This window comes from Cydia pomonella, unplaced genomic scaffold (genome assembly GCF_033807575.1).
Source record: "Cydia pomonella isolate Wapato2018A unplaced genomic scaffold, ilCydPomo1 PGA_scaffold_46, whole genome shotgun sequence".
Classification (NCBI taxonomy): Eukaryota; Metazoa; Arthropoda; class Insecta; order Lepidoptera; family Tortricidae; genus Cydia; species Cydia pomonella.
This window is the reverse complement of record NW_026907879.1, coordinates 1652-72273: the sequence shown is the minus strand read 5'-3', so window position 1 is coordinate 72273 and position 70622 is coordinate 1652. Positions and strand designations below refer to the sequence as shown.

Genomic DNA, 70622 nt, shown 5'->3' with positions numbered 1-70622 from the left:
TTCTCCGATAAGTCTGTATTTCAGTTAATACCTTTCAAACTTAGGTTACTTTTCAGAGACACGCTAACTTTAGACTGCCATCCAACGACTAGGTTTGGTAAAACAAGTACAGTTGCTATTTTTCCAATACCAATACACATGAATTATATATTTTAAGAAAGATAAAAAATCCAACCTCTGTTTTATGTAAGATTCAACCATGTAAAAAAGAAAAATAAAAAAATGGGGACAAAAAACACCTTGACAGGTCGCGTATTTTTTGCCTGTTTTTTTACAAATTTTACCAAATATTACATAGCATTATGCAAAACTGAGACCGGCTTTTACGTGCAATTATATTCTAAGTAATTCAGCATTATATAAGCTTTCAACCCATATATATGAAAAGGAATCTGTACCTATAGTCTTTTATCAGTCAAAACCTTTTTGACAGAACTTATGACCTAAGTATACAAATTAGTAATATTATAAATATATCTAATTGCTCTAGGTAAGTATAAAATGGAGATGCCTCTTTAACTTTGCTCAACCCGTTACCATGAAGATGTCGTCTCTTTGACGTCCCCAATCCAAGTGTGCGAGTCTGTACTCGACTCTCTTTAGCTTCCGCTTACCCCTGCCACTTGCTAACTCAAGTATTGCCAGGGAAGTCATTAAACATTACCCATCACCCTGATATTAAACTTAGGTATTTTAAGAATGTTGCCAAGTAAAATTCATATTTGCATACACTATTCGGTGCAATTACTAAAAAATCATGACATTCGGCCATCCTACTTCGTGCATGACTCCGGCGCACGAAACTCAATCAAAGGTCGTTTTTTATTCAGCATGAAATTCATTTGTAACAAATTCCTTTTTCAGTCTTCTAATAATTACAATCAATAACATTAAATGTATAAACTTTATTTTAGATCTATATATTTGAGATCCCGTATATCATGACATTCGGTCTTCAGTTGTCCCTTGTTTATATTTACTGTCAGTTGCATATGTTTTCCAGTTGCAGTTTATTAGAATTTGAGTTTGTAAGTTTGTTCTTGATCTAATATCAACTTATTAGAGCTTGATATTCTTCTTTTGTCTACTAATACATGTACGCAATATTTCGATGATTATTTTCTTAGTGAAAAATCCTATTATTCGATGTTAGTCTCACAAATGCTTAATACGTTTTTTTTTTTATACAACGATATTATAACTTTGTACAACGAATAGATTTAATTAATTTGATTTGATCGTTTAGTTTAAATTTTAATATTATGAACAAATAAATCAGATTTTTGTTCCTCTGCGGGATGTTACTTATTTATTAATTAACGCTGTTACCATCCCCACTGTGTTATAGGATCAATATAAAAGGTTCTGTACTAAGATATTCTGAATGTGAATCCATATTGGTATGTGTTCCAGCATAGATACCTAAATAACCAGATTAAAACAATTATCAAAATTAACAAATTAAATCTTTAACAATGTTTTCATAATTTATAGTTTATGATTTCTGATTGTAACACTATTCTCAGTTTGTACGTTATAGGTTCAAAAGCTATCGGTGTTACTTAATACTCTTTTTTATGTGATTAGCGTACAACCTTGCTAAGCTGTTGCCGAATAGCCTCATACCCGACAGAAACACTTGATACAGGTGTTAGTAGCAAAAACAGAATTTATCATGCACAACTTTACATTTTTATTTTTGCAAATTATAGAACATAATTGCATGTTCTCCAATGTTGCATTATTTTCTACTTTTTAAGTCTATTTGACAACAAATATATCTAATAATTTACCTTTTTGTTTTGAAGTTTTATTTTATTTCATTTATTATAACAAAAATAAATCAACTGGTAGGGTTAGCAACGCACACCTTTTCGATATCATATCATACCGATACCTATCATTCGTTACAGCAATCTTCTAAAATGACAGATTTATCAAATCAATGCAAGCATTCCAAAAATGAGATTTTTTTCACACTCTTTCAATATCACAGCAATCATCCAAGTATAGCAGATTTTTCAAAACAATACAATCTTTTTTGATGGAACCAATCTTAATGGCGCAATTTATTTCTGTTTTCATGCATACTTAATTGATTTAAGCATCTAGAATAAGCAATTATAATATTGAACTCTATTGGCAACATTAAAATTCAAACTTAAATAATTTTATATGACATGATTATTTTGACATATCTACATAATGTTAAGTAATACATTTCAGTGTATAAATTGACAAATATAGGTGTTCCATTGAATAAATTTACACAGTGACACGAAATTCACTTTTTGAAAAGATAAAGTGAATTATACAGAAACTTGATAAAAACGGAAATATTAAAAGCCAGCTGATACCTAACAATTTTAATTTATCCTGATATATATCTATACGATCGTAACTTTAAAAACGAGAGAGATGATTTGAAGTTAATGGTATTTTACTGATGTATATGTTACCCTATTTAACCCTCTCTAGATATGTTAAAACAGTTGTTAACAACTACTAATGCTATCCCATCACTTGGATAAGCTGTTCTCTAGACACTGCTTTAAAATCGATTAACAAAAGTATCTTTAGACACTGCTGCTCCGAAGCAAAGTATCTTTAAACACTGGCATAAATACGACTAAACGCACAAAGCGTATTTAAAAGTAAATCAGTTGCTGGTATCACACATAACGAACGTTATTATTTCATGTCTCTTATCAAAATCTAGGTAAAACAATTCAAAATATAAAATTTCTTTACTATACTACTGTACATAAACTTTATTATTTCGAGGACTACATATTTAATATTATTATTTATTTAGAGGTTATCCTAAATTCCTTCACAGACTCAACCATTTCTAAAATCTCGCATCCTTACTGTTTTATAACGTAGTCTGTATATAACCCTAAATATTCTCCCCATAGACTCCAAACAACTAAAAAAAACAAAAAGATTTTTTTTTAAAACCATTAGGAGATTCTTAAAACAACCAGAACTTTAAACTATGACCTTAAATAAAATCATTGTTTAATGTTTCTATAATAATATATTCCACTATAAGTTTGCTCTCAACTAGAACCTCGCGATTTGCAAAATTTAGTTACTATTAGTTAAACGTAGCATAATACAAGTTTACATTTTAAAATACTTGTTCATCGCTGACCGAATTTGCAGCTTTCCGCTTCAACGCGTCTCCTTGTCAAACAGACAACACATTTGATTAACTGAGCCCTGGAGATTACATAATATCGTAAAGCCAGATCTGACAGATTTTCGTGGCCACAAAAATGATTCCGATCTGACCCTTGTTCTTGACAAAATATGTTTCGAAAAAAAAATGCACCAAACTTTCAATTAAAGGGCAATAGTACATTATTGCAGTGGTCGGGAAAGGGCAATTCGTGGATGAGTTTCGATTTCCAAACATGCAAGGAAATAAGGTAAAATAATCATAATTTAAGCATCAACCAGCACTCAAATCGAACCTTCACATTAAAAACGTCAAAAACAATTTCCCTCTTTAATTATTATTTTTTTTTTAATTTAAAGGCACAACTATACTGCCATTCAGTACCATTCAATATCAGCTGCATCCTTGATATGCATGAGATCGCATGAGATCCTTAATAAAAATAAAAGATATAGTCTTTGATTTTATTAATTTTTGATTTTTTGATTTGATTTATTCAAGTAACCACAAAATGTAACAATACAGGGCTAGCCTAAGACATTACATTTCTTATAATTAAGGTCATTATAATTATATATGTTAAAAAATACTAATAAAAATAAGCTACACGTCATGTCATAAAATACATTAAACATTTAAATAATTAAATCAGGTCAGTAACTCGCATATTTTTAAACAATCTTTCTCAATAACCGTCCAGCCGTCCGCAAACAAATCGCAGGAGTGTTGCACAGCAGCGAGCTTATTGAGCGTGTGCAACGCTCGACAAACGGGCGAGTTGCGCCGCGAGACCGTGCGGGCGGGAGGGACCGCGAAGAGGCGCAGGCGGTCAGCACGAAACCGGGCACGCCCGTCTGGGACAAATAGTCGACATGCCTCGCCAACTAACTCAGGACAGTCCAGACGACCGCGCAGGATACGAAGCACTGTTACCAGCTGGTCGAACAGTCTGCGCGTCGCTAGTGCATTGTATCCTAGCGCACCCTGCAAGTAAGCCGTCGGATACATGAACGGATAGTACCCGTACATTTTCTTGAAGAGAGTACGCAGAAAACATTTTTGAACCTTCTCAAGCATAAGCATGTAGGTCGTCTCGTATGGGCTCCATACGCACGAGCTTGCTTCCAGTTTGGATCGTACCAGAGCAGAGTATAAAACTTTGAAGACACCAACATGCCTAAAGTCCTTGCAGTTACGTGTAACAAACCCCAAGCGTTTAAACCCTTCTGCAACCAGAGAGCGTATATGGTCATGAAATTAAGCAGTATTCGCACGATTTTACACGACAGTCTTATACGACTCTATCCTATAACTTGAAAAGACGCTGACCGGGTCGTGAAGACGCAGCCCGCGGCTACATTAATTAATTGTATGGTTGCGTTTTTCTTAGTCGATACATTTTTTTTGGTAAAAAAAAAACAATACAGTAATAACTTCCCGTCCGCTAAAAACCGACAACAATAGTTTGATTTTTTTTTTATTTGAGTTTGAACATAATGAAGATCTTCCCGTCCTATTTTTGCTACAATAAGGTGAACATTTCCGAGCATATTGGAGAAAATACATTTTTATTCCCAAATAATTGACACAGCAGGTATTTAACGATACCTTAATACTATTACCGCAAGAGGGTCAATCAAGCGCTTTCACTTGATACCAAACTCGATCGCACCTTGCCACAAACGAGATTACCATTAAATACATCAAAACCAGAGTCAACGCGTATAGCCCTCTCAATTTTATAGTTTATAGTTATCTGATAATCCTGCTAGCTTGACTATAATCTTATCAAATTTTACAAGGACCATAAATAACCTTATATACTAAAGCTATTGCGGAACAGGTTAAAGAAACAATATCCCACCCGCTGACAGATAATTGTTTCCCTAAGCTTCCATGCTGCAACTTGAAAATCTTCTAAATTCTAATTAGAAACAACCGCACGTAATATAAGAAAAAAATGAACATCAAATTGGCACTCATTTTGACTTCTAAGCTTGCAACAAAAATAATAATAAAGTTAATGAAGTACGTTGATTTAGCGTACAACAATAATGTTTAAATATTCAAACTTCATAGTTCATTAAAATAGATTTTAATTATCGCTCATTTATGACATATATACTGATTTAATTGACTCAATGACTTATTACCAATTTCGTTTTTGTGAAAAATTCTAAATCTAACAGTTTTCTGCCATCAATCAATCAACATTAGCTTTAAGAATAGATTTAATTTAATATTCAGGTCCGAAATTATTACATTCATTTCATTTTATGGTAAAAATATATAAATTAAGCCTCCTGTTACCGAACCAACAACATTGAAATCATTGTGTAAGAATAATAAATATTCTAGTGTGGATATATTCGGAGCTTCTGCTATCCTATTTATTTTCCTTCCTTTCTTTACTTAAATATAAATTATCATTCTCTCACACTATATTAATTCAGAAATTAATTATTTCTAGGTACATACCTAGATGTTATTTATAGTAAATAATTAGCACATATCCTTCCACAAATCTAAATTCGCTCTCAGTAGGAAACCTGTAGTTTATCAAAATAGCTCCTATCATTCATTCCAATTTCTAATTTTTATACTGACAAAAATCCCATTACACCAACTTATTACTGACGCAGTACCTACTGAATAAATTTTATAAAAGTTAGTAGCCAATACCAGGGGGGTGTCACTACGCAGTTTAGGTATATTTGGCCGGCGCGCCTCCCGGGCAGGCGTATAGCAGCGGGCTGCCGCTCGGCTCGCACGATCACGATAGTCGTGTCACGTGGCGCTCGCGCAAATTTGAAAATACACAATGGATTCGAAACCTAAATCTCGATCTAATCCGTATAAAAGATATTGTTCTGTTTACTGATGTCTGAATAAACGGAAGAACAAGGAAGCAGATATATTTTTTTTTTTATTCTGGACGATATTGAAAGTTAAGTCATTTTGATGAATTTAAACTTTAAACCATAACATAAATACTCATTAATCAAATTCGATAACATTTTGATTCGTTTTGTTTGCATAAACTAAAGCGCTTTAGACCAAATTAAAATGAATTATGCATTCCTAAGCTTAGACTAGGGAAATAAATACCTACTTCTAAGAATTTTTCAATAGCCTGGGTAAGGTCTATTAAGCACCTACTAAATTATTCCTTATGAATAACTTATAGGTACATATATCAACAACAATGTATCACAAAATGTTAAACAAAAAGGTACCTTGTCAAGTAGGTTGATGATTGATATAGTGTAAGAGCTAGTGACCTTTTCGCGAATCGTACTTTCTTTTCAACAATTTCGACATTCACACAATAAAACATATTTTTCACCACACCCGCTCGTAAAGGCTGATTTTACCCTTTAAAAACTGTGAGTAAAGTTGCATTTTATCCTCTAGAGAGTTAAAGTAATTAGATTATGATATGTTTTTCACGCGTTAATTAGCTTGTTGGATAGTCTAATAATACTTAAACGATTATTTTGAATAATAAATATTACATATAATTAATATTTATTACATGTAATGAGAATTGTTGCAATGAAAACAGATTGTAGTTTCCTCGCATAGGTTAAATAGTTATTTATTATACAAGGGGGCAAAGTTGTTGTTTAACTTCTTGTGATTATATTGAGACCCGAGGCAGCGAAAGTTTTCAAAATTGATCCACGAGCGTAGCGAGTGGTTCAAATAGTGGAATTTTGAGCGTGCGAGGTCCTTGAAGCTCGAGAGGTTGAACAAATTATGCCGCCGAGTGCCTTCTCAGGAAATAAATGACTACGTTCAAAAATTAGGGATTGCATTTACACACAATTTTAAGCACTATTTACACGGAAATCCTCGAAGTGAAATATTTCAATTACTGCAAGAGATTCATTTACTTAGGTAATTGCCATGTTCGTGTTTCCCTGCGGACTATTTTTTAAGATTGTATATTTTCGACTCTGAGATTTAATAATCGAACTTTTAAATTGGGGATAAATCAATTAAATAATACTTCAAAGTAAACACAATAATTAAAAGATAATGTTGTAATAAACACATTTGATTTTTGTACCTATTTGTATTTTATTTCGTTAGAAGTTAAACGCCCATCGGTCCAATAAACTAACTTAACATAATTAAGTTGCCAGCTCTTACACTATGATTATGGCGCGTCGTCTTGGAAGCAAGCGTAAAAGCGGCGGCGCCCGATCGGTTCCCATTTCTTCTTTAGTTCCCGGAGTCCTTACTTAGTAAGAGTTAAAATAAACATCCATAATTTATTGAATATTGGTTGCCCAGAAACAATATTAGGAACTGACCGACATATATTTCCGTGAGATGAGAATCAGACATACTATCTTAAAATTTTAAAATTTTATGTTTACAGAATCAACGTTTGTAATTCCCACATACTTAATTATTTACCTTAAAAATAATCAGTAGGTACAGGTACAAAAACTTGTCAAGTGACAACCCTGTGCCGGCACTCACAGCTGGGTCATAAAACTGCGGCGCGCAAAGAAGATTCACGGTTCGTGCGCGGTTATAAGTTTCAATTTTGCTTGCAGGCGGCGAGTATAGGTATAATTTTATACCTAAATCTGACTTTTGTGAAGGAGTGGATTTTCTGTAAGGTAGTACTATTAGTTATTCTGTGCCAATACCAATCAAGAATCCTCATTTCTTATATGGCCACCAAAATACTAAAGTAAACATACCTAATAATATACTATATATTGTGTACCCTTATATTTATGAATGGCTTACGTTTTCAACTTAAAAAAAAAGTGGACATGTACATCACTACTTCCTTTATATACACTATTTAAAAAAACAAAACAAGAAATGAAAGAACTTTTTTTTTAATGATTAAGTTCAAACACTCTCATTTGTAAAACCAAGCGAATCGAATAAATTCATAAAAAACCTAACAGGGGAAAACTAATCATACAATTACAAAATTTTGAAAACATACAGATTTAATTCAGTCTTAAAGTTTATTCTACTTTTGGGTCCTCTCGTCAGCAAATTCACTCTCGGATCCAAAGCATTCTAATGCATTTAAACCTCCATGATGGAAAAAAAGACACGATACTGAACACTTAGTTTATTGCACAATTCTCAATCACCCTGACTCCTCACGCCTTTTTTTTTCAGCTGTCAAAACAGAAACCAACTTCCTCAGATCTTTCCAACCATATAGTAGTGGACCAAAGAACCCCATAGTTGACGTGGAACCAACAATGGAACGTAAACCAAAAATCATGTAAAACATGACAACATTTAATTATAACAAGAGTTATCGAAGCTGCTTAAGTCTGACGTTTCATTAATTTCTGTCCGTTTTAAAAGAAATACTGCCATACAGTCCAATTTTTTTTTTACCAAATGTTTTTTATTCATTAAAATTAGAAGGTATGTTGCAAAAACAAAACACCTTTTTCATGTCTTTAAAATCTCCTACACTCAGTGCTAAATAGACTCAAAATGCCTTTTATTACAAAAAGGCATAACAAGAATTGTCAGAATATTAATAAAAAATCTGTTAAGTTGTCGCGATTACGGCATAAATCCGTCGAACTCTCGCGATATCTATACTTTTTTTTTACCACTGTAACCATTTTATCATGATCTGCAGTAAACAATAAACATCAGCCGGTCGGAACCTTACGACATAAGGTATATTTTTGTATTATTATTATTTTACTTTTAGGTCCCGCAGGTATGCTGAACTTCATTAACGTACGCGCGCTATACACGTATATGTATTACTTGTGCCAAACATATCCCGACATTCTCAAATTCATCCGACATAGGTCCGTACTAAACAAAAGTCTACTTCATCAGAATGCTTAGGTAGTACAAATGACGCAATCTCATGTCGTAAATAAAAAAAAATTGCTTCAATGACGTCTGGCCGTCATTCAAAACATCAATGAAGTTAGCACGTCATACAAATAACACCATGCAATAAAATGACGCCAACGCGTCATACAAATGACAAATCTATGTCACACCAATGACAAATCCATGTCACACAAGTGTCAAATCCATGACACACCAATGTCAAATCCATGACATACCAATGTCAAATCCATGACACACAAATGACAAATCCATGTCACACAAGTGTCAAATCCATGACACACCAATGTCAAATCCATGACATACAAATGACAAATCCATGTCACACAAGTGTCAAATCCATGACACACCAATGTCAAATCCATGACATACCAATGACAAATCCATGTCACACAAGTGTCAAATACATGACACACCAGTGACAAATCCATGTCACACAAGTGTCAAATCCATGACACACCAATGTCAAATCCATGACATACCAATGACAAATCCATGTCACACAAGTGTCAAATCCATGACACACCAATGACAAATCCATGTCACACAAATGTCAAATCCATGACACACCAATGACAAATCCATGTCACACAAGTGTCAAATCCATGACACACCAATGACAAATCCATGTCACACAAATGTCAAATCCATGACACACCAATGTCAAATCCATGACACAAATGACAAATCCATGTCACACAAGTGTCAAATCCATGACACACAAATGACAAATGCTCATATTAACGTCGAGCAAAAGTATCGAAGCTCCTATGCTACTGTTAACATACCTATGTCACATTTATTTCGTAAATGCACATAAGCATTACTACTACAATACTTCCTCATTTAACTTATAATGATTATTTAATATCATATTTATACTTTTGCATATGGCATAAAAACAAAAATGCAAAGTAAGATTTAAATTAGAGCAATAAAGTTCCGTTCTCACTAAAAGTTTCTGCACAGAAACTCTAAATAGTTAATCAACTTCAATGAACAGGGCTTATTATGTCCCAATTTAACGCGATATGCTAGATATGTCTTATATTTTATGAAATGAATAAGACACAATTCAATAGTAAATCCACACATCATACTGTTATCATAAAAACATAAAAATATCAAAATAATAGGCATTTCAAATACTCATCAATTTGGAGGTACATATAAAACAATAATCGGTGCTAAATCGGAGTTTTTCGGTAGGTGGCGCTGTAACCGATCGGTACGAATATAACGGTGTCCTATCGAAATACGACGAATTTTAATTTAAATAGGTGCTAAAAGACATAATAATAGTTATCATAGTGAGTTTATTGCGTGATAATTAATTAGTGACGTTATCCATAAGGAAAAAAAACAGTGTAAACAGTGCTAAAGACTAAACAACCGACCGTCGAAACATAACCTCGCCATATTTGTTTGCTTAACATCTTTCGCCCCAATATGACGATGGAATGCTTAAAGTGCAGCTTACTAAAAAAAACAGAGGAGCTATTAAAATGTTCAGCATGCCAATACTGCTTTCATTACTACTGCGTGGGCATATCCGACACAGACTTTAAGAAAATGCTACCTATGAATAAGCCCAAATGGAAGTGCGGCTCATGTAAACAACCGGCTAAAAAACCAGCTAGCCCCGTCGTGATCAACAAGCCACAGGCTGATACAAGCCCCGAGCTAAACCTGCCGTCTACATCTATAGTCAACATTGACACAGACGCCCTTATGAAATATTTCGATGGTAAGTTTGCCACCCTAAACGCTAATCTGACGGCAATGCGGGCTGATTTTGATAGCAAATTATCGGAACTTACCTTAACAGTTAACTCGTGGGATGGCCGTATCAAGACTCTTGAGTCCAAGGTTGACTCCTTCTCCAACGAGATACACGGACTACGGGCCGCGAACGAACAACTCCACAGTGAGGTCTCCACATTACAAAAACACTATGAGGATACGGAGCAAAAATCAAGGCTATGTAATATCGAACTACAAAACGTACCGGAGAAAAAAAGTGAAAACCTAATGCATATCGCCGTTGCCCTAGGTAAAGTTTTGGGCACAACACTAACAAACAATCACATCAAAGATGTCCACCGTGTCCCCCACAATAAAGAAATGGACCGGCCTAAGAATATTATAATTCAATTAACCACACGCCGCCTGCGTGACGACCTTGTGGCCGCTGCAAGGGTACGCCGTGGACTGACTGCCGGGCAACTTTTCGAGGCCGCCGGCTGCAGCAGCGATGCTTCGTCAGCAGCTGAGACGGTGGCGGGCGCATCTCCCATATATATTAACGAACATTTAACCTTAAAAAACAAAATGCTTTACGCCAAGGCCCGTGAAATAAGGAAAAACAAAAACTACAGGTGGATTTGGGTTAAAAATGCAACAATACTTATGCGTAAGACTGATGATTCTCGTATACTCGCAATTAAAAGCGAATCAGATCTTGATCGTTTGTGACGTGTCTATTTACATTCACCTGTGTTTGTTGTTTTGCCCAGAAGCTTCCTAATTAATGTTAGTTACGATAGATTTAAGTATAGCATAAATATTACCACACTGGCCGCTACTATATACTGTAATAATGAACCATGCATACCAAAAATGTTACATAGATTGAATTTAATACTACCTATGGATTATTGCTATCTAAATATGTATAAATATACTTTCAATGTTCACTACGCACAAATAACTTATACCTATCGTACCCTATCTATGTTATGTCATTTTGAGGGTCCCAGCTACGCGAAAACCACCGCGCACTTATTATCAGAAATGACTTTGTTTTACAAATTATATATATATATTTATAATGAATTATTATACAAGTGAATTATCATTCTACTACCAAAATTGCGGTGGATTGCGTTCTAAGCTGGTTGACCTACGACTCAACGTACTAAACTCCTCATATGATGTAATTTTGTTAACCGAGACATGGTTAAAATCTGGCATACTAGACGCCGAGGTACTAGGTAGTGATTACGTTGTTCACCGGCGGGACCGCGACCTCTATACCCACCGTAAAAAGGACGGTGGTGGGGTACTTATTGGAGTGCGGAAATCCATACAGGCGACCCGATACGCGAATTGGGAATCAAAAGGCGCCGAAGATCTCTTTTTAGTGATACCTACCGCTAACTTTAAATTGATTATATGTGTTGTTTATATCCCTCCCGCTTCACATAAAGATATATACTTTGAACATTTAAAAAAACTAGAAAGAATATGCGATTTAGAGCCTAATAGTAAAATGTGCATAGTGGGGGACTATAATTTACCTGATTTAACATGGGTTGACGCCCAGGGGTCGGCTAGGGCTCAGCTACTGTCTACCCCTAGCGAAGCCGCTAAATACTTGCTTGATACAAGTAATCTCCTAGGCTTGCTACAATACAATTATTTCACCAACCAGAATAATAGAACACTAGACCTGCTTTTTTCAAATATGGCTTGCCACGTCTCCACTCCCGATGTAGTTTTAAGTAATATTGATATACACCATCCACCCTTTCAATTCAATATTAGTCTGGCACTTGCTCCCACACTGCCCTCAACAAACGTTCCAAAATATAACTTTTACAAAGCTAATTACCAGAAAATCATTAACGAAATAAATACCATAAACTGGTCGGCTGAATTAAATGCATTACAAACAAATGCCGCTGTCACTAAATTTTATAACATAATTAATAAAATAATTGAAAGTAATGTCCCTCTCTGTAAAAATAAAAACCTGGCTTATCCCAAATGGTTTTCCCATGCACTCATTAAAACACTTAAACGAAAGGAAAAGGTTTGGCTAAAGTGGAAGACGTACCAGTGTCTTAGGGATTATAGAGAATTCTCTCTGTTAAGGACACGCTGCAAAAATATGATGACAACCTGCTTCCGTAATTATACCGATAACACTGAAAACGCGATGAAGACTAATATTAAATCATTTTGGGCATATATCTCATCCTTAAAAAAATCTAAATCAAACTACCCGCACACTATGTCTTTGGACAATATATCTGCCAGCACCCCAAATAATATATGCGAATTATTTTCGACGTTTTTCAGTTCAGTATTCGAAACTAAAAGTAAATATAATATATCCGATTTCGACGACCTCCCATGTTCACCGGAGGCTAATATTATCCCCGACATACACATACGTGGCTCAGATATTAAGCGCAAGCTTCGACAACTGGACGCCAACAAAGGCCCGGGCCCTGATAAAATTAGCCCTCATTTTCTCAAACATACATCCCCAGCAATAATACACCCACTTGTGATCTTATTCAATAAATGCCTTATAGAGGGAATATTTCCAGAATGCTGGAAAATATCCTATGTAACTCCTATTCATAAATCCGGATCTAAATCCCAAATAAAGAACTATAGGCCGATCTCTATACAATCTTGTATCTCCAAACTGCTAGAGTCCCTAATTCATGATGTGATCTACCCACTGGTTCAAAATAACATTATACCACAACAACATGGCTTTATGAAACAAAAATCCACAGTCACGAATCTTCTTGTGTATACGAACTTTCTTTTTACCTCCATGGACAAGCGGGCTCAGGTTGACGTGGTCTACACGGACTTCCGTAAAGCTTTTGACAAGGTCGATCATGTCTTGTTACTGCGTAAGCTAGCATATAATGGCATCAAGGGTAACCTGCTAAGGTGGTTCGCTTCGTACCTGGATAATCGCACACAAAAAATAACCATAAACGGCTTTGAATCTCGAGCATCCCTTGTGCCATCTGGTGTAATCCAAGGATCTATACTAGGACCGTTGCTATATTCTTTGTTTATTAACGACATTAATAAATGCTTTTTGAACTGCAACTTTGCTTTGTTTGCAGACGATTTAAAAATTTACAAGGCTGTGAATGACCAAAGCGACTGCAAACTTATTCAGGATGATCTTAACCGCTTCCACGCCTACTGTCTAACCAACAAACTGTATTTAGCCTACGATAAGTGCGTACATATAACTTTTACAAAAAACAAATATAAAATATTAACAAGTTACAACATAGGAGGAGAACTTGTTCAAAGAGTAAACCATGTTAAGGATCTGGGGGTTACACTAGATGAAAAGCTTACTCTCGATCAACACGTCCATAAAATTACAACCAAAGCATATCAAATGCTGGGGTTCGTTCTTAGGGCAGCCAAACCTCTAAGAAAAAGCTCGTCTTACTTGTTGTTATATAATTCCTTGGTCCGTCCCTACCTTGAATATGCATCACAAGTTTGGAATCCCCATTACACAATCTACAAAAACGCGATTGAAGCTGTTCAAAAACGATTCCTGAGAGCTCTTCATTATAGAATGGCCCATGCCCCATTATCATACGGCAAGCTCCTTGAACGGTACAAACTTAAGAGTCTGACTAGCAGACGGAACGCCCAAGACGCTATTGCCTTATTCAATATATGTAGGGGTCATTATAACGGCCCCGAACTGCTAGAACATATTGGTTTCCGTGCTCCAAGCTATAGAACACGAACTGCATCCCTGTTCGCGGTGCCTGCTGCGTCGAGTAACGCCGGAGTCCGTGCCCCGCTTCGCAGAATGTGTCAAATGTACAATAACGACCTAGTCTCGGTTGACATTTTTAACAATAGTCGTGCAAATTTCAAACTTAAAGTAAATTTACTGTTATGAAGCATTACGTACTTCCGAAGTTCATATTAATTTAAGTAGGAACTTTTGGCCCAATATAAACTTAGTCTTATATTTAACATTGTATATGTGTAGTCCCTCGTTTTGCTTTTTAATGTTATATATGTTTGAATCTTGTCAGCACTGTAACTACTAATATTATCGTCAGTGTAATAATATTAGTTTAGTACCTATTTTACTAACATTTAATACCTCAATCCGAAGGCAATGCCACTTATAAATTATTAGTTTATAAATCCTAGTGGGAATTGTCTCAGGATGTAGGTTGCACTTATAATGTAAAAACCAATATCCTCTTTTCTGTATCATCTGCCTATGTCTGTTTTTTTCCCCAATAAAGAAAATAAAATAAAATAAAATAAATAGCCATTAAATCGATGGCTACAAGACTATCACTTCATTGCAATATCTTTAATCTCCCGCTTTAATAGTACAATAATTTTCATTGTAGGTAAAGCCTTGTTTGTAATCGACTGAAATAATTGTAAATACCATTCAAATAACATTGACAATTATAGTTATATTCCAAATACTTTCGCAATAAACATGCAGCTACGTCAACTTAATACTGTCAGACATTTATCTCCAATTAAATTCATGTATATAATATAGTCCTTACTCATCAATCTATATGATTAACTATAATTATTTTGCCGTTTGAAAACCGTAAGTACCCTCATCAATACAAAACTAAATTCCATAGGCACTCTTACAATGAACTGATGTAAAATCTTTCTTCGTCAGTGATGATAAAACTAGCACTCATGGATTATTAAACTACCTCTTTGTTTTCATTATATTGATAATTTAAAACACTAAGCAAAAATGTAACGAAAGGTTAAGCTTCATGGATTATAAAACTACCTCTTTTTTAGCATTATATTGATAATTTGTAACATCATTACAAATCAATATATTTAAATCAACAATGTAACGAAAGTTTAAGCTCCTTAGATTCAAAAACTGCATTAGAAACACATACCTGTCAATTAGGTACCTACTATTATTGAAAAAAGATAACTTACGTTTTTATTCAACCGATCGAATCTAAAAATCCTATTGTGGGTTAGTGGCACGTTAACACTTCTGAAATATTATAAATATATCTAATTGCTCTAGGTAAGTATAAAATGGAGATGCCTCTTTAACTTTGCTCAACCCGTTACCATCAAGATGTCGTCTCTTTGACGTCCCCAATCCAAGTGTGCGAGTCTGTACTCGACTCTCTTTAGCTTCCGCTTACCCCTGCCACTTGCTAACTCAAGTATTGCCAGGGAAGTCATTAAACATTACCCATCACCCTGATATTAAACTTAGGTATTTTAAGAATGTTGCCAAGTAAAATTCATATTTGCATACACTATTCGGTGCAATTACTAAAAAATCATGACAGTAATTTAAAAATGGTACAGTCGAGTTTATAAATACGTATACATATTTTTACCTTATTGCAATGGATTAAGGTGAAGAAATGTATATGTATATTTTTAGAACTCGGCTGTACCAAATGTGTGCGAAAATTATTATCACATATTTTTCCATGAAAAAATAGTTATTGTATCGTTCATCGTTCTCTATTCTGAATTGTTGTGTGGGTAATCATAAAGATATGTATTAGAGGGTAGAGAAAATAAAGTTCAGTTGTTATCGAATACGCTTTTCATTCACATCATGGTGACAGCGGTGCCGTATTTTATTAGATATTAAGGGCATTTTGGGCAAGTAAACAAGTGTCGTGTAGTTTAGAAGTGTGTGCTAGTGATAAATTGTGTTTGTGTAAACAATGGAGCATGCGCGGCCTCCACCAGAGTTGTGCCTGGAGGGTGGCCCTGCCGCGCGCGCCGAGGCATGGCGCCGGTGGTATACACAATTCCAAGTATTCCTGAAGGCTTCAGGTGTCTATAAGGAGACAAGTGATGTGCAAGCCAGTTTGCTGGTAAACCTAATAGGGTCGGAAGGTTATAATGTGTATTTGACCTTCAGATTCACAAAAGATGAGAACCGCGATGACTTGCAAACCTTAGTAGACAAATTTAACGATCACTTTGGGACCAAACAGAATGAAACGATGGCACGATTCAAGTTTTTCTCTAGGAACCAGGAAAGTGGTGAATCTATAGACGAGTACGTAACGGCACTGAAAATACTTGCCCAGCAGTGCGAGTTCAAGGACCTCGAGGAGAGCCTAATGCGTGATCGCATAGTGTGCGGTGTTGCCAGTAGCAAAGTACGCGACCGCTTGCTTAGGGCGGAGGATCTAACTTTGGAAAAGGCGGTAAAGATAACTCAGGCGAATGAGATGTCAAGTGAAGAAAAGCGCCAAATCGAAGGCTCTAAGGTTGCCGTGGCAGCGTCATCGTCGGCAGTGGATGTACTGTATGGAACCTCTGGACAGTTTGCTGGGGGTGGCCGCGGCAGGCGCCGTTGGCGGGGACGCGGCGGCCGGCGCGGTGGTGGCGCGACGGCGCGCGACGGCGCCGCCGCCGGCCCGAGCGCGCCGGATCGCTCCTGCGCTGCCTGCGCGAGTACCTATTGCGACGGAGGTCAGCGGTGTCCAGCGAGAGGTGCAAAGTGTTTATTGTGCGGTGGTGCAGGTCATTTTAAGGTAAAGTGCCCATTTAGAAAACCAAACAAAGTGTATCAAATTGAAGAAGAGGACGGCTACAGTGACGACGACGAACTGTACTTCATCGATGGGGTCGATGTGGACTCTGATTATCGCAAAGACCGCAAAAAATGGTATGAAACTTTACTAGTTAGTGATAATCGTAGGGCCGAGACTTTTAAGCTTGATACTGGCTCGGATTTAAACGTTTTATCAATGAAAAATTTCAAAAAATTGGGTCTTGACAGTAGTACTCTTATAACACCTGATAATATTAGGGCCGAATCATATTGCGGAAATTATGTACCTATGATCGGTTCGTGTATTATTAATTGGTTATATAAAGAACGTTTATATCCGTTGCGGTTTGTTATATCTCGAGACGATAGAAAGAGTGTTTTGGGCAAATATGCTTGTGAGGACTTAGGCCTGGTCAAACGCATATATTCACTTACCTTAGATCATTATGAGGATCTCTTTCATGGCTTGGGTAAATTGCCGGGTGAGTATACTATTAGTATCGAGGAAGGAGCGCAACCGTCAGTCTGTCCGGTTCGCAAGATACCTATGGGCGTGCGCGACAAATTACAGGGTGAATTAGATCGCATGGTTAAAATGGGGGTCATTAGAAAAGTGTCCCACCCCACACCGTGGGTCAATGCGATTGTAGTGGCCGCGAAAAAAGATGGCAGTATACGCGTGTGCCTCGACCCGCGGCCGCTAAATCGCGTTGTGCGCCGCGCTCGCTACCCCCTCCCCGCGCTCGGTGAAATAGCCACAAAGCTACAGGGAGCGCGATATTTTAGCAAACTTGATGCTCGTTCAGGTTTTTGGATGGTACAAATAGACGATGCCAGTGCCGACCTATGTACATTTGGGACACCGTTCGGTAGGTACCAATTCTTACGCCTCCCATATGGTATAAACTGTGCGTCTGAGGTATTCCATTCTAAGGTTCGTCAAATTTTGGAAGATCTGGAGGGAGTAGAGTCCTTCGTCGATGATATTATAGTCTGGGGACGTACCTTAGAGGAACACGATGCAAGACTAAAGTCGTTGCTAGACAGATCGCGCGAGGTAGGCATTAAATTTAATAAACAGAAGTGCGAATTTAGAGTACAAAAGATTACTTATCTAGGTCACACGTTTAGTCATGAGGGTATGCGCGTTGATTCTGAGAAGGTTAAGGCTATCGAGAAGATGCCTTCTCCACACGACCGAGCGTCTCTGGAAAGGTTTTTAGGTATGGTGAATTACTTATCGAAATTCATACCTAACTACTCGGAAGTGGCGTCACCTTTACGAGCCCTGTTAAAAAAAGACACGGAATGGTGCTGGGAGCCCGAGCACGAGGCAGCCGCCGGACAGCTGCGGGCATTGGTGAGCGGCGCGCCTGTGCTGGCCCTGTACGCACCGCGCGCTCCAGTGCTGGTCTCGGTAGATGCTAGTCAGCACGCGTTGGGCGCTGTGATCCTTCAAGCGGGTCGGCCCGTTGAGTTTGCCTCTGCCACGCTAACAGATGCACAGACCAGGTATGCACAAATTGAAAAGGAGCTTCTTGCCATTGTCTTCGGACTGGAGCGTTTCCATCAATACGTGTACGCTCATGGTGACGTCACAATCGAAACGGATCACAAACCACTGGAGGCATTGTTTTCAAAACCTTTAGATGCTGTGCCAGCGCGTTTGCAGAGGATGATGCTTCGCATACAGGGTTATGATTTCAAGGTCGTGTATAAGCCAGGTAAATATATGTTTGTCGCAGATACATTGTCTCGAGCGCCCCTCCCGGATAACATCAGTGACAAAGTATCCGAAGAAATAAACGACCAGTCATGTTTCTTATTGGAAAATGTCAGATTCAGTGACGGTAAGTTACGTACTATCAGACAAGTGACTACAGACGATGATGAGTGTCAGTTAATAATTAAATATATACAGTCAGGTTGGCCGCACAGTAAATATGAAGTCAACGAAAAAGTGCGAGGACACTGGTCGTTGCGAAATAGTTTCGAATATGTGGATGGTATAATTTTCAAGGACAATTTAGTTTACATCCCCAAGGCGTTGAGGGCAGAAATGATAAGTCGCGTGCACGACGGACACATGGGCATCGATCGTTGTAAGCGGCACGCGCGTGACGTCATGTTCTGGCCGGGAATGAGTCGAGACGTGGAGCGTCGCGTGCGCCGCTGTGGGGCATGCGCCGCGCGCGCGCCGAGGGCCCAGCGGGAACCCATGCTGCCGCATGACATACCTGATTTACCGTGGATAAAAGTAGGTTCAGATATTTTTCAATATGGCTCTAAATATTTTCTTATACTGGTTGATTACTTTTCTAATTTTATCGAAGTAAGTCAAATCAAAAACATAGGAAGTAGGGCAGTCATAGAAGCCATGAAAGATCAGTTCGCAAGACACGGCATTCCTTGGGTATTAGTTACAGATAACGGACCTGCTTACGCATCCAAAGAGTTCGCGGATTTTAAAAAAGAATGGGAGTTCGATCATATTACGACATCTCCCCATTATGCTCAATCGAACGGTCGTAGCGAAAAAAGCGTGAGAACTATTAAGGACATTCTCATAAAATCTATAAATTCTGGTACTGACTTTTACTTAGGACTTTTAAACTTCCGAACCACACCCCGCGACAATTTAAGTTCGCCATCTCAGTTACTAATGGGACGCACGCTCAATACAAGATTACCGTCTCACGAGAGCAAACTTCGGCCGAGCCGAGATAACAGCCGTGACTACGAGAATATGGTACGTAACCAACAAACTAGTAAGCAACACTACGACCAACGAGCACGTGCGCTGCCGGAACTACAGCCGGGTGACCGGGTGCTGGTGGTGGACAGGCAACGCAGGAGACAAGCCCGTGTCGAGTCTCGAGCAAATCAACCTCGTTCCTACTTCGTGACTGATCGTTCCGACAGGCGGATCAGACGAAACAGGCGCCATTTAATAAAACTTGAGCGATGTTCACCCGTGGATGACAGCAACGTTGCTGACAAATTACCGAGTGACGACGAAGCCTGGTCGAGTGCCGACAGCGACAGCCTGCCGTCGCCTGACGGAGCTGGTGCTGCTCCTTGTCCTGCGCCTAACTCGCAACCACATACGGAAAAATCTCGCGAACCTAGACAGGCGGCGATTAAGGCACGCATTAATATGAAAAACTATATCTAACTCTTAATTTTTCCAGGCCAATGAAAAAGTTACCCTTACAGTTATTGTCAATTAAAATAATTAATTAAGCTCATATAATCCTCATAATAATAATAATTAAAAAAAAAAAGGAGATCATTCTCCTTACTTACCTAAATACTCAATGTTAAGCTACGTTTACGTGCATGCAAATGTGTATTTTACTGAGTTAAGAATGGTTATTTACTTATTTGTAGTACTCGTATGCGTGTGCTTCTGTTGATAGATTAGATTACGTGCATGTTTATCTAAAATAGTAATAATAACTATCGCATTGTCACTGTGTCAACTGGCACAATTACAATATGATCAATAGGTACTACGCGAAGCATCTTGTTTATTACTTTGTTAAGATATATAGTAATAACTGATATATACTTGCAGTAGCACAAATGTATTTATTCGTAACGATTAGGCTGTTACGTCATTAATATATACAATTATTACTCCAATAATTATATCTTTTATATACCAATATAATAGTACTTCAACTTTATACTTATGTAAAGTTAGCTTCTATATCCATTGCAATTATAATAATGTAGCTTAAGCTTATGCTACTTATGTATTTATGACTTATTTTCGTAACGGGAAAGATGTTGTGTGGGTAATCATAAAGATATGTATTAGAGGGTAGAGAAAATAAAGTTCAGTTGTTATCGAATACGCTTTTCATTCACATCATGAATTAGATTTTCCATTCCTTGGTTTAGAATATTGTAAAAGCAACATTAAAACCCACAACCGAATACAGAACCTCCTTCTGGGAGAACAAGTCGGTTAAAAATACATTCGACGCTCGCTGACTAAGATTTCCTATAATTTTAAATTTAATGTTTCGTGTAAAAACCTCAAGTTTTTAAAACAATTGATGGCGCTTTATGTGTTGTTTATTTTGTTATACACGGTGTAACATGAGGAAACCGAAAGATTTTTTGAAAGAAGACCTTCGTGATGGCAAGCCTTTCATAGTAATATCGAAACTCACTGCATGCGAATACGTAGTGCGGTCTCTGTCACACTTACCTACGGCGGCTAGGGGTGACAGAGAGCACACTACGTATTCGCGTGCATCCAGTATTTGATTTTACTATAGATCCAACATCGCTTGAACACATTCCCAATATTTCTTCAATTTTCTATAAGATGCGGTGTCAAGCGATTTCGAACCCAACCGACCCATATAATACATAAATACATTAAGTGTTATAAAAACCCAAAACATAGTTATTTACATATATATAAACATATATACATTGGTGCTGGTACATACATATTTATATTCGGAAGCAGTTATTCGGCATAAATATACACTGTGTAACACCAGGATCCAGAAAGATTTTAACCGCGCATTACTGTGCCGCGCACTGGACCCCAACATCTTAGTTTAGGTACTAACATCGTCCGAAATAAATGATTTTTATTTTATTTATTTTTATTATTTATTACTGAGGCCAAAAGAAGGAAAACATGTTATATGAGTTGAAGTAAATTTCGGCAAAAAAAAATTTTTTTATTGTATTTGTAGATAAAAAGTAAATGTTATGGTAAAACTGGCGCTGAAAATTAATTTTTACGATTATTTTTTTTGGAAAATATAGTTTTTGCAAACGTTGTCACTTTCTGACATCTATCAATAAGGATATTTAGACTACGCCCCATAATGTTATCAGCGCCATAAAAAAAGCGTTTTCCACTAAGTTACAATAAGATGTTTTTTTTTATTGGTATTAACTCTGAAACTGGGCGAAATCCAGAAAAGTTTATATGACATTTTAGTCTCTAAATGTAAACAGGAATACACTATTAAAATCTTTCGGTTTCCTCATGTTACACCGTGTATAACAAAATAAACAACACATAAAGCGCCATCAATTGTTTTAAAAACTTGAGGTTTTTACACGAAACATTAAATTTAAAATTATAGGAAATCTTAGTCAGCGAGCGTCGAATGTATTTTTAACCGACTTGTTCTCCCAGAAGGAGGTTCTGTATTCGGTTGTGGGTTTTAATGTTGCTTTTACAATATTCTAAACCAAGGAATGGAAAATCTAATTCAGAATAGAGAACGATGAACGATACAATAACTATTTTTTCATGGAAAAATATGTGATAATAATTTTCGCACACATTTGGTACAGCCGAGTTCTAAAAATATACATATACATTTCTTCACCTTAATCCATTGCAATAAGGTAAAAATATGTATACGTATTTATAAACTCGACTGTACCATTTTTAAATTACTGTCATGATTTTTTAGTAATTGCACCGAATAGTGTATGCAAATATGAATTTTACTTGGCAACATTCTTAAAATACCTAAGTTTAATATCAGGGTGATGGGTAATGTTTAATGACTTCCCTGGCAATACTTGAGTTAGCAAGTGGCAGGGGTAAGCGGAAGCTAAAGAGAGTCGAGTACAGACTCGCACACTTGGATTGGGGACGTCAAAGAGACGACATCTTGATGGTAACGGGTTGAGCAAAGTTAAAGAGGCATCTCCATTTTATACTTACCTAGAGCAATTAGATATATTTATAATATTTCAGAAGTGTTAACGTGCCACTAACCCACAATAGGATTTTTAGATTCGATCGGTTGAATAAAAACGTAAGTTATCTTTTTTCAATAATAGTAGGTACCTAATTGACAGGTATGTGTTTCTAATGCAGTTTTTGAATCTAAGGAGCTTAAACTTTCGTTACATTGTTGATTTAAATATATTGATTTGTAATGATGTTACAAATTATCAATATAATGCTAAAAAAGAGGTAGTTTTATAATCCATGAAGCTTAACCTTTCGTTACATTTTTGCTTAGTGTTTTAAATTATCAATATAATGAAAAAAAAGAGGTAGTTTAATAATCCATGAGTGCTAGTTTTATCATCACTGACGAAGAAAGATTTTACATCAGTTCATTGTAAGAGTGCCTATGGAATTTAGTTTTGTATTGATGAGGGTACTTACGGTTTTCAAACGGCAAAATAATTATAGTTAATCATATAGATTGATGAGTAAGGACTATATTATATACATGTATTTAATTGGAGATAAATGTCTGACAGTATTAAGTTGACGTAGCTGCATGTTTATTGCGAAAGTATTTGGAATATAACTATAATTGTCAATGTTATTTGAATGGTATTTACAATTATTTCAGTCGATTACAAACAAGGCTTTACCTACAATGAAAATTATTGTACTATTAAAGCGGGAGATTAAAGATTAAAGATATAGGTTAGGTTAGGTTAGGTTAGGTTAGGTTTTTTTTTTTGAAAGGTTTGATAGTGTCAGTTGAAGACACAGGGCCCTCGCTAATGATACGGGCGACCCTGTGTCCGTGGTGACATATGCGAAAAGCTGGTTTGTTTTATGCGATGCCGGGTCCGGCATCACCATCAGTCAGAAGCGATGATGATGCTCGAGTTGAAGACCCGGCTTTATTGTTGTGATTTACATGGACCCATGGTCCCCGCGTCAAAAACGGGCGGCCATGGTTCCTGGTTGAATTTTGTGAAGAGTTAGGTTAGCAATGTTTGAGATTAGAGAATAGTTGTTTATAATTGGTTTGAAGTATGGTTAGTAGTTGATTTTTGTTTGTTTGGTTTGGTTTGCGTGGAATATTTTGGTTTAGTTTGGTTGTTGATTTTTGATTGTTGAAATTGGTTGTGGTTGGAGGGACCGCAGTAGAGATAGATGGATAAAGGCACTCAACGGACGCTGCTGCCCGTCCGCCGGTTTTCCCTTAGTCGCCTTTTACGACACCCACGGGACGAGATGGGGTGGTGCTATTCTAACGCCGGCACCACACGGCGGGTTAGGTTAGGTTAGGTTAGGTTTTTTTATAAGGTTTTAAGTGTCAGTTGTAGACACAGGGCCCTCGCTAAGGATACGGGCGACCCTGTGCCCGAGGTGACATTTGCGATAGGGCTTTTATGTTCCATGCGATGCCGGGTCCGGCATCACCATCAGTCGGAACAATGGTGATGCTCGAGTTGAAGACCCGGCGTTGTTGGCATGATCTAAGATGGACCCATGGTCCCCGCATTGGGTACGGGCGGCCATGGGCCCCGGTTGAGTTTTGTGATGTTATTTTTGTTTGTTTTAAGTTAGGAGATTTTTAAGAAGGGGGTTGATTAGAGATATTTAGTTAAAGTTTGTTTAATAGATTAAAGATAGATGTTTGGTTTTTCGATGGGGGTTTTAAAAGTTGACAAGGGTTTGGTTTGGTTTGTGGTTTTGGTTGGTGTTACGAGTAGGGACCGCAGTAGGTGTTGTTTAAAATTCTCGACGGACGCTGCTGCCCATCCGTCGGTGTTCCCTTAGTCGGCTTTTACGACACCCACGGGACGAGATGGGGTGGTGCTATTCTAACGCCGGCACCACACGGCGAGTTGAAGATGATGGGTTTGATTTTTTGATGGGGGTTTAAATTGGGGTTTTAAGTTGTATTACGCGAATAGGGACCGCAGTAGGTGTTGGTAATACTATTCAACGGACGCTGCTGCCCATCCGTCGCTTATCCCTTAGTCGCCTTTTACGACACCCACGGGACGAGATGGGGTGGTGCTATTCTAACGCCGGCACCACACGGCGGGGTTAGGTTTTTTTTTTTTTTTTTTTTTAAAGGTTTTCCAGTGTCTGGTGAAGACACAGGGCCCTCGCTATTGATACGGGCGACCCTGTGCCCGCGGTGACATATGCGAGTGTTTCTTGTGATATAGCGATATCAGATTTGGCATCTCTTATCAGAGATAATAGATGCTCATTGTAGAAATCTGACTTTTGTGAGTGCTTGAGCTTTGAGCATAAGGTCCCCGCTAGGATACGGGCGGCCTTATGCCCAGAGTTGTTTATTTATATGCTGTAGTGACAATTGTTTTTACATTATTTAGTGGCTCGGAATGTTACATAAAATAGGATGAATTTTATTACAATTACTAATGGGAATTGATATTTTTATGTGAATTTATTAGATGAAATGAAAATTATGTAAAGTCGCTTATTATTTGTGCAGATTTAATTGTATTTAATTCGGCTTTCGATGTTTGTTTTTGCTGAAGTTATTAAAGGGCATTTGTGATCTATTGCTGTATGGTTGATTAAGTGCTTTGTGTTGTATTTTGTGTTGTGGTTGTGGCAGTTATAGCATTTTGGAGATTCACTTTTGTTCGGGCAATTTTTGAATGTGTGAGTTTGATCTGCACAATGGGAACACGGTTTTATTGTGGCCCTGCAGTGGACACGAGTGTGTCCATACTGCAGGCAGCTGAGACACTGCTTGAACGGGGAGTGCTCTGTAGCGTGTACACGCTGGTGTTCTACGTTGACCCTGCCCAGTGCCATAATGGCTCCCCATGTAGCAGGTGAGCACTTGAAAACCGCGTTGTAGAGGTTTCCGTTGCGGTTACTTGTGACGAAACACAACTCGAGCCTTGAGTCATCGCTGAGGGTTTCTTTCACCGATGGGTTCTGAGAGGATATTATGTCGACAAGTTCGTCCCTGAGGGTATCCCTGTATATCCCCTTCAGAATAACCATCGGTGAAAGTGTCCTAGCTGGCTCGGCCTTGATGCTAGAGGTGGTCAGCCTATGAAGTGTCTCGTCACGCTGTTGTTCAGTTTCGAATTCTAAGCGGATTTTGGAGTTTGTGAGTGGTTTAACTTTTGTTGGTGCGAAGTTCTTGTTTTTAAATGATATTTTATTTCTTAATGTGCCCAAGGCCTCAGCTGTTGTGGTTGCGGGCTCCACCGTCGCTACTAGAGCGGGGTGGTTTTTTGGTTTATTTGTCGCAGGTGTCTTTAATTTCTCGCTGTAAGTGGGGCGACTTAGCTCGACGGGGCTGCCCGACTCAACTCCGCCGAGCGCATTTTTAACTAATTCGTTGAGGGCCTTCTGCTCCTCACGAATCAGGTTGAGCTCAGCCTGAACCGTCTCCACGACGTCTCTCGCGCGCTCCTGCAGACCGTCATCAGGGTCTGTTTGTACCCCTTTCGACGACTGGTCTGTAGGGGTGGGTGTTTGAAGCAGAATGCCACGGATTTGCGCACGCATTTGATTGGCATAACTCGCATAAATGCTCGTGACATTCTGCGCCGCTGTCTTAATCTGCCGTTTATTGTCAATTGTTATACTACGGTGGGTTTTTGTTGTTTCGAGGTTTTCTAGGATGATTTTCGACTCTTGTTCAAGATCGCCGGCTAGCTCGTCGAGCAACTCAAGCACCGGATGGATGCTAGTGTCATGCACTGGCGACGGTGGTCGTGCTAGCTGGACAGGCGTGCCCAGTTGTGAGGTGTAGAGTTGGTCGAGGTCGTCAAGGTTGAAATTTAAGCTTTCAGTACTCATTTTTTTGTTTTTAGTTGAAATTCTAACTTAAAATTTTTATTTTATCTAATATAAATTATACTCTTGTTATTAAGTTTACTATTATATGATTAAAAGAGAAAAAGTAATACTATAACACGATTTTACACAAAATATAAGCAATGATTTTAAAATCTAAAATGGAAAAATTGAGATTACTCGCGTCCGAGAAGTCGGTAAGACGGAGCAAGCAATGGTGAAGATGGAGTTTATCAAGGTCTATCAAAGACAGAAAACAGAAAAAGTATCGATTGGACCAAAAATTAGATATGAATTTTAAAGTAAAAATTTTAGTGACCTAAAACTGTATTTTTGAAAATTTTCTAAGAAAAAGGTACATGACATGTCGAAAACTGAATAATATAAGAAAGGGAAAATTTATTAGAAACGAAAGACACAAAAAAGAGAAAGATCGGAGTGATAGGTGAGAAGATATGAATTTTTGAAATTTGAAAATTTTTGAAGATTCAGCAGAAAAGAGGAAAATGGGAATATCTCCGGAACCTGAAGGGTCCCGGAGGTCGGGATAGGTGCAAAGGAAGGGGAAAAATTGGGAGATCTTATGTTCCGAAAATGATGTGAATGCGGGTATATATAGGTAGTTTGCGAAAGCTTCGGCGGGGTTAGGTTAGGTTGGGGTGCAAGCGTGCACGAAGGGATGACGCTACCGGTGGGGGAGGAGGCTGTCCGGGTCAAGACCCATGTTAAATATCTGGGCCTTGTTCTGGACAGGAAATGGGACTTCGTTGAGCACTTCACTAGGCTCATCCCCCGCCTGGTAGGCGCTACGTCGGCGCTGGGGCGTCTGTTACCTAACGTGGGGGGGCCGAATGCCCCATGCAGGCGATTGTACACGGGGGTCGTACGCAGTATGGCGCTATATGGAGCGCCAATCTGGGCGGAAAGGCTGACGGAGAGAACTCGGGCCCTACTCCGTCGGCCGCAAAGAGTTATGGCACAGCGCGCCGCTAGAGCCTACTGCACGACCTCTCATGCTGCGGCGTGCCTCCTGGCCAGCACCCCGCCGTGGGAGCTAGATGCTCGGGTGCTGTCTGAGAGGCACCAGATGAGGACTGAGGCGAGGGATAGGGGGGAATTGCCGGACCCGGAAGAGATGGAAAGGGCGGCGCGTAGGGCCCTAGACAGGCTCCGGGAAAGGTGGAAGGACGCGCTGGAGGAGAGCCCCTATGGTACGTGTACCATAGGTGCTATCCTCCCTAACATGGAGGAATGGTTGGGCCGGAAGCACGGGGCCCTAACATTTAGGCTGGCGCAGGTAATGTCCGGACACGGCTGTTTCGGGCATTACCTGCACAAAATTGGGCGGGAATTGGGGCCCCAGTGCCACGAATGCGGAGCAGATGACGACACGGCCCAGCATACCCTTCAAGAATGCTGTCGCTGGAATAGAGAGAGGGCGGACTTGGGTGTGGTCCTCGGGACCGACGACTTTTCGCTGCACAGCATTGTAGCTGCTATGCTGTGCAGCGACAGCAACTGGCGAGCAATGGCCACCTTCTGCGAGAATGTCATCTCGCAGAAGGAGGCCGCCGAACGAGAGCGCGAAGACAGCGCTGATGCGCCACCGCAACGGCGCAGGCGGAGAGGGGGGAGACACAGGCGATATATCATCGCTAACAGCTAGTCCCTCCCCTCCTTAGAGCCAGTGGGTTGGGGGCCCACGCGGGTCGGCTCTACTCGGCTGGGAAGAGAGTCAAGCGTCCTGACTCTCTTCCTCATGGGTGCGGGTGCCCGACTGGTCGGTCGGGCTGCCGGGGGGCGTCGCGGATGGAATGCCACAAGCGATCCCATGACGCCCCCCTAACGGCGACGCGGGTGACGCCGCAGGGGATGTTAGTGGGTATTCTCCTCCCCTCCCTCTGATTAGCAGAGGGAGTTGTGGGGGAGCGAGTCCCACATACCACCCCCCAATGGGCTTCCCCAGCCCGGGGGTGAGATGCGTAAAGGCATTTACCCCTGCGTCAACAAAAAAAAAAAAAAAAAAAAAAAAAAAAAGGTTGGGGTGCAAGGGCTGGTAGACCTCCTCGTGGTGCACCCTGGGAGGGGGAGGATAGACGCTCAGTTGCGCGCTTTCTGTCCTTCCTCTGCTAACTACCAGTCGCAGTCGTGGTCGCAGTTGAGCTTGCTCCTGCGTTGGCTTCAGTGCCGTGTTTCGTGGTCAGCTGCTCCGACCATACCTCAGTCTCACCTGAGGTGGCAGCGGACGCAGTCGTCGTCCAGTGGTCAATACCATTGGGCTGTGGTGGTCATGCGATGTCGTGCGAACATCGTCAAAACCGCAAACTTGGCCCGTTGGTGCCAGGAGCGGGGGCCGCCTTCCTTGAGGGTGGGGGCTGCGAGGAAGAAAACCTCTATAAAAAATTACCCATGGTGAGGGCAACGGTTGACTTAGGTCAGCTGTTGGCCAACTCGTAACCCGGCCCGCGGGGCCGGCACGAGGGTCGCTGGCGTTAGACAGGGACCGCGAGGATGGAAAACCTCTATAAAAACCACCTAGGGCGGCGGGTGCTGCTAGCTTCGGGGAGAAGTTAGTGGTGCAGACTACGGTCACCGTCGGCCGAGCCGTTATCCCGGGGTGGGTGCTGGTCATGTTATAGGCCTGCCCTTGGGACCGGAGACCTTGCCTTAATCGGCCGGGTCAAGGGGAGTAAACCCCAATAAAAAATCCATAACTCTTGGCGCGTTGGAATTCCGCGTCATGATGCTCTTCGGAGCGGCTGGAGTGAGTATCAGTCATGAGAATCCAAACCTGTGATACCGCCCGACCTCACAGGATTAAAAGGGCCACCTAGGCATCGAGGATCTCTGCCTTCCGTGGAAATTTATTTCTCCTCAACTCGTGGGACTTATTATGGTATTGAACAATTCAAAAAAACAAACACAAGAAACACCCAAACCTAACCTGACCCTTGCTAACGAAAAACGGACAAAGAATGTCGCTTCTGATTTGGAATCGATGATGAGTATGGCGACGAAAGTCGCAAAAGTGACGGTGGAACGTCTAGACGCGGAAAAGGTCTCCGCAACAGACTCGGACGGGAGTCTCATTTCTGCCCGTTCCATGCGCTCGACCCGGTCAATGCGCTCGACCCGGTCTCGATCACGCTCACACTCCCCAATGAGTGAGAGCCGCTTCTGGAGCCCTGGAAGCAAGAGACGGCGCCTTTCGAATGAAAGGTCACGATCTAGGTCGCCGAATGTTGACGATGGTCAAAGTACCTCGGCAATTGTGGCACCTACACGCAGAGGAAGAGGCCGGCGCCCTACCACGGGAGAATACGTTGGCTATGCAAAGGCTATTGAAGAGGTCAATAAGGCGAAACGTGAACAGCTGCGGCTTCGCGACGAAGAAGAGGCGGAAGACTTTTGTCGGTCTTTTAGAACCCGCCAAGTGAGACTGTCGGAAACGTCCACCGACGAGGATGTGAACCTCAACGATCGCGTCCGTAACAGCCTGGAAGCCATCGAGATGGTGGCCAAAAAGTCCAGTCATCTCAAGGGTACCTTTCAAAAAACCCTGAAGGACTCGGCCAAGGTCATGAAGGAGGTCTTTGAGATACTGAGGACACACTCGGTATCCGACGAAACCCGGCAATTAGAGGCAGAGAACAAGCGCCTCAAAGCGGAACTGGTAGATGTCCGCTCTGAGCTCCGGAAAATTCGCGAGGACATGCAACGCTTTGAAATGTTGCATCGGAGCTCGCTTCCCACAGAGGAAATGGACGTGGTTCAATCTGCGCCGTCGGGACCTCATCCATCGGCGCCACCCAAAAAGAAGGCTAAGCCTAACGAACCTGCGGCTCTAGACATAGAGAGTATTGTCCGGGCTGTTACAACACAAGTAGGTAGCATGATTAATGCTCGATTTGAAGGTTTGGAGAAGGAAGGCAGACTATTGCCAGCCCAAAATCTCCGTCCACCACTAGCAAGCGACAAGAGGAAAGACTCGGCTTCTAATGTCGTCCAGAAGCCCGCGACGTCTGTGGCCCCTGTCACCGGCAAAAAGGGGCCACCAAACTATACAGAAGAGCCGCAAAAGATCAGCGGCAAAGGCAAGGGCAAGGGTAAGAAAAGCGCTGCCCCACAGCCCAATGTCAGCCAGAGCACAGCGACCCTTCGGCCCCAGCCAGCGTCTCCAGGCCCCTCAACAGAGGAAGGATGGCAAAAGGTGGGCCCCAAGGGCAAAAAGAAAAAGAAGGCGGCCAATGCTGTTTCCAAAACACAACCCAAACGGAAACAGCAACCAAAGAAGGCACGCAAACTGATACCCCCGCGTTCTTCAGCGGTGGTTCTGACACTGCTCCCAGAGGCAGTAGACAAGGGGATGACGTATGCGAATGTCCTTTCGGAGGCCAAGAAGAGGGTCGATTTGGCTGAACTCGGCATCACAGCACTGCGGATCAAGCGCGCAATCACTGGGGGCACAGTTCTAGAGGTCCCGGGAGCTACCAGTGGTGACAAGGCCGACCAATTGGCCAGAGCGCTGGCGGAAAAGCTGGGTCCAGAAGCTGTTCGGGTATCAAGACCTGTCAAATGCGCAGAGCTCCGGCTGACAGAGTTGGACGACTCAATATCGCCCGAGGTGGTAGTAGCTGCAATCGCCAGTGTCGGCGAGTGCGCGGCAGAACTGGTAAAGACCGGTGAGGTTCGTCGAGGCTTGAGAAGACTTGGCACAATGTGGGTGCGCTGCCCAGTTACGGCAGCCAAGAAAATCACTCAGGCTGGTCGCCTTGAACTTGGTTGGGGCCTCTCGGCTAAAGTTAGCCTTCTTGAAGAAAGACCCATGAGGTGCTTCCGCTGCCTGCAGATGGGGCACCCTGGGGCCCAATGCACAGCATCTGTAGACTACAGTAACCACTGCCACAACTGCGGTCAATCGGGACATAAGAGGTCAGCCTGCTCTGGATCACCTCAATGTATCCTGTGTCATGCTGCCGGAAAACCTGCGGACCATAAAATCGGGTCCAAAGCGTGCCCCAACCCCAGCCCAAAGACGACAAAACGCACTGGCGATGGCCCCCGGGCCCCCTCCCAGGCTGTTATCCCCTCCACCGGCGCGGTGGAAGTATCTGAGATGGACACTGCAACCACCGATAATTAATGGCAATAAAGGTGTTGCAAACTAACCTAAATCAGTGCGCCAGAGCTCAAGATCTGCTTTTCCAGTCCCTGGCTCAGTGGAGTATCAATGTGGCAGTTGTGGCTGAGCCGTATCCCCGTAGCCGTATCCCACCGCGAAGCGATTGGGTGTCTGACATAGACGGAGTTGTCGCCTTGGTTGCAAGTGGAGGTCCAGGCACATTCAAAAGCGTCGTACGGGGGAAAGGTTATGTGTCGGCAAAGTACGAGCATGTCACTTTCGTCGGCATCTATTTCTCTCCAAATACTTGTTTGGCCGAATTCGAACGGTTCCTGGCGGAGGTAGGCGCCCGAGTCAGCCAGCTTTATGACCGGGGGTCAGTGGTCGTCGCCGGAGATTTTAACGCGAAGTCCAATGCGTGGGGTTCCCCGGCGACGGACGTGTTCGGCGAGGTCCTCGAAGAGTGGGCACTTGCGTCAGGACTGACTCTAGCCAACCAGGGAGTCGCTAACACGTGCGTGCGGCAACAAGGCGGATCAATAGTGGATCTGACTTTCACAAATGCTGCCCTGGCACGCTGTGTCCTTGATTGGAGGGTTCTGGAAGACGTGGAGACGTTGTCCGATCACCTGTACATCCGTTACAACGTCTCCACATCGCCATTAGCCCAAGTCGGCCAAAACTGCAGGCTACCGATTGGCGGCGGGGGTCCAAGATGGGCTCTCAGTAAAATGGACCGAGACCTTCTTTTAGAGGCGGCTATTGTGCAGGCTTGGCTCCCTTCGCCAGAAGGTGAAGTAGTGGTGGAGACGGAAGCATCCTGGTTCCGGGATGCCATGACACTAATATGCGATACGGCGATGCCCCGGGCCAAGCCTCCACCACAAAAAAGGAAGGTGTACTGGTGGACTGCTGAGCTTGCACAAATGCGCAAGGACTGTGTAGCTGCGCGGCGTCGGTACACAAGGCAGAGGCGCCGACGAACAGACGAAGACGCAGAAAGGAACCTCTATGCCTTGTATAAGGAGGCAAAGAAGTCCTTAAAGGCCGCCATAGGAAACGCCATGGACGCTGCGAGAGAAGCATTCCTCGACACTTTGAATGCTGACCCTTGGGGCCGGCCCTACAAGCTCGTCAGAAACAAATTGCGCTCCCGGGGCCCCCCGCTTACCCAAACGTTGGAACCCGAGTTTGTCAGCAACGTGGTCTCGGCATTGTTCCCTAGGGGAAGAAATAACAGGCCGCCAGCAATGGCACCACCACGAGCAGACGAAGTTGAGGAAGCTGAAGTACCACCTGTAACAACAGACGAACTCGGCGTAGCAGTGATTAAGATGCGAGCGAAGAACACTGCCCCCGGTCCAGATGGAGTCCCTGGCCGCGCTTGGGCCCTTGCATTGAAAGAGCTGGAGCCACGACTCATCCGGCTCTTCACGGCATGCTTGGAGCAGGGCCGCTTTCCAGTAGCGTGGAAATCAGGAAAACTGGTCCTGCTAAAGAAAGAGGGTCGTCCGGATGATTCGCCTTCGGCGTACCGGCCAATTGTGCTGCTTGATGAGGTGGGGAAGCTATTCGAGCGCATCATAGCGTCCCGCCTCATCAAGCACTTACATAGGGTTGGTCCAAACCTGGCCGAAAATCAATACGGCTTCAGAAGCGGCCGTTCTACAGTGGACGCGATCCTGCAAGTGAAAAGACTAGCACAGGAGTCTGTTTCTCGGGGCGAGGTCGTCTTGGCTGTGTCGTTAGACATAGCCAACGCCTTCAACACCATGCCCTGGGAAACCATAAATGAGGCTTTGCGCTACCACAGGGTTCCTCCTCATCTGGCCCATATCATCAGGGCCTATCTAAATGAGCGATTTGTCACCTGGCCTGGGCAGCAAAATTGGGGACAGGAAAGGATGGAGTGCGGTGTCCCTCAAGGATCGGTTTTGGGCCCGCTACTTTGGAATGTCGGCTACGACTGGGTCCTGCGGGGGGCAAACCTTCCTAGAGTCGGCGTGCTCTGCTATGCCGATGATACGTTGGTGACGGCCCGCGGACCCAGTTTTCGCGACGCCGCCATTCTGGCAACTGCAGGTGTCGCCCACGTTGTCAGCCGAATTAGGCGGTTGGGCCTGGAAGTCGCCCTACACAAATCCGAAGCCATCTGTTTTTACGGTCACCGCAGAGGTCCTCCGGTAGGAGCCCAAATCATAGTAGGCGGGGTCCCGATTGCTGTCGGGACGAAACTGCGATACCTGGGCGTTATACTCGACAGCAAATGGAACTTTCAGGCCCATTTCAAAGGCTTGGCTCCAAAACTGCTCAGTGCAGCGGCGGCCCTAGGGCGTATACTCCCAAATTTGGGAGGGCCCAAGGCCTCATGCCGCCGTTTGTACATGGGAGTCGTGCGCTCCATGGCTCTATATGGCGCACCCGTCTGGGCTGGCGCCCTTGGAAGGGAAAACACTGCTCAACTGAGAAGAGCGCAAAGAGCAATGGCGCTGCGGCTAATCCGGGGATACCGTACCATATCTACGGATGCTGCATGTGCTCTAGCGGGTTCCTTGCCCTGGGACCTTGATGCAAGAGCCCTCGCAGCTGTTTACCGCTGGCGCGAGGAGATGCATGAGAGGGATGAGTCACCTGCACCAAGGGAAATAGAGGGACGGCGCGAAGAATTTCGGCAGGAAATGGTGGCATGTTGGGAGGAGAGATTGGCGCATCCAATTGCTGGCCACCAGACTATAGAGGCTATACGTCCGGTCCTAAAACAATGGGTTGACCGGGACCACGGCCCTATAACATTCCGAGTGACGCAGGTTCTATCAGGATACGGGTGTTTTGGCCGTTATCTGTGCAGGCAGGGCCGAGAACCAACACCAATGTGCCACGAGTGCGGTGCTGCCGAAGACACGGCACAACATACGCTGGCTGTGTGCCCAGCTTGGACAGAACAGCGGGCCACACTCGTGGCTGTAGTGGGGCGCGATCTCTCCCTGCCTGCCGTGATGAAAACCATGGCAGACAGCGACAGATCTTGGAAAGCGGTGGTCTCATTTGCGAAGACGTAATGGCAAGAAAAGAGACCGCGGAAAGAGAAAGGGAAGAAGATCCTGCCTCACAACCGATGCGCCGCAAGCGCGTAGGACGGAGGCGTTTGGCGGGCGACCGTCGACTTCCCCCTTAAGGGTTCCCGTGGGCGGCAGGCTCGGGGACGTCTGTCGCCTACACGAGGGTCCCTGGGATGGCGAGTACACCGAATCGGCGTACTCTTAGCGAGGTAGAGGAATAGTTCCTCCGAAGTCGAGTCTGGAGCTCGGACAACCGCTGGTGGGGTTACGGAAGTATGGTCTTGGCCGATCCCCGTGCCCTGCCTTATAGCCTTGAGGCGGCAAACAGAGGGGTTTTAGTGGGTAAACCTGGGGTCCCATTAGCCCACAACAGGGAGTCCCACATAACCATCCCGGCCCGTCCCTGCGCCGGGTGGTATGCGTAAAGCATTTCCCCTCTTAAAAAAAAAAAAAACAAAAAAAAAAAAAAAAAAAAAAAAGGTTAGGTTAGGTTAGGTTAGGTTGGTTTTTTTTTTTATTTAACTGTTTTGTTAATGGGCAGATGGCCCTCGCTTACACACGGGCGACCGTCTACCCTGAAACTATTTGGTGGTGAAATTTTACTGGCTGGGTGTATATGGTCCTCTGATCATGAGGTACTACCGATACCCAGCCATGAGCTATTGCCATGGAGTCGTGCCCCCGCAAATAGGTACGGGCGACATGTTTCCATGTGTATAATTTACTGCTTATGTATTATTAAACTTTTTTAGGCTGTTGACTATTTTGTTGATGAGTGCTGTGAAAGATTCTATTGTTGATTCTTTAGAAATGATTTGGTCTATAGTATAGGGATCAATTTGGAAATTATTGCAAATTATTTCGTGATTGATGCGAGCATAGTCGAATTTTGGACAATGTTTTAGTAGGTGATCTATAGTTTGACAGGTGACGTTATCACAGGGGCATGTATCGTCAGTTGTTATTTTGAAGCGATATAGATATGATTTGTTATAACCATGCCCAGTCAGAACTTGCGTCAATTGGAAACTAATTGGCATGGAGCCGCGTAGTTTCCTAATCGATTCTATATTTGGCAGGTATTGTTTTACATGTCTCCCTGTCAGACTGTCTTTATAGAGTTCGTTATAAATTATGTCGGTATGTCGTCTGTGGTGCAATTTATGGAACGATAATGGGAAGAAGTCATAGTCAGGAGACCTATCTAAAGCCGCTGCGATTTTGGCTGCATGGTCGGCTCGCTCGTTACCTCCCAAGCCGACATGCGCTTTAATCCAGCAGAACTCAATTGTTGTCTTCCCGGACTCTTTGATGTTGTGCAGTATTTTATGTATCCTATTGACGATCCGATTGGTGCTACTTCTATTAGAGATTTCCAGCAAGGCGGACTTAGAGTCCGAGAAGACAGCAACTTTGGGGAATTCCTGTGTCTGAATTTCGTGGCAGGCGTGTTCGAGAGCGAAGCACTCCGCCTGGAAAACCGTGCAGCTGCCATGTAGTTTGAGTTTCTTCGTGAAACTCCTACCGTCGGGGTAGTCGATTATAACAGCTGCACCGACCAGGCCATCGTACTTGCTCCCATCTGTAAACACACGATGCATTTCTCCTTCATAGAATGTGTCCAACTGTGCTTGATTGTTAACCTCTGTAATTGTTATGTCAATTCTGTTAGCCGGGTGTAAAAGCTCCGTTACCGGCACACGCTTATCATATAATATGTCCGCTGATAGGTAGTCAGTTATCTGACAGCGCTTCACATTTTCGGTAGATGCTACTTCCCTGACTTTTAGATGTAGTGGCATAAGACCTGCGAGCGCAATCGATGCTACAGTTGGTAACGTTCTGAAGCCATGTATTATTTTTATGGCGAATCCACGCTGAAGACTTAATAACAGATTAGCCACTTTCTTATAGTTTGTGGCAGTATGCCAGACTTCTGCAGCATAAGTAACAATTGGCTCTATCACTTGTCTGTATATGGTGTTGACGTTTTCAGCGTGGATACCCCATGTTGGCTTTATATACATCGATAGTTTACGGTATATAGCTTGGGCCTTTTTCACTATATACCTACTGTGTTCAATGAAATTCAAACGCTCATCAATGATCACTCCTAGCAGTTTTAACTGGCTGTCGAATTGTATATCCACACCATTCATTTGTATCCGCACAGCCTTGGCCTTTGGGGTAGGAGTGATCATTTTGGTCTTTTGAGGACCGAATTTTAGTTTGTTGATAGCACCCCAGCTGTATACATCATGGAGTATTTTGTTGGTGTTATATTCTAGTTCTGCTAGATTCTTGCCTGAGCATATGAGTAAGACATCGTCCGCGTAGGCCTGGATGTAGTTGCCTGTTGGCAATGTCAGGCTTAATAGTGAGTCCATGATAACATTCCAGAAGATGGGCCCGAGGACTGATCCCTGGACGCACCCCCTGGACTGTGTTTTGGAGACTTTTGCGTCGGCATAACTTAGGACCACAGTGCGATTGGTCAGGTAGTTATTTATAATTTTATAAATATTTTTAGGGCATTGTATGTCATGAAGTCTCTCAAGCAGTGCTGGCCACCAGGCATGGTCAAAGGCGCCTTCGATGTCTAATGAGATGGCCAACACTAGTTTACGACTTTCTTTAGCCTGTTTTATGATGTTAATGGCTTTGACTAATGCATCTGTCGATGACCTTTGTTCCCTGAATCCATACTGGTGGTCACTGCATGATGATGTTTTTTGTAAGAAAAAGGTGAGTCGTTTTGCGATTAATTTCTCCAGGACTTTGCCAAACACATTAATAAGACCTATCGGTCGGTATGAAGATATACTGTTATAATTGTCTTTGCTAGGTTTAGGTAGGGTTTTAATGTATGCGCACTTCCAAGAAGTGGGGAAGTGGCTCAGAGTGAGGCAGCGGTTGAATATGTTTGTTGTTAGATCGGGGTAACAGTCTATAAAATGTCTACATATGTCCGCAGTTAAATGGTCGTTACCGGGTGCTTTTTTGGGAGACATATATTTAATGGCCTCCTTAACCTCTGCTGTGGTAAAAGGAGGTTCATTATCGGTTTCTATTGCTTGACAGGTTGTATGAACAAAATTTCTGATTTGTGTGTGATGATTTGTATCTTCATTAGTGCAATCATCAGGGAAGAATTTAGCTATGAGTTTCTCCGCTGTGTCCATTGAAGATGTAGTGTAACAGAATTCGCTTACTTTTAGTGTGGCAGGTGGCTGTGGTTGTGGTTTACTCTTGAGTAACCTGTTTGTTATGGACCACACATCCTCCTTCCCCTGATTATTGCAGAAATCTCTGAAACCCTGGGTCGACGTTTCGCGCATCTTTGCGGTGTATTCGTCCCGGGCATCATTGAGTTCCACAATGATATTGGTGAGATCCTTGTTACCTCTCTTGAGATCTCGTAAACGGTGATGTAAGAACGTAACTTTCTTTTTCAGGGCAGTTAACTCCTCGGTCCACCATGGGATACGCAGGTAAGGTGTTTTAGTTCTTAGAGTCGAGTTGCATGTCTGTATGATTATATTTGTGATATTATTTACGTATGTGTCTAGTTCCGTGTGATTAAGGTTATTGATGTCGATATTCTCATATTCCGATGCCGTCATATTTTCTTGCAGTGTTGTTTTGAATTCTTCCCAATTTGCATTGTTAGTATTATATTTATAGGTGGATGTAGGCGTTTTCTTTTTAACAGTATTACTATGGAGGTTAATTTTAAATTGAATAGCATGGTGGTCCGAGGAAGGCATAATGTCGTAACGTATTTGCCAGGTTTCGATATTATCTATAAAATTTAGGGAAGCCAATGTCAGGTCAATTATGGATGTTCTGATTCTTCCGTGAGTGAAAGTCTCGAAGGTTGGTTCATTGCCAGTGTTACAGGTGACCATATCGTTGTTCAATGCTATTTCATAAATGAGGTTGCCTCGATCATTATTCTTGTTTGAACCCCATGACGTATGCCATCCATTCAGATCACCGCATATAATGTGTGTTTCTTGTCTGTATGTCCTGACGATATTCTCGAGGTGTGATAATGTGTTTGCGGGATCGACTCTGGGTTCTACGTATACAGAAGTTAAATATATTTTCTTATTGTTTCTCAGGACTAATTGGATGGTGACTAGGTTTGCTGTGGTGTGCTGCATCATGCCCAGGCATACACCCAGATTGCGTTTAACTGCGATGCATGCCTTGGTAGGTGTCGTAGTATTCAGGTCAGTCTGTTGGTATATATCATAGTCGGTCATTGGCTTCATTTTAGTACCATTACCTACGTATGGCTCGGTGATGAGAAGTATGTCAAATTTATCATCCATGGCACACTTTTTTAGTTCGTCAGTGGCATGTTGATTTCGGCCAAGATTCCCTTGAACTACAGTGAGTAGGTTATTTTCAAGTGTGGCTGTTTTAGGTGTTCTGAGTCTTTGAGCATTGTGGTATCTGTGTGGTTGCATCTGGCTGCCCTTAGCAATATTGGACCGATAGTCGTGCTATCCGGTCCCATTTTTGCCATTCAGGGCAGCCAGAGTGATAAGCGGGGTGTTCATGGGCCATGCCTAGTTTTTTGCAATTGGCGCAGCAAGGTGCAGTGCTCTCCCTGTGCGAGCAACTGCGTGTGTCGTGTTCCATGGTGCAGTACCCGCATACATTTTTGTTAGTGCAATTGGGAGCTCTATGTCCGTACTCTTGACACCGGAAGCACTGTATTATCGGCGACTGGTCGTAGACTGGCACAATTTGGTAGCCGATTCTTACCTTATTGTCTTTCAGTACGGACCACATTGTTGGGCTAACCTCTATGACCACGTTGTTCGTCGCATTCGTTCTTCCCCTAGAGCGTCGAACGACCCTGATCTGTCTATCAGCCTGAGATATGTTACCAGTGAGGTTCTCATTTTGTTTAATGATTGCCTCTGCGACTTTCTCGTTAGTGACGTCAGGTGTAACGCCAACGAGACGCAGGAGAGGTTTTCTTAGCTGCGGTGTGGTTACCGTAAGGCGCTCCGTGTTCTTCTTAACGGCATCAGCGTACATTTTGCGGTCTTTCTCTGAGTTGCAGACGACGGCGACTTTCTGCTGTTTTGTGACTCGAACGTTGTTAACCGCGATTCCCATTTCAACAACGTCGACCTTCTGCTTTATCTCCTTAGCAATCTCATCACCGTTATGCCTGGGGTCGATGGACTCGATAAGGACTGTGTATCTGGGTTTCGTATTTTGCCCAGTTGCTGTATCAACTTGTTGCCTTTGCGCGAGCCTTTTCTTTTCTCTCCTAGAAAGTACCGGAATGAACTCTCCATCTCCTTCCCCTTCTTCAGTCTCTCCAGGTGAGCCAGCTGAAACAGGGCGCGTCGACTGGGTAGTTAAACGAGCCACCTGGCTTGTTTCTACTCTTTCACATCTTTGGAGATTATAGAGTATTGTTTTTATGTCTCCAAGTTCATTGCGGATGGTGTCTTTTATAAGTTGTGCTGTTTCGATCATTCTTGGTAACTCTTCGATCTTCTGTGTGAGTCCCTTAAGATGCTCTGTAACGCCAGTCAAGGTTGTCCCACTTGGCCCCTCATTTGTTTCTAATCTGAATGCGGGTGCGTGTAGGTTCGACAACCCAGTCTGGGTCCGTGTAGAGGTTGGGCTTCTAGCGTCCTCGAGTGTTTGTCTGATCTCTCTAACTTTCGACGGCTGCATATCATATTTCATGATGTGCTTTGCTTTGTCCAAGGCCTTCCTTATCTCAAACGACGCTCTTGTTATGGCATCCTTGTTTGCCTTATTTACGCTCTTGTCCACGTTGACGGCCTTTTCAGTAAATTTGGCCAGGTGACTGACAACAGAGAAGAAGCTGTCAATGTCGGTGACATCGGACGCAGATGCACCGATGTCAACATGCTCTTCAGGTCTGAGCTTTTTAGTGGTCTTTGTTTTTGGTTTGCTAGGCAGGGCCTGGTTCTGAGACAGCTCTGACAACTGTTGAATCTGTGACAGCTGTGACAACTGTTGGATCTGCGACAGCTGTGACAGCTGTGACAACTGTTGTATCTGCGATTGTGCCTGTGATTCTGACGGCAGTTGTGGTGGTGGCTGTGATGATGGCGGCAATTGCAGCCGCGGCTGCCGCTGCGGTTGTGGCTGCATTTGCAAAGAGTCGATGGGAGGATCGGTTTTCGACGTTTTAGTCTGTGTCACAGTCTCTATGTTTGGTATTGTTGAGTCCTGGCTAAGCAAGAGTGGTTCCATCTCACTCGAACTGTCGATGCCGAATCCACCCTCAGGCCCAGGGGTGCCGGCAGGCTCCGTCTCGGTCTCTGCCTCTTCAGCACGTCCGAGCGTGAAGGTTGTGTTCGTGCTGCAATTCTCCAGCACGTCCGAGACCACATCGATGAGGCTCGCTTCAGTAGGATTTGTTGCTGCGGTATTTAGATCCTCGATACGGTCCAGAACGACTATTGGTTGCTCCTGGGGATCATTTGGTAGGTTTGGAGGAGTGTTTTGAGACTCCTGAGGAGCTTCCTGCGACCCTTGCCTAGCAGATCGAAGACGACTTCTTACAGGTGAGCGAAAAACCATTTTGAAAACTGTAAGTATGAGGTAAAAATTGGGGGGGGGGGAAGGTAAGGAAAAATTGAACTGTACAACAAAAGAATTAATTTTTTGACACAAGAAACTGAAAAAACGGTAAGAATCGACTGGTGGGATAATAATGGTTAGGTTAGGTTAGGTTAGGTTAGGTTAGGTTAGGTTAGGTTAGGTTAGGTTGAGGTTTTTTCGTGAGGTGTTATTGAGCTATTTTGGTGAAATTCGGAACTTAGACTAAAACAATTTTTTGCTATCCATCCCGGTTACTGAAACAGCTCTTACTTGACGACTTGGCGATATTTTTGGACTTTTCGTGTTTTTGACTTGTAGTGTTTTTTGTGCGGTTTTTGTTTTTCGTTAAAAAATTTCTATCTTCTTTTTGTTTCTTTTTCTGTTCTTTGTTTTAAGCTTATAATTTTTCATTTCTTTTCTTCTTTCTTCTGCCGTTTTCCCTGCAGCGCTGGGACTTTTGTTTCCGGAGTTACAGGGAAAACAAATCTTTGTTTTGAAATTTGGAATCTTGTTTTTATTTTTGAAAAAAAAAAATTTTATCTTCTTTTCACTTCTACTTTCTTGTTTTTTAGCGATAGGGTAATTTAGGCAAGGTTAAGACCTACCTAGAGACGGTCTTTTTGCAATTTTCTGACTCCAGGGTCAGGAGTTATTAAGGAATAACTAAATTGCTATTCTCGTTTTTAGGCGCTATCAACTACATTCGTTAAGTTTGTAAATTTTCAAAAAAAGATAGCGTCTAAACCCGAGTAACTCGTGTTCGGGCGATTCGGGATTCGGATAGGGGAGGCTAAACTCCGTATTCCTGCCCGTGTCCCGAAATTTTTGGACATTTGAAAGTGGGGGAAAATAATTTTTATTCCCCAAATCCGTAACTTTGTCAAGTGTGGTACGGATCACGCTTGACCGATTTTACGGAAAACGCTTGTGCCGTCGTTTCCTTCATGGGTAAGGAGGGGGAGACTCCGGATCCAGGTGGGGATAAAGGAGGGAAAGGGAGGGTGTTGAGAAAAAGGGGGGGTAACCAGCGTTCTGAGGGAATGGGGGCCAATTCGGAGTCCCAAAGGGAGGTGATTTCGGAGATGAGCCAGGATGGCGAAGAGACTGGAAGGGGGTACATTGGGGGGGGGGATGACTCTCCCACCCCTACTTTGGGAAGATTTTGGGCGGGTGAAAAGAGGAGTGTTAGGCGCCTCTCACAGACGTCTTCTGACGAGTGGGGTAGCATCGTGGAATTCGATGATGCGAGGAGTCTCAACCGAGAAGGAACAGGGGAGGAAAGGGGAAGAAGGGAGAAAAGGGGCAGAGAGGGCCCAGACAGTGCAGGTGAGACCCGGGTGCGCAAACTAAGCACTGCCCGCCGGGGCCGCGGTAAAGGGCGTTATACGGGGCTCAGCGCCGCCAAAGCTCAGCTTGAGGACTACGAGACAGAAACGGAGACGGAAGCTGTCTACAGTCCCAAGCCAAAACGACAGACGGGCAGGCGGTCGCGAAGCCCAATACATGCGGAGGAAACCCCAGAGGGGTTTGAAACCCCTGGAGGCCGCATCAAGGCCCTTGCAGAGAACATCATCAAGGATGCGGCCAGGAGCAAGAATCTCAAGGGCGAAATATGGGGTAGCATCAACTCGGCTTGCAAGGGGTTGATAGAGCTCGCGGATTCGATGGAGGAGTCAGAGGTTGTCCGCTCACTGAAAGCGGACAACGAAAGAATGCGGAAGGAGCTGGGGCAGCTCCGTCTTGAGACGAAAGCGCTGCGCAAGGCTTTCTCTGAGCGCAAACAGACGGAGCCAACGAGGGAAAGGACTGAGGTGCATGCCCTCCTGGAGGAATTGGGCAACCTCATGGACGTCCGCCTGGGGAACTTTAGGAGCGAAATGTTCAAGTCCCTGGGCAACATGATGAATGCCCGCCTCGAGAGCGTGGAGGGACGGCTGCCCCCGGAGCCCATCCGCCGACCACCGTTAGCGGCGGATAGGAGGAGAAGGCTCCAGGAACAAGAGATGGACCTAGACCAGACGGGACATCAAACTGAGGTACCTAATCCCCCAAGGCCGCAAAATAGTAGCAAAGGGGCATCTCAAACGGCGTCATTCCAAGCTCCAGGAGGGGCGCCCCGAGTGGCCGAAGTGCCCCAAACGCCGCAGACACCGGCTGGGCAGACCCAAGCCACCAGGCCGGTACCTAAACCAAGAGGCAAAAAACCCCAGCCGGTAGCCCCTGCTCCCAGGGTACCAAGGAGACCGGCTCGTCCAAGTGTGCCGCCACCTGCGCCCCCTGCTCCCCAACAGGAAGGATGGACTACGGTAGTCAAGAGGGGCAAGGCCAAAGCCCCTTCCCAGCCCCAACAGCAGCAGAAAAACCCGAAGAAGGTGGCAGCCCCTAAATTAGTGGCCCCAACCATGGCGGCGGTCGTCGTGACCCTTAAGTCCGACGCCCAGACGGACTATAGGTCGGTCATGGAAAGGGCCACTACACTTAAATTGGCGGAGCTCGGCGTTGACCACCTCAAAGTTCGGAAGACGGCGACAGGGTCGAGAATCATCGAGGTCCCCGGGGCGCAGAGTAGCCAGGCGGCTGACAATCTGGTAGAGCGGCTCCGGAGCCTAGTAGGCGATGTGGCCGATGTGTACCGGCCAATCAAAAAGGCAGAAATTAAGATCTCCGGCTTTGACGAATCCGTCACCCCGGAGATCTTAAAAAGGGAGGTGGCCGCCAGAGGCAGATGCCCAGAAGACCAGGTTACGGTCGGGGCAATAAGAATGGCGGCCAACGGGACTGGTTCGGTCATCCTGCGGTGCCCACTAACAGCGGCCAAAGTGGTTGTCACTGCAGGACGTATCGTCATTGGATGGTCAGCGGCCCGTGTGGAGGCCCTTGAACAGTTGCCTCTACGCTGCTACCGCTGCATGGGGACGGGACACACGAGGCCTTTGTGCCCGTCCCCGGTTGACAGGACCAACTGGTGCTACAGGTGCAGTAAACCAGGCCACAAAAGCCAGGACTGCACCGCGCTGGCCCCCTGGTGCGTAGTGTGCCATCACGCCGGATTAAAGGCGGGGCATGTAATGGGCGGGAACGCCTGCAACCCCCCTCCAGTCAGAGGGAAGGAGGCCCACTCTGCCGGCCCCGCAAATGCCGCAGCGGTTGCCCCCCAGAATAGACCTGATAACCGGACGGAACAGCAGCCCATGGAAGACTAATGCCTCCAAGGCATAATTTGGAGTTGCTCCAGTGCAACCTAAACCACTCCCACGTGCGCAAGATCTCATGATCCAGCACATAGCGGAGTGGGAGGTTGCTGCGGCTGTTGTTGCGGAGCCGTATTACGTCCCGCAACAGGCGAATTGGGTGGGTGACGGGGCTGGCACGTTGGCCTCGGTGGCCATTGTGGTCCCGGTCATGGGCGGTCTGCCCCTCTCCAGAGTTTCTACGGGCTCTGGTTATGTGGTGGCCAAACTGGGGGACATTTTATTGATTGGGGTCTACTTCTCCCCAAATAGGCCACTACATGAATTTGAGGCCTACCTGGAGAGGCTCGGACGGGCAATGGCTGGGTTGGCGCCCTCCCCCATAATGGTCCTGGGGGATCTAAACGCCAAATGCGCTGCCTGGGGCTCCCCCAGGACCGATCCTAGAGGAGCGGCACTTCTCGATTGGTTGGTCGGGCTCGGGCTCGAAGTGGTCAACCGGGGCACAGCAAACACCTGCGTGCGCCTGGGGGGAGGTTCTGTTATTGACATAACATTAGCCTCCCGGTGGTGGCAGCACGCGTGGTGAACTGGCGGGTGCTGGAAGACACGGAGACCCTATCTGACCATTTATACATCAGAATGAGGGTCTCCAGAGCCCAGCAAGGCCAACAACCGAGACAGGCAAGGGGGAACGAGGGACTTGTGAGGTGGAGCCTGGCATCCCTAGACCGGGAAGCAGCCAGAGAGGCGGCCATGTTGGAGGCTAGATGGGGACGCCAGGCGCCAGAAGAAGCCAGTGCGGATGACTTGGCCCATGGTTTCCGGGCCTCCCTCATCAGGACCTGTGACGCCTCGATGAGGAGAGCGGGCCCGCCCAAAAGGAAAAAGGCCACTTATTGGTGGTGCCCTGAAGTTGCCGCACTCCGGCTTTCATGTAATGCGGCAAGACGGAGCTTTACACGCTGCCGTAGGAGGCGGCATACGCCAGAGGAACTGGAGGCATTCCATGTGGCACTAAACGAGGCCAAGAAGGCCTTGAATCTCGCCATTGCCCAAGCGAAGGATGCGGCGCACGGGGCCTTTTTGGCCTCTTTGGACCAGGATCCATGGGGACGGCCATATAAGCTGGTGAGGAAAAAGCTTCGACAAGCTGCCCCTATAGAGGCTATGGATACAGGGACCCTCCAAAATATATTGGAGGGACTGTTCCCACCAGCTCAGGAATTTGACCCGCCTGCTATGGTGGTCCCCATGGAGGAAGAGCCTGTAGTTCCGGAGGCGGTGCCCCCTGTGACTGAGGGCGAAATGGCCCACGTCGCCCACAAAATAAGGGCCTGCAGAAAGGCCCCGGGCCCGGATGGGGTGCACGGGTTAATAATCCCGGTAGTGATGGAGTACCTTGGAGACTGTCTCAAATCCATTTTTGACCAGTGCCTAAGGGATGGACAGTTTCCAAGGTACTGGAAAGAGGGCATAGTGTGCCTTCTGCGAAAGGAGTCCAGGCCGGCGGACTCCCCATCAGGATGGAGGCCCATCGTACTACTGGACGAAACCGGGAAGATGCTTGAACGCATAATAGCGTCAAGGATCAACCGGCACCTAGTCCAGACGGGCCCCAACCTTTCGGACCGCCAGTTTGGATTCCGGAATGGCAGGTCCACAATGGACGCACTGGGGGCACTTCGGGCCTTTCGAGAGGATGCCCAGAGGAAGGGAGAGGGTGCCATCGCGGTGTCTCTGGACATTGCCAACGCGTTTGGTACCCTCCCGTACTCAGTTATTCGAGAGGCCCTGAAATACCATGAGGTGCCCCCATACCTGCGGCGTGTTGTTGACCACTACCTGACAGACAGGGTGGTGGTCTGCAACACCCCTCATGGACGGCTGGAGAGACGGATGGCCTGCGGTGTTCCCCAGGGTCTGTGCTTGGACCCCTGTTATGGAACATCGGCTTTGACTGGGCCATCCGCGCAGAGCTACTCCCCCGGATGGCCCTCATGTGTTATGCTGACGACACAATGGTGGCCGTTCGGGGCAAGGAGCTGAGGGAGGCATTGAGGAGGGCGGAGGTCGCGGCCGACCTCATAATCCTGAGAATCCGCCTCTTAGGACTGCAGGTATCCCTCCAGAAGACGGATGCGATAGTCTTCGCAAAAAGAGGATGGAGGGTGCCTGCGGGTGCCTCCCTCAGAATCGCTAGAGAGCAGGTGCAGGTGAGGCCTCACATAAAATATCTAGGCCTCACACTGGACAGGAGTTGGAACTTCGGGGAGCACTTCCGCCAAATTGCTCCCCGAATAGTGACGGCAGCCTCAGAAATGGGTCGGCTGCTGCCCAACGTGGGAGGACCGTCGCATGTCTGCAGACGTCTGTATGCCGGAGTGGCCCGTTCAATGGCTCTATATGGGGCCCCGATCTGGGCTGACAAGCTGAATGGGGAAAACAAAGCCCTGATACGGAGGCCCCAACGGGTGATAGCCATACGCGTCTGCAGGGCCTATGTGACGGTCAGTTGGGCGGCAGCGTGCGTGTTGGCGGGCACCTCCCCTTGGGAACTGGATGCTGAGGTGCTCGCTGACGCGCACAGGCAGAGAATCAGGAGCAGGGAGACAGGCGAATTCCCTGCCCCTGAAGAACTGAGGAACATGCGCAGAATGGCGATCGGGAGGATGCGAGACAGATGGAAGGAGGTCCTGGAGAACTCCCCCTATGGAACCTACACCATAGGGGCAGTTCTCCCGTCGCTCGAGGGCTGGCTGGATCGGATGCACGGCAGGGTGGGGTATAGACTGGTGCAGGTACTGACCGGACACGGATGCTTCGGGCACTACCTGCACAGGATCGGTCGTGAGCCTACCCCAGCCTGCCACCAATGTGGTGAGACGGACGACACCGCCCAGCACACCCTGCAGGTGTGCAATCGCTGGGGTGTGGAGCGTGATGCTCTGGCGGTTGCCATTGGCACCAATGATCTCTCGCTGCACAGCGTCGTGGCGGCCATGTTGGGCAGCGAGAGATCCTGGGAGGCGGTGGTCTCCTTTTGCGACACGGTCGTCTCGCAAAAGGAGATTGAGGAGCGAGAACGCGAAGAAGACCCGAATGCGCATCCGATCCGGCGCAGACGAATAGGAAGGAGGCTTAGGCGGTTCGTCAACGCGAACCGTGCTATACCCCAGTAGGGCAGCGGGTGGGGGACCCGCACAACACGGCCCTACATGGGAGGGGGGAGAGTCAGTTATGCGTTTGCTGACTCTCCCCAAAATGGTGTGAAGTCCCGGTTCATCCGGGTCGGGACAGCCGGGGGGGTGCTGAGGTGACATGCTTGCGAGCCCCCAGCACCCCCCTTAACGGCATGGACGGAAACGCCGCAGGGGAGGTTAGTGGGTATTCTCCTCCTCTCCCTCTGAATAGCAGAGGGGGTTACGGAAGGAGCGAGTCCCACATACCGCCCCCCCCAATGGGCTTCCCTCGCCCGGGGGGCGATGATGCGTAAATGCATTCACCCCTGCGATACCAAAAAAAAAAAAAAAAAAAAAAAAAAAAAAAAAAAAAAAAAAGGTTAGGTTAGGTTAGGTTAGGTTAGGTTAGGTTAGGTTAGGTTAGGTTAGGTTGGGGTGCTACGGACAGGAAACCTCCCAGTGTGCCAAGTCCCTTCTCATTCCTCTTGATCCGAGTGATCCGGGGGTAAGGGAAGGGCTCTTGGACGGTGCACCCTGGGGGCAACGGTAAGTAATCTCTTGTTTCAAGTTATTGCTTACCGGTGCTGCCAATATCCTGTCATGGGGGGGAACGGGGGGGTCTCTCCGCAGGTCCTCTGTCTAGCAGAGGTCCTTGCGGATGGGGCCAGGGGGGGTGGGATAACCTCTTTAGAGGGACCGTTTTCGGTCAAGAGGGCGGCGGCTGACAAAGCTGTCTTAGTCTTGTCTTAGTGTTGGGCTTACTTCTTTTGAAGAGCTTTGTCGACCTATTGGTCTGGGGAGGGTCTGGGTGGTCGTTTTTGGCCATCCAAACGTAGGCCGTATAGCAGTATTAGGCTTCGTGCCTTACGCGACGGTCAGTAGTTTCTAACGAAACTACATAGGGGAGTCTACGCCAACTCGCCTTGAATCCCGCAACCCGCAGCACCTTCCCAACGACCCCCATCACTGGCGGTATGGGGTACGGGTAGTGTTCGCGGCGCGGAGGGCTTGCCTTAATTGGCCGGCCCGCGGGAAGGAAAACCCTTTAACACCCGACAGCGAAGTCGTTAAAACCTCTAGATAACAGGCGCCCTCTAGAGTATATAGCCCACTGCGTTTCGGGATGAGCGTTACCCGCCAGTGAACTGTATTTCGTCTCATACTCGTGGGAATCTTATGGCAAGTTCAAATAAAAAACAAAATCTAAACGGCCCTTCTCAGGGCCAACCTCAAAACGGCTCTTTTCAGAGCCAAAAACCAGAAGAGATAATGAAAGAAGGAAGAGTTTTAAGACAGAGAGGAGGTGGAAATTCTCCACAACGTGACCGGACCGGGCGTGAATCGGCTCCTATTGAGTCACAGGAAGCCGCAGTAGCGCCCCCCTCGACGGCAGATCTATTCATCACTAACCAGGAGGAAACAGACACGGCTACGGTGCCTGTCACAGAGCTTAGGCAACCAGTCGTCAGATTGACTCGGCTTTCAGATTCCGAGTCTTCAGTATCTAGCATGCGCACTGTGGCCTCGACGGAAAACCTTAATAACAAGTTCTGGAAGAAGCCGGAGAAAAGACCCGCAGAAGAGCTAGCACTTGACAGTTCTGGCTCAGAAAGTGATCTCGGTGCTCTGAGCGAAGGCGCGACCTCGAACCAACGGGGCAAATTTTTGAAAACAACACCAAACGGGGAAGAGGCCGGCCGCCCACATCAGGCACTTACGTGGGCTTTGGAAAGCTCCAGGCTGGGGTAAGTGCAGGAAAAGCGCATGAAAGGCAGATACAGGCAGAAAAAAACCTGGCTGCCTTTAATGCATCGGCGGAAGCAGCGGCTCGGGAAAGAGCCGAGCGCCTAATGAGTCGGCAGCTCCCGACTGGCAGCCAGTTTGGGGAGCAAACATTGGCTGCAATAGACAAAAAAGTGCAGGATGCCCTTAGTACCATCATACACGTCACTAATACTTCGGGCCACTTGAAAGGCACTCACCAGCACAAACTTAAATCCTCGGTGGAGGCTATTGGTGGGGCCTTCGCTGAGGTAAGATCTCGCACTGCCACGGAAGAGGTTGCCCGTCTAGAGGCAGCAAACGCGCACCTTTCGTGGCAGCTGACAGAACTAAGGAAACAAGTGGACGAGATGCGAAGCCAGCCCGCAGCGCTGGCTGAGGTCGATATTCGCCGAATTATGGAGGAAGTATCGCGCTCCACCCGCGATCAATTTAGCAGAATGTTAAACGCCCGTCTTGAGGGCCTTGAGGGGCGGCTCCTGCCAGAACCTCGGCTACGGCCTCCACTGGCGGCCGATCGGAGAGCAGTGGAGGTAGCCCCTCCTCAACCACCAGCTGAAGGCTCGGCAAGACAGCCCACCCAACAACAGCCAGCAGCGAGCTCAACCACGGGCCCCGCTCAGCCTCCTGCTGTTGGGAAGCAGAAGCCGAAACCCAAAAACAAGAAGGGCAGGGGTGTTAGTCTGGCTGCTCAGGAAGCAGCTGCCGCTAGACAAGCATCCACAACGTCCACAAAAGAAACGGTTACGGCGCCCAACAAGCCGAAATGGAGTGTCGTAGTGGGCAGCACAGCCAAAACTAAGACGGCTACAAGGGCAGCTAGTGGATCAAAAAAATCCAAAGCACCGAACTCCCCAAAGACGCCGATTAGAAAGCCGAAACTGAAACCTCCTCGCACAGCTGCCATAACAATTACTATGAAGCCGGAGGCAGTAGAGAAAGGAGTTACATATGAGGCGATCTTGGCCGAGGCGAAAAATCGAATCAAATTGGAGGAGATCGGAATATCTACACTGCGCTTCCGAACAGCGGCGACTGGCGCTCGAATGTTAGAGCTGCCTCCTGACATTGAGGACGCTGAGAAGGCGGCAAATGAGCTAGCCGAAAAACTTCGAGGAGTTCTTGGAGACAAGGCCAATGTCCAAAGACCTACAAAATGTGCCGAACTACGCGTCACGGGGTTGGACGATTCAGTGACTGCCGACGAGGTTGTGACGGCTGTGGCTACTGAGGGAGGCTGCGCACCTGAAAATATTAAACCGGGAGTAATTTCGCGAAGCCGGAGCGGATCCGGGTCTCTATGGCTGAGCTGCCCCGTTATAGCTGCCAAAAAACTGGTTGGAACTGGTAGAATCAAGGTAGGATGGATTTCGGCGAGAGTAGTGCTTCTAGAGTCTAAGCCCCTTCGTTGCTATCGATGTCTAGAAAAAGGCCACGTCGGTGCTAAATGCGATAGAGATGTTGACCGCAGCGATCTATGCTATCGCTGTGGAATGCAAGGCCATAAAGCCAGAGAGTGCACCGCTGAGGCGAGCTGTGCCATATGCAAAGCTAGTGGGAAGCCAGCAGGTCACTCTATCGGTGCCAAAGGGTGCCAGGGTGGAAAGTCCAACGGTGCTAAAAAAGGAGGTAAGAAGACGGGAGGGAGCCCGGCAGCTCCCACTTCTTCACAGCGAACTGCTACCGAGGAAATAATGGATACCGATCACTAAAATGGCCCTTCCATGTCTACAGGCGAACATCAACCACTGTGCCAATGCCCAAGACCTTCTAGTACAATCGATGGCAGAGTGGCAAATAGGGGTAGCTGTGGTATCAGAGCCTTATTTTATCCCCTGCCGGAACGACTGGGTTGCAGACCAGAACAAGAAAGTGGCTATTATAGCCCCCGCTGTCATCGGCTCTCCTCCTTCGAGAGCGTCGTGAAGGGTCGGGGGTTCGTACTTGCAGTACTAGAAGGCATAGCCATAATTGGCGTATACTTCTCGCCCAATGGCATCCTACCAGAGTTTGAACAGTCTCTAACAGAAGTCGGTGCCCTGATTGGCCAGATATCCCCAGTCCCTGTACTAGTCGCTGGAGATTTCAACGCCAAATCGACGACATGGGGATGTCCGGCAACAGATCCCCGAGGTGAAGTGCTGGAAGAGTGGGCTGTCTCCCTCGGATTGGCTGTCCTCAACACCGGATCGGAGAGTACGTGTGTGAGGCCACAGGGCGAGTCAATAGTGGACATCACTTTTGCGTCCAACGTCCTGGCACGCCGGGTTCAAAACTGGAGGGTGGAGGTCGGGGTGGAGTCACTATCAGATCATCGGTACATCCGATTTGATCTTTCCACACCTCCAGTCACAGCAAGGAATACTCGATTCACTGCAGGGGACAGTCCAAAATGGGTACTAGGGAAATTGAATAGAGAGCTAGCAAAAGAGGCTGCCATCGTCGAATCCTGGGGAGCCACCATCGGCCCCGTGGAGATAGCGCAGGTTGAACGCGAAACCGAAAACCTTAACGTGGCTCTGATCCGCGTCTGCGACGCAGCGATGCCGAGAGCAAAACCCTTCTCACCAAAGCGACAAGTGTACTGGTGGCGACCGGAACTCCGCCAACTGCGGAACGCTTGCGTGGCTGCGCGCCGTCGGTACACACGAAGCAGAAGAAGGCGCATCAGAGTCCTGGAAGAGGAAGACGCTCTCTATGAAGCCTACAGGATCGCTCGAAAGACTCTACAGACGGGCATCGCACAGGCCAAAGAGGCCGCCTGGGAAGAATGGCTTGAGACGCTCAATAGGGATCCGTGGGGCAGGCCGTATCGAGCCATCAGGAAAAAGCTCCGACCATGGGCGCCCCCACTGACCAGCAGTCTCCAACCGGACCTACTAGAGCGAGTAGTCGGAGCTCTATTCCCAGAGAGAGGCGAGTTTGTCCCTCCAGCCATGGCGCCCACCACCAGACCACTGGAAGTGATCAGGGAGGGTACCACCAGTAACAGAAGTTGAGCTTAACGTCGCTGTCCTGAAACTTAGGTCGAAGAAGACAGCTCCCGGACCGGATGGCATACCCAGGACGCGCTCTGGTGATTGCACTAAGTGAACTGGAGGAGAAAGTCAGAGCTCTCTTTACTGCGTGCCTGACCCATGGGCGGTTTCCTGTTAGGTGGAAAACAGGGAAATTAGTGCTCCTCCGTAAGGAAGGGCGCCCACCTGACCAGCCGTCGGCCTACCGCCCAATCGTGCTCCTAGACGAGACGAGCAAACTCTTCGAGCGCATCATTGCTTCCCGCCTCGTTAGAAGCATACAACCAGGTCTGAGTGATTGTCAGTTCGGTTTTCGTCCACAAAGATCGACACTAGATGCGATTGCCCGTGTAAGGGACTTCGCCGAGGAGGAGATTTCCCAGGGTGGGGTTGTGATGTCTGTCTCGCTAGACATCTCCAACGCATTTAACACACTGCCCTGGGAAACAATAAAAGCGGCACTGAAATACCACAATGTGCCTGAATATCTCCAAAAACTAGTAGCAGATTACTTTGCCGGGCGCGTTGTGGTATTTCCAACAAAGGATGGCTGGGCAAGGAGAGCAATGTCGTGCGGTGTTCCACAGGGGTCAGTTCTGGGACCGCTCCTGTGGAACATCGGCTATGACTGGGTGCTGCGCGGGGCCACTTTGCGGGGGATCAGCGTTACATGTTACGCTGATGACACCCTCGTGTCGGCCCGTGGTAGAACCCACAGGGAGGCTACCTATCTAGCCACAGCAGGAGTAGCCTATATCGTACACAGGATACGTGCACTTGGGCTAGAGGTCGCATTACATAAGTCCGAGGCCTTAGTCATGCACGGACCTCGCAACAAGCCACCAGAAGGAGCGCAAATCACTGTGGGAGGCACTTCCATCGCCGTCGGGTCGACGATGAAGTACCTTGGACTCGTCCTCCGACGGCAGATGGAAATTCGAAGAACATTTTCGGCGCCTGGCCCCGAAACTAATGGCTGCAGCCGGAGCCCTCGGGCGTCTCCTTCCAAACTTAGGTGGACCAGGAGGAAACTGCAGACGCCTATATATTGGCGTGGTGCGCTCAATGGCGCTTTACGGAGCTCCAATATGGGCGGACACCCTGAGGCCTCGTACTGCGGCCATATTGCGACGACCGCAACGGGCCATAGCTCTCAGGGTGGCTCGAGCGTACCGCACCAATTCACACAGAACAGCCTGCCTGTTGTCAGGGAGCCCGCCATGGGACCTAGAAGCTGAGGTCCAATTCAATGTCTACTGGCGGGTAATGGGTGCAAGAGAGGAAGGTAACTGGCCTGCTCCTCGAGAAGTACGCAAATGGCGGGAGGAGGCGCGAGACGACCTCTACGAGAAATGGTCGGAACAACTGGAGATTCCGGGAGCTAGCCGGGATCTGGTGGCCGCTGTTCGGCCCGTTCTGAAAGAATGGGTCGAACGAAAACACGGCATACCTTCCTTTCATCTCACGCAGCTCCTGACGGGGCACGGTTGCTTCGGATGGTACCTGTGTGAGAGGTTAGGGAGAGAGCCGACAACAGCGTGCCATCATTGTGATGGAAGAACCGTGGACACGGCCCAACATACGCGCGAAGAGTGCCCTGCGTGGGCGGAGCCTCGCGCTGTCCTGTCCACGGCTCTAGGAGGTGACCTCTCACTGCCGGCGCTAATCCGCCACATGGTCGACAGTGAAGAGGCATGGGCGGCAGTGGCCTCCTTCAGTGTCACCGTCATGACACAGAAGGAGGCGGCAGAACGAATGCGCGAGGATGACGCAAACTCGCTCCCTCAGCGCCACAGGAGGCCGGGCAGGCGGCGAAGAGCCTTCGCAGGCCGGATGCTGCCGCCCTAACGGGAACCTGCGGGTGATGGGTCGGGAGTTCCATCACTCGCCTGAAGAGGTTCCGAGCTGGAAGGCCCTCACGTGTTCCGAGGTGCCTTCAGCGGAGTAGGCTGCTCGAGCAGCCACAAAAGTTGGGCCCGCAAGGGCAACGCCGGCGGGGTATCGGTGGCCTGCAACCGTGTTCCCGAAACCCCGCCAACAAAGCGAGCGCCGGAACACCCCAGGGGGTTTAGTCCGTGGGAGTCGGACATACCCACTGGCTTCTCCCGGGCCAGTGGCATCCATAACGGATTCCCCCTGGGTCATCAAAAAAAAAAAAAAAAAAAAAAAGGTTAGGTTAGGTTGAGGCGTTTGGCGGGCGACCGTCGACTTCCCCCTTAAGGGTTCCCGTGGGCGGCAGGCTCGGGGACGTCTGTCGCCTACACGAGGGTCCCTGGATGGCGAGTACACCGAATCGGAGTACTCTTAGCGAGGTAGAGGAATAGTTCCTCCAAAGTCGAGTCTGGAGCTCGGACAACCGCTGGTGGGGTTACGGAAGTATGGTCTTGGCCGATCCCCGTGCCCTGCCTTATAGCCTTGAGGCGGCAAACAGAGGGGTTTTAGTGGGTAAACCTGGGGTCCCATTAGCCCACAACAGGGAGTCCCACATAACCATCCCGGCCCGTCCCTGCGCCGGGTGGTATGCGTAAAGCATTTCCCCTCTTAAAAAAAAAAAAAAAAAAAAAAAAAAAAGGTTAGGTTAGGTTAGGTTAGGTTAGGTTAGGTTAGGTTAGGTTAGGTTAGGTTAGGTTAGGTTAGGTTAGGAGACGCAGCTGTACAGCGCCTATAGAGAGGCGGTCAAGGCGTTACAGCTCTCCATCTGCGAGGCGAAGGCGAGCGCCAGAGCGGAGCTTCTCGAGACGCTAAACCGAGATCCATGGGGGAGGCCGTACAAGGCGGTCAGGGGCAAACTACGCCCCTGGGCCCCCCCCTTGACGGAGAGTCTCGAGCCTCGACTGCTGGAGGTGGTTGTTTCCAACTTGTTCCCGAACAGACCGGAACACCAGCCCCCAGCAATGACACCTTCCCATCAGCCCTTAGGGTATGAGGGTGCGGAAGTCGGGGTGCCTCCGGTAACGGAGGCAGAGCTAGATGCAGCTGTGATAAAGCTGAAAGCCAAAAACACGGCACCGGGTCCAGATGGGATCCCGGGACGCGTCCTGGCTCTGGCGCTGCGGGCCCTGGGGGAGAGATTCCGCGGGCTGCTGGACGCCTGTCTACAGTCCGGCCGTTTTCCGACCATCTGGAAAACGGGCCGGCTCGTCCTCCTTAAAAAGGATGGGCGTCCCGCAGACTCTCCATCAGCCTACCGACCGATTGTGTTGCTCAACGAGGCTGACAAGCTCTTCGAGCGTATCATCTGCTGCCGCCTCGTCAAGCACCTCCGAGGAGTAGGACCTGACCTGTCTGAACACCAGTTTGGATTCCGAGAGGGTAGGTCGACCGTAGATGCGGTCGCGCGCATCAAAGCCCTCTCGGATGAGGCGGTTGACCACGGTGGGGTCCTCCTGGCGGTGTCCTTGGATATCGCCAATGCTTTAACACCCTGCCGTGGTCGTGCATTAGGGAGGCACTGAAATACCACAAGGTGCCCCCCTATTTGTGCCAAATAGTTGGGGCCTACCTTTCGGAGCGGTGTGTGGAGTATCCGGTCCGGGGCGGCGGGCTGACAAGGTGGGAGACATCGTGCGGTGTTCCACAGGGCTCGGTCTTAGGGCCGCTCCTGTGGAACATTGGGTACGACTGGGTGCTGCGGGGGGAGCTTCTCCCGGGGTCAAGTGTGACTTGCTACGCAGATGACACGCTGGTCACGTCCCGGGGGGACTCGTACCGGGAAGCGGCACGCCTCGCCACCGTGACGGTAGCACAGGTGGTGAGACGCATAGCGATGCTGGGGCTGGAGGTGGCGCTGCACAAGTCTGAGGCGCTCTGCTTCCACGCTGCCCGGAAGGCGCCACCTGCAGGATCCAGCATCGTCGTTGGTGGCACTCGAATCGAGGTAGAGTCCAACATGAAATATCTTGGACTCGTCCTCGATTCCCGCTGGAACTTCCGCGAGCACTTTGTCCGCCTGACCCCCCGACTAATGGCAGCATCGGCTGCACTAAAGAGGCTGATGCCCAACATCGGGGGGCCGGAGGTTGCGAGCCGCCGTCTTTATATGGGGGTGGTGCGATCGATGGCCCTGTACGGGGCGCCAATCTGGGCGGGGAATCTGGTGGCCAAGAACATCGCCCTGCTGAGGAAGGCTCAGAGGGCGATGGCCATCAGCGTCGTACGGGGGTATTGCACCACCTCATATGATGCGGCGTGTTTGCTAGCAGGAACGCCTCCTTGGGATCTGGAAGCGGAGGCCCAAGCGTCTCTGTACGAGTGGCGCAGGGACCTCCGGCTCCAGGAGTACCATCCTGCGCCCAGGGAATTGGAGATGCAGAAGCTCCTCGTCCGGCAGTCCATCGTCCTCCAATGGGAGGAAGAATTAGCTGGACGCGAGGAAGGACACAGGACTGTCGAGGCGGTCCGGCCGGTCCTACAAGATTGGCTGGAGAGAGAGCGGGGCTCGTTAACCTTCCGATTGGTGCAGGTGCTCACGGGTCACGGCTGTTTTGGGAGCTACCTGCACCGGTTCGCAAAACGGGAGGTGACGGCCGAGTGTCACCAATGCAGCTGCGCCGAGGACACGGCGCAGCATACCCTGGAGGAATGCCCAGCCTGGGCGGGGCAGCGCCGCGACCTCGTGGCTGTGGTGGGGGACGACCTCTCCTTGCCAGCCGTAGTTAAGGCTATGGTTGCCGACGAGAGGTCGTGGAAAGCGGTCCTCTCCTTCTGCGAGAATGTAATGTCGCAGAAGGAGGCAGCGGAGAGGGAACGGGAGGCCGACCCAGCCTCCCACCCGATCCGCCGCAAGCGCGCAGGGGCCCGGAGGAGAGCGTATGCCCGTCTCCTCCCCCCCACCTAGAGAGGTCTGGGCAGCGGCGCGGGGGCGTCGCTGCCCATTACATAGCCTCGCAGAGAAGGCGCGCGTGGTATGCCCACGTGCCTTCTGAGGAGGCAGGGGTAAGGCCATCTCAAGCCCCCCCAAGAGAAGGGCCCGCCGCATGTGGTAGTGGCGGGCGGCGCCGGCGTGGTCACGGTTGCGTACTTAAGAGATCCCGTGGCCACGCCCCATTGGCGGCGCGCAGGCATACCGTTGGTTTTTTAGTGGGTAGAGGCGCCTTTTGCAGAGTCCCACATAACCCCATGTTCTCCCCCGGGTGTGTGGGTATGCATAAAGCATTTTTCCAACGAAAAAAAAAAAAAAAAAAAAAAAAAAAAAAGGTTAGGTTAGGTTAACTACCCCAGGAGGTTCCAATCCTCCATGTCGCCACAGGACGGGTAAGCGCCCGTGCTGTGGCGACATGCCGCCTTCCGTATTCTGGGGGGGCAAACCACTCGAGACTCCGAAACGACGACACTGGCAAAGACTTCATGGACACCGATTTGCAGAGTGATTTGGTTTTGAGGCTGCAGGGAGGAGGTGATAGGGAGCATAGTGGTCCGGCAGAGGCAGAAGCCTCCACGAGGCCCCCTAAAGATGGACTAAGTCTCAAAGAGATGCCCAGGGGCGCTTTGTGCGCCATGTTGAAGACGTGCCTCCAGGGCTGGCGGTGGATTCTGTACGCTCCCCACCCGACCAGCAAGGGTGCTAGTGAGAGACGTAAAGCCGTAGTGCGAATGAACGCCTCGCAGAAAGGGTCTCCTCTCTTGGCAGGGAGGAGTTCTTCTCCCCCAGGAGAATAGACGCGGGTGGCCTCCCTGGGCCCGAAGTTCTTCTCTCCGGTGCAAACCGATGGGGAAACCGCCGAATCCGACGCTTCGTTAACTGCCGAAGGACGGAAGAGGCAGCGAAGCAGCGGTAGCGACACGGGAGCATCACAGAGCGGCGAGGCTTCTGATCTTGCGGAGCGAAGAAAGTCCGCCTCGGGACCTTCCAAGCGAGGAAGAGGCCGCCTACCACCACAACACGCCACGCAGGGCTGGCCAAGGAGAAGGCTGAGCTCCTGGAGCTGGAGCAACAGGAGCGCGAGCTGCAGGCCGAAGAGAACCTTAGGGCCGCGTCCAAAAAAGTGACGCTAAGACGGCTTGCCCGCCATCCGGAATCGTTTGGGACGACAAGCGGGTCAGACGACGAGAAAACCGCACAGCCCTGGCCACTGAACCAGCAGGTGCGTGACAGTCTGGGGCTTATCAAGGAAGTGGCCTCCAAGTCCAAAAACCTAAAGGGCACGTACCAACGTGTCCTGAAGGAGGCGGTGGTCGCGATCCGGGAAGCAGTCGGCGAGTTGAGGGGCCGGACTGTCTCCGATGAGACGAGGAGGCTTGCCGCCGAAAACGCTCGACTAAAGGCGGAAATGGCCGAGCTCCGTAAGGAAATGAGCGACCTGCGTGCTAGCCTTGGGCAGACGGCGACATCACCTGCTCGGGAGCAAGGCGACTTAGAGCGCAACATTGTGGCCAAGGTGAGTGCCATGATGGGTGCAAGGTTGAGCGCCTTGGAGGAGAGACTGCTTCCACAGCAACCTACCCAGGCGTCGACTGGTCCCACGCCTTCCAAAGCAGGAAGCTCCCCCCGCGGTCGCACCCCAGCTCCTACCAACCCACCGGGTGCGAAGCGGACCGCGAAGAAGAAGAAAAGAAGGAGGGGCTCAAAAAGCCTCCTACAAGTGATCCTGGCCCCGCTTCCCAAGTCCAGCAGCCTCGGTCTGCCTCTGAAGAGGGTTGGACGACTGTGGTCAAGCGGGGTAAGAAGAACAAAAAGAAGACTGCCGCTGGAGACTGCGACGGCGCAAAAGCCGGCGGCACCGCGGAAAGCACAAGGAGGGAAGGATCGCAATAAGGGCAAGGCGAAATTGCGCGTCCCGCGGTCAGCAGCCGTAGTCCTCACCCTTCAGATGGGAGCAGAAGAGAGGGGCGTCACCTATAAAACGGTGATTAGGAGGCCAAGTCCAAAATTCCCTGGACGGGCTCGGGATCAACGGTCTGAGGTTCCGTAGGGCAGTGACAGGGGCAGCAATCCTGGAGATCCCAGGCCCAGTCACCACCAGCGGCGACAAAGCAGACTCCCTTGCTGCCAAGCTGAGGGAGACGCTGAATGAGGCCGACGTCCGGATAGCTAGGCCAGTAAAATGCGCGGAGATGCGCATTTCCGGCCTGGATGACTCGGTCTCAGAGGACGAGCTCGCCGCTGCCGTTGCGAAAGGTGGAGGGTGTGCCCTAGAGGCAGTGAGTGTTGGCCGGATCTCCCGTACGCCAACAGGCCTGGGTACAGCGTGGGTTCGCTGCCCCGTAGCAGTCGCCAAGAAAGTTGCGGAGGGGCGACTCTGGTCGGCTGGGCTTCGGCTAACGTGAAGCTGCTGGAGTCTCGTCCCCTGAGGTGCTACCGCTGCCTGCTGCCTGGCCATGTTAGGAAGGGGTGCACCTCAGAAATCGACCGCAGCGACCAATGCTACCGCTGCGGTAAATCCGGCCACCTGGCCAGGGACTGCACCGCTGCACCTCGCTGCACTCTGTGCGCTGCAGCGAGTAAACCTGCCGACCACAGTGCCGGCAGCAGTACCTGCACGACGGGGGCCAAAGCCCCGAAACGCGTGTTCCGGAAGGAGTCCGGCAAACCAGACACCCCTGGAGCGTCAAAGCCTCCGGCTGTAGAAGAGGGCCCGATTAACAACGCTCCAAAATGACAGAGTCAGTTAATCGAGTCCTCCAGGCGAACATAAACCACTGCCCCGGGGCTCAAGATCTCCTCCTGCAGTCCATGGCGCAGTGGTCGATAGATGCCGCCGTGGTCGCCGAGCCGTACTATGTCCCTCCTAGGCACAACTGGGCTGCGGACTGAATGGCGTGGTGGCCATTATAACAAAGGCAGGGGCAGAGGGCATACCGCCCCCTTCCACCTTGGCAAGGGGTCAAGGCTATGTGGCTGTCCTCTGGGGTGAAATCGTCCTGATCGGGGTATATTTCTCCCCCAACGGAACAGTCCCCGAGTTCGAAGCCTTACTCGGCCATCTAGCGGCTCTTGTTGGGCAGATCCAACCGCGCCAGATAGTTGTCGCGGGAGACTTCAATGCCAAATCCACGGCTTGGGGCTGTCCCGCGACAGAGATTCGTGGAGACCTTCTGGAGGAGTGGGCGACGATGACCGGCATGTCGGTTCTGAACCGAGGGTCGGCCAGCACCTGCGTACGCTGGCAGGGAGAGTCCATTGTGGACGTCACGTTCGCGACCCCGGCACTCGCGACCCGTGTCCGTGACTGGAGAGTACTAGAGACAGTGGAGACATTATCAGACCATTTGTACATCCGGTTTGATGTTTCCACGTCCTCCGGAGGTACGACAGGCACGGATCGTCGTCCGGATGGTCGTGCTGCGACCTCTTCCCCTCGATGGGCCCTGAACAGCCTAGATCGTGAAGCGGTGGAGATAGCGTCCCTCGTCCAAGCCTGGGCAACATATTCCGGGCCTGTGGAGGTCGAGGAGGAGGCAGCCTGCTTCAAGAAGCCATGACACAGATCTGTGACGCAGGCATGTCACGAGCCAAGCAACGCCCTCCGAAGCGTCAAGTGTACTGGTGGTCCCGAGAAATCGAAGAGCTTCGAAACCGCTCCAACAGGGCGAGACGTCAGTACACACGGTCCCGCCGACGAAGGCAGACCCGAGACGTTGAAGAGGAGACGCAGCTGTACAGCGCCTATAGAGAGGCGGTCAAGGCGTTGCAGCTCTCCATCTGCGAGGCGAAGGCGAGCGCCAGAGCGGAGCTTCTCGAGACGCTAAACCGAGATCCATGGGGGAGGCCGTACAAGGCGGTCAGGGGCAAACTACGCCCCTGGGCCCCCCCCTTGACGGAGAGTCTCGAGCCTCGACTGCTGGAGGGGTTGTTTCCAACTTGTTCCCGAACAGACCGGAACACCAGCCCCCAGCAATGCCACCTTCCCATCAGCTCGTAGGGTATGAGGTTGCGGAAGTCGGGGTGCCTCCGGTAACGGAGGCAGAGCTAGACGCAGCCGTGATAAAGCTGAAAGCAAAAACACGGCACCGGGTCCAGATGGGATCCCGGGACGCGTCCTGGCTCTGGCGCTGCGGGCCCTGGGGGAGAGATTCCGCGGGCTGCTGGACGCCTGTCTACAGTCCGGCCGTTTTCCGACCATCTGGAAAACGGGCCGGCTCGTCCTCCTTAAAAAGATGGGCGTCCCGCAGACTCTCCATCAGCCTACCGACCGATTGTGTTGCTCAACGAGGCTGACAAGCTCTTCGAGCGTATCATCTGCTGCCGCCTCGTCAAGCACCTCCGGGAGTAGGACCTGACCTGTCGAATACCAGTTTGGATTCCGAGAGGGTAGGTCGACCGTAGATGCGGTCGCGCGCATCAAAGCCCTCTCGGATGAGGCGGTTGACCACGGTGGGGTCCTCCTGGCGGTGTCCTTGGATATCGCCAATGCTTTAACACCCTGCCGTGGTCGTGCATTAGGGAGGCACTGAAATACCACAAAGGTGCCCCCCTATTTGTGCCAAATAGTTGGGGCCTACCTTTCGGAGCGGTGTGTGGAGTATCCGGTCCGGGGCGGCGGGCTGACAAGGTGGGAGACATCGTGCGGTGTTCCACAGGGCTCGGTCTTAGGGCCGCTCCTGTGGAACATTGGGTACGACTGGGTGCTGCGGGGGGAGCTTCTCCCGGGGTCAAGTGTGACTTGCTACGCAGATGACACGCTGGTCACGTCCCGGGGGGACTCGTACCGGGAAGCGGCACGCCTCGCCACCGTGACGGTAGCACAGGTGGTGAGACGCATACGATGCTGGGCTGGAGGTGGCGCTGCACAAGTCTGAGGCGCTCTGCTTCCACGCTGCCCGGAAGGCGCCACCTGCAGGATCCAGCATCGTCGTTGGTGGCACTCGAATCGAGGTAGAGTCCAACATGAAATATCTTGGACTCGTCCTCGATTCCCGCTGGAACTTCCGCGAGCACTTTGTCCGCCTGACCCCCCGACTAATGGCAGCATCGGCTGCACTGAAGAGGCTGATGCCCAACATCGGGGGGCCGGAGCTTGCGAGCCGCCGTCTTTATATGGGGGTGGTGCGATCGATGGCCCTGTACGGGGCGCCAATCTGGGCGGGGAATCTGGTGGCCAAAACATCGCCCTGCTGAGGAAGGCTCAGAGGGCGATGGCCATCAGCGTCGTACGGGGGTATTGCACCACCTCATATGATGCGGCGTGTTTGCTAGCAGGAACGCCTCCTTGGGATCTGGAGCGGAGGCCCAAGCGTCTCTGTACGAGTGGCGCAGGGACCTCCGGCTCCAGGAGTACCATCCTGCGCCCAGGGAATTGGAGTGCAGAAGCTCCTCGTCCGGCAGTCCATCGTCCTCCAATGGGAGGAAGAATTAGCTGGACGCGAAGAAGGACACAGGACTGTCGAGGCGGTCCGGCCGGTCCTACAAGATTGGCTGGAGAGAGAGCGGGGCTCGTTAACCTTCCGATTGGTGCAGGTGCTCACGGGTCATGGCTGTTTTGGGAGCTACCTGCACCGGTTCGCAAAACGGGAGGTGACGGCCGAGTGTCACCAATGCAGCTGCGCCGAGGACACGGCGCAGCATACTGGAGGAATGCCCAGCCTGGGCGGGGCAGCGCCGCGACCTCGTGGCTGTGGTGGGGGACGACCTCTCCTTGCCAGCCGTAGTTAAGGCTATGGTTGCCGACGAGAGGTCGTGGAAAGCGGTCCTCTCCTTCTGCGAGAATGTAATGTCGCAGAAGGAGGCAGCGGAGAGGGAACGGGAGGCCGACCCAGCCTCCCACCCGATCCGCCGCAAGCGCGCAGGGGCCCGGAGGAGAGCGTATGCCCGTCTCCTCCCCCCCACCTAGAGAGGTCTGGGCAGCGGCGCGGGGGCGTCGCTGCCCATTACATAGGCCTCGCAGAGAAGGCGCGCGTGGTATGCCCACGTGCCTTCTGAGGAGGCAGGGGTAAGGCCATCTCAAGCCCCCCAGAGAAGGGCCCGCCGCATGTGGTAGTGGCGGGCGGCGCCGGCGTGGTCACGGTTGCGTACTTAAGAGATCCCGTGGCCACGCCCCATTGGCGGCGCGCAGGCATACCGTTGGTTTTTTAGTGGGTAGAGGCGCCTTTTGCAGAGTCCCACATAACCCACATGTTCTCCCCCGGGTGTGTGGGTATGCATAAAGCATTTTTCCAACGAAAAAAAAAAAAAAAAAAAAGGTTAGGTTCCCCCAATAGTGCTACTTGATGAGATCGCCAAGCTCTTTGAGCGCATAATAGCCAGCCGTCTCATCAAACACCTCGCCCGGGTTGGGCCTGACGTGGCAGATTGCCAGTTTGGTTTTCGCAGTGGCCGTTCAACAGTCGGCGCCATTCAGCGTGTAAAAGCCCTTGCTGACGAAGCGGTGTCCCGAGGCGAAGTCGTTTTGGCAGTGTCCCCTGGACATTGCCAATGCCTTTAACTCCTTGCCTTGGGGCTGTGTTAAGGAGGCGCTGCGGTACCACCAGGTACCAGAATACCTCAGACGGACAGTTAACGCGTACCTGTCGGACAGGTCGTCACTTACCCGGGTCGAGAAGAGTGGGCAGGATACCCGATGTCTTGCGGAGTTCCACAGGGGTCGGTTCTAGGGCCACTCCTGTGGAATATTGGGTATGATTGGGTCCTGCGAGGCGCAAATCTGGGAGGCATAGATCTGACCTGCTACGCCGATGACACCTTAGTGACAGCTCGCGGGAAAACCTTTAGGGAGGCCGCCATACTGGCCACGGCTGGAGTCGCTCACGTCGTCGGTCGAATTCGGCGACTGGGACTAAAGGTGGCCCTACAAAAATCGGAAGCAATATGCTTCCACGGGTCCCGAAATGCGCCACCGCAGGACGCGCATATAGTGGTGGGTGGAACCCGGATCGGTATCGAGTCTACAATTAAATACCTGGGCCTCACACTCGATAGTCGGTGGAAATTCCACGCCCACTTTCAGCGCCTGATGCCGAAGCTACTGGGAGCAGCTGGCGCTTTAGGGCGTATACTCCCAAACACGGGAGGGCCCAAAGCGTCATGTCGACGGCTATATATGGGAGTCGTTAGATCCATGGCCCTGTACGGAGCCCCAGTCTGGGCTGACATTTTGAAGAGGGAGGAGATAGCCCTACTCAGGGCACCTCAAAGAGCGATAACAACTAGAGCCATAAGAGGGTACCGCTCGATCTCTTTTGAAGCGGTATGTGTGCTGGCAGGGTCTTTACCATGGGACCTAGATGCGAGAGCCCTTGCAGCGGTCTACCGTTGGCGAGGAGGCGCGTCATAATGGAGAATCGCCAGCGCCGAGAGAAATCGTAGGTCGGCGAGACGCAGTTCGACTAGAAATGGTAGAGGTTTGGGAGCAAAGGCTGGCGCACCCTAACGCAGGCCATCGTACCGTCGAAGCGATTCGTCCGGTTCTTAATAAGTGGCTAGACCGGACACATGGCGTGTTAACATTCCGGTTGACTCAGATCCCTCGGGACACGGATGTTTCGGGAGGTATCTTAAGGACAGAGCCAGAAGGGAACTGACCGCAGTATGCCACCACTGTGACTGCCCGGAGGACACGGCCCAGCACACATTGGAAGTGTGCCCAGCCTGGGAGGAAGAACGGCGCATCTTAAGCGATGTAGTGGGTCATGACCTCTCGCTGCCCTCCGTGGTCCGTAGCATGGTGGACAGCGACAGGTCGTGGAGGGCTGTGCTGGACTTCTGCGAGGCGGTCATGGTGCAGAAAGAGAGGGCGGAGCGCGACAGGGAAGACGACCCGGCTTCCCAACCGTTGCGCCGAAAGCGTGTGGGGCGGCGGCGGCTGGCCTATGATCGCCGACTTCCCCCTTAAGGGTTCCTGTGGGCGGCAGGCTCGGGGACGCCTGTCGCCTACACAAGGGTCCCTGTGATGGCTAGCGCGCCGAAATAATGACGCGTTATTAAGGAGGAAGAGGGTATAAAATATCCTCCAGAGTTGTGTCCGGAATTTTCGGACAGCCGCTGGCGAGGTCGCGGAAGAATGCTCCAGTGTCCCTGTGACCTCGCCTTTTCAGCCTAGAGGCGGCAAAGAGGGGTTTTAGTGGGTAAACCGTGGGTCCCATTAGCCCGTACGGGAGTCCCACATAACCATCCCAGGCCCGTCCCCGCGCCTGGGTGGTATGCGTAACGCATTTCCCCTCTATAAAAAAAAAAAAAAAAAAAAAAAGGTTAGGTTAGGTTAGGTTAGGTTAGGTTTTTTTTTTTTTTTTTTTTTTGTAAGTTTTTAAGTGTCAGTTGTAGACACAGGGCCCTCGCTAAGGATACGGGCGACCCTGTGCCCGAGGTGACGTTTGCGAGAGGGTTTTTATGTTTTATGCGATGCCGGGTCCGGCATCACCATCAGTCGAAACAATGGTGATGCTCGACTTGAAGACCCGGCGTTGTTGGTATGATTTAAGATGGACCCATGGTCCCCGCATTGGGTACGGGCGGCCATGGGCCCAGGTTGATATTTGATGCGATATGTTTGAGATTAGGGAATAGCAATATGATTGAGATTAGTGATTAGTTATTTATAAATGGTTAGAAGTATGGTTTGTAGTTGATTTTAGTTTGGTTTGGTTTGCTTGGAATTTTTGGTTTGGTTAGGTAGTTGATTTTTAGATTGTTGTAATTGGTTGTGGTTGGAGGGACCGCAGTAAAGATAGAAAGATAAAGGCACTCAACGGACGCTGCTGCCCGTCCGCCGGTTTTCCCTTAGTCGCCTTTTACGACACCCACGGGACGAGATGGGGTGGTGCTATTCTAACGCCGGCACCACACGGCGAGTTTGAGATAATGGGGGTTTGATATATGCGATGGGGGTTTGTGTGGTGGTTTAAGTTGAGATTACGAATGGGACCGCAGTAGGTGTTGGTACAATACACGACGGACGCTGCTGCCCATACGTCGGTTTTCCCTTTGTCGCCTTTTACGACACCCACGGGACGAGATGGGGTGGTGCTATTCTAACGCCGGCACCACACGGCGGGGTTAGGTTAGGTTAGGTTAGGTTAGGTTAGGTTAGGTTAGGTTGGGGCGCTAGGTCGGGTAACCTCCACGAGGGTCTGGGTCATTCCAATTTCTGTTGATCCTCGCGGATCCGCAGTCAAGGGAATGGCTTATGGCTGGTGCGCCCTGGGGGCAACGGTAAGTGATTTCATGCGTGGGATTGCTTACTGGTGCTGCTAATAACCCGACACCCGGGAACATCCCGTGAGGGGCGGGGGTAGGATACTCTTGGCGTGTCTCTATGATCTCCTAGGCTATACCGGACAGGGCTACCCATACCGGGCAGGCGAAGAGGGAGGGACATTACCAGGAGCTGGGTAGGGGGGAGGGGGGGACGGGTTTACCTGCTTTCGGTGTCGAAACCGGGTGGACAGGCCCTAGCCACCGTCCCAAAACTCGTTATCCCAAATGATAAGGTGTTGTTGTCATGTCTAGCAGCCTTTGATGGGACCGAGGACCTTGCCTTGGTCGGCCGGGTCGAGAGGAGTTAACCTCAATAAAAAATCCACAACCCCCAGCATGGCGGTTCACCGTGCTGGGGTGCTCTTTTTAGAGCGGCTGGGGTGCTCATCAGTCACTAGTGGCCAAACCTGTGACACCGCCCGACCTCACAGAGTATATAGGGCCACAGCTTGGGTACGGGGATCTCTGCCCCTGTGGAGTTTTATTTCTCCCTTCTCGTGGGATTAGTATGGAAATTGGAATTAAAAACTCTCTTAAAAACGGCCCTTCTCAGGGCCAACCTGGAAACGGCCCTTCTCAGGGCCAAAGCGATAAAGGCTCTTTTCAGAGCCCACCGGAGTGGGACGATGGCAAAGGGATGCTGGCGAAGGGCATCTTGCGATTGAGGGGTGGCGGTTCGCCGTCACGTGACTCGAAGGGTCGATTTACCCGTGGACCAACACCGACAGGGCTGGAGACCGGGGAGACTTCGACGGCGGCCGCAGCGACTCATTCTGAGGCTGCCATGCAACCGACTGTGCGGGTGACTCGGCTGCCTGACAATACTGCAGGACACAGGGCACCTAAAGTGGGGGCCAAAAGGGTCCACCCCAAGGACGAGGAGCAGGTACTCGAAAACGAGCCACCGAAGATAAATTCGGCTCGGAGAGGAAGAAAGGCTGGTGGGGCGGGGGCAGTTGCCCCTCGCCTCAAATTGAAGAACTCAGCTCGAGTGGGGACAAAGGCTGCTGGTAACTACGTTGGGTTATCGGCAGCCCGCAATAAGTTGCGTAACAGCGTGGGCCCAGATACCGACCAGGAGGGTGAAGAGTACATGGACGACGGCGACCGCTGGAGTGAGAGTCGAGCCTCCTCGGACTCGGAGGACACCAGGCCAAACCCCATTACAGAGGTCTTACAGGAGGACAAGACCTTGGTCCTGGAATTCACGGAGGGGCAAATTATTGAGGAAGTTTGCACAGAAGCTAAAAATGTGCTAGAAGAGGCCCGCAGGTCCGGGAATTTAAATGGTCAGGTCCACGGCCGGATTAATGCCTCATGTCGCCGCATTATACAGGCCATGCAGGAATTACAGTCCCGTGAGGAGGGGGAGGAGCTGCGTATCCTCAAAGCGGACAATAGGAGGATGAAGCAGCAGCTCGCGCAACTCCAATCGGAGACGAAAGCGCTGAGGAAAGCTTACTCCGAAAGAAACAGGACAGGGAAAGCTAAAGCGGTAGCACCAGCAACGGCACTAGAGGCACATCAGTTGCCAGAGATAGTTGCGTCAGTTTTTGAGGAGTTCAAGGAGGACTTGAAGAAGGAACTCTTCACCTCCTTGGGCAATATGATCAATGTGCGAATAGGAGAGGTGAGAGCCCTTCTTCCCCCTGCGCCGACGCTCCGCCCGCCTCTGGCGGCGGACCGAAAGAAGGCAGCTGCGGCTACTACCACAACAGTCCCTCCTATGGCTCGACTGAATAATCTGCCGGATGACCCATGGACTCCGTTGCCTGTTCCTGCTCCGGTCCCTGCTCCCGTCGCGAGGCCCAGGAAAATAGCGCAACAATCCCTAGCGTCAACAGGGTCAACGCTTATGCCTCCTGCGAGAGCCGCACCTGGCCCAAAAGTGCCGAGGAGAAAACAGGTGGCCACCGAGCAGGTATCCCAGATGGCTCCTCCTCCTCCCCAGAACACTGAGGCATGGACGGAAGTCAAGAGGAAGAAACGCCCTCAATCGAAGAAGGCTAAGGCGACCAAGCCGCCAAACCCGGCACCGCGAAAGAAGTTGGTACCAAAGTCCGCTGCGATTGTAGTGGCACTGAAGCCGGGTGTGGAGGCATCGTACGCCTCTGTTATGGCCAAGGCAACCACGTCACTCAAGCTGGCGGAGGTCGGGCTTGAGCACGTGACGATGCGGAAGACGGCAGACGGCGCCCGCATCATCGAAATTCCTGGGGCCGACAATAGTAGGGCGGCTGATGATCTCCGCGACAAAATCGAGGGACTCGTTGGAGACGTAGCGAGGGTTTACAGACCGGTTAAAATGGCTAAAATACAGGTGGCCGGTCTGGACGAGACAGCTACCCCAGAGTTGGTGGCGGCCGCGGTAATAGCAAAGGGAGGCTGCCCCAAGGAGCAGGTCAAGGTGAGGAATATACGGATGGTACGGATCGGGGGTGGATTGGCTCTTGTGCAATGTCCGGTTACGGTCGCTAACGTCCTCATAGCGGCTGGCCGTCTCACGGTGGGGTGGGCATCTGCCCAAATTCGAGCATTGAGCGTGGAGCCCATGCGCTGTTATAAGTGTATGGGCACCGGTCATACGAGGGCAACCTGCCCCTCGCTTGTGGACAGGAGCGAGCTCTGCTACAGGTGTAGCAAGCCTGGGCATAAAGTGGCGGAATGCAGGGCGGAGCCGTTCTGCGCGGTTTGCCATCAGGCCAAGCGCCCACACAGGCACCACATGGGAGGAAAGGGATGCTCCCCGCCTAAAGCCAGAGGCCTCGACACCCCCGCACGGACCCCGGAGGCACCATCACCGGCGCCAGCAAAGGGGGAGACACCAATGGAGGGTATTAGCGCAACGCCGTAATGCAAGCACACCCATTACGAAAAGAAATCCTGCAGTGCAAATAAACCGCGCCGTCAGAGCACAGGATCTGCTCATGCAGGTCATGGCGGAGTGGGGTATTGACCTGGTAGTTGTGGCGGAGCCGTACGCAGTCCCTCTAAGGCCGCATTGGTACGGGTCAGCGGATGGGAAGGTGGCCTTGGTAGTGCCTGCAATGGGTAATCATACTCCATTGGTAGGAGTACAAAAAGGGCAAGGGTATGCGGCGGCCAAATGGGGGGAAATATTGGTTATTGGGGTTTACTTCTCTCCCAATTCACCGCTGCACGCCTTTGAGGGATTCCTCGACACCATCGAGGGAGTCATCCGGGGAGCTACTCCTACGCAGGTCATGATCATTGGCGACCTGAATGCCAAGAGCCAGGCGTGGGGTGGCGTCGCCGAAAGCCCTAAAGGGGCAAAGCTGAGGGACTGGGTGGCAGCGATGGGGCTTGACATCTTGAACCGGGGGCACGTCAATACGTGTGTGCGCAGGCAGGGGGGGTCCATTGTGGACGTTTCGTTCGCGACCCCGGCTATTGCGGCACGAGTGCATGATTGGCGCGTCCTCGAGGAGATAGAGACTCTCTCCGATCACTTGTATATCCGGATGAGAGTCTCCCCATTGCTGGCATCTGCATTACCGGATGACGGTGCAAGGAGGAGGGCAGGAGCATTTCCAAGATGGGCGCTGGCTAGCCTCGATAGGGAGGTGGCGGAGGAGGCAGCGATGGTGCA

The 70622-nt window shown here is 48.5% G+C and overlaps 7 protein-coding genes and 1 pseudogene across 7 annotated transcripts; all 8 read left to right on the top strand.

The window, feature by feature from the left end:
• Window positions 1–10498: 10498 nt before the first annotated feature.
• LOC133534056 (uncharacterized) lies at window positions 10499–11524 on the top strand. Its single transcript, XM_061873151.1, has one exon. The coding sequence runs from the start codon at window positions 10499–10501 to the stop codon at window positions 11522–11524; it is 1026 nt and encodes a 341-aa protein (XP_061729135.1).
• A 31228-nt stretch (window positions 11525–42752) lies between these two features.
• Window positions 42753–44915, top strand: LOC133534055 (uncharacterized). The gene has a single exon (XM_061873150.1). The coding sequence runs from the start codon at window positions 42753–42755 to the stop codon at window positions 44913–44915; it is 2163 nt and encodes a 720-aa protein (XP_061729134.1).
• A 67-nt stretch (window positions 44916–44982) lies between these two features.
• On the top strand, window positions 44983–45492 carry LOC133534054 (uncharacterized). Its single transcript, XM_061873149.1, has one exon. It carries the CDS (start codon window positions 44983–44985, stop codon window positions 45490–45492), a length of 510 nt encoding a protein of 169 aa, XP_061729133.1.
• A 4443-nt stretch (window positions 45493–49935) lies between these two features.
• On the top strand, window positions 49936–52866 carry LOC133534053 (uncharacterized). Its single transcript, XM_061873147.1, has 2 exons — window positions 49936–51496; window positions 51602–52866. The coding sequence occupies exons 1-2, from the start codon at window positions 49936–49938 to the stop codon at window positions 52864–52866; spliced, it is 2826 nt and encodes a 941-aa protein (XP_061729131.1).
• A 7295-nt stretch (window positions 52867–60161) lies between these two features.
• Window positions 60162–61305, top strand: LOC133534052 (uncharacterized; annotated as a pseudogene).
• Window positions 61306–62710: 1405 nt separating this feature from the next.
• Window positions 62711–63475, top strand: LOC133534051 (uncharacterized). Its single transcript, XM_061873146.1, has 2 exons — window positions 62711–62869; window positions 63023–63475. Exons 1-2 carry the CDS (start codon window positions 62711–62713, stop codon window positions 63473–63475), a joined length of 612 nt encoding a protein of 203 aa, XP_061729130.1.
• A 1676-nt stretch (window positions 63476–65151) lies between these two features.
• Window positions 65152–65651, top strand: LOC133534050 (uncharacterized). The gene is made up of 2 exons (XM_061873145.1): window positions 65152–65200; window positions 65281–65651. Exons 1-2 carry the CDS (start codon window positions 65152–65154, stop codon window positions 65649–65651), a joined length of 420 nt encoding a protein of 139 aa, XP_061729129.1.
• A 1283-nt stretch (window positions 65652–66934) lies between these two features.
• Window positions 66935–69866, top strand: LOC133534049 (uncharacterized). The gene is made up of 2 exons (XM_061873144.1): window positions 66935–66967; window positions 67566–69866. Exons 1-2 carry the CDS (start codon window positions 66935–66937, stop codon window positions 69864–69866), a joined length of 2334 nt encoding a protein of 777 aa, XP_061729128.1.
• The last annotated feature ends 756 nt before the right edge of the window (window positions 69867–70622 follow it).

Coding starts and splice junctions, on each gene's coding strand:
- LOC133534049 (XM_061873144.1), top strand. CDS start 66,935: ATGGCTTATGGCTGGTGCGCCCTGGGGGCAACG. Junction 66,968..67,565: donor GGTGCGCCCTGGGGGCAACG/GTAAGTGATTTC, acceptor GGCCCTTCTCAG/GGCCAACCTGGAAACGGCCC.
- LOC133534054 (XM_061873149.1), top strand. CDS start 44,983: ATGATCCAGCACATAGCGGAGTGGGAGGTTGCTGCGGCTGTTGTTGCG.
- LOC133534050 (XM_061873145.1), top strand. CDS start 65,152: ATGGTAGAGGTTTGGGAGCAAAGGCTGGCGCACCCTAACGCAGGCCAT. Junction 65,201..65,280: donor GCACCCTAACGCAGGCCATC/GTACCGTCGAAG, acceptor CGGTTGACTCAG/ATCCCTCGGGACACGGATGT.
- LOC133534056 (XM_061873151.1), top strand. CDS start 10,499: ATGACGATGGAATGCTTAAAGTGCAGCTTACTAAAAAAAACAGAGGAG.
- LOC133534051 (XM_061873146.1), top strand. CDS start 62,711: ATGAAATATCTTGGACTCGTCCTCGATTCCCGCTGGAACTTCCGCGAG. Junction 62,870..63,022: donor GCCGTCTTTATATGGGGGTG/GTGCGATCGATG, acceptor GTTTGCTAGCAG/GAACGCCTCCTTGGGATCTG.
- LOC133534053 (XM_061873147.1), top strand. CDS start 49,936: ATGAGTCGGCAGCTCCCGACTGGCAGCCAGTTTGGGGAGCAAACATTG. Junction 51,497..51,601: donor CAACGGTGCTAAAAAAGGAG/GTAAGAAGACGG, acceptor CCATGTCTACAG/GCGAACATCAACCACTGTGC.
- LOC133534055 (XM_061873150.1), top strand. CDS start 42,753: ATGGGGGCCAATTCGGAGTCCCAAAGGGAGGTGATTTCGGAGATGAGC.